This window comes from Cannabis sativa, chromosome 1, assembly GCF_029168945.1.
Source record: "Cannabis sativa cultivar Pink pepper isolate KNU-18-1 chromosome 1, ASM2916894v1, whole genome shotgun sequence".
In the NCBI taxonomy this organism is placed as follows: Eukaryota; Viridiplantae; Streptophyta; class Magnoliopsida; order Rosales; family Cannabaceae; genus Cannabis; species Cannabis sativa.
In genome coordinates, this window is record NC_083601.1 from 9177714 (window position 1) to 9249802 (window position 72089).

A 72089-nucleotide genomic window follows, 5' to 3' on the forward strand; every position below is an offset into this window, starting at 1 on the left:
TGAATTGTTGTACAAAGTTTGCATAGACATGAGATTGATTGAAGTAAGGCTTAAATATTGAGAAAATATAATCATTATTTGATTATAGCCTGGAATATATTTTATGAGGATTTATAAGCGTCACATAAATGTTGCAACAAAAGGTTATTTATTTGGAGCTCCTAATATAGTGAGAATTTGAAATAAGCCTTATCTAAAAATTCTAGAAGAATTTAATACATGTCTTAAGTGATATAAATTCAAAGTCGCGCGCGCGCACTATATGACAAAGATCTTTGTATGAAATAAAGACATGTAAGTAAATTATTATTTGAAAAATACATATGGTTGTCTATGCAATATAAATACGTAAATTATACGTTGTGATAGACTCTTGAAGAGTTTTTGATTAATTGAAGAACAAACTTTTATTTCTTTTGTATTTCGAGAAATATTAATGTATAAAGTTTGTTCATTAGTATTGAAGTCCTGAAGTACTTCATATGTATCAAGAATTATAGATATATGATCATTTGATATGGAAATTAAGATCATAAAACAAGATGGAATAAATATATGGTCTTGGAGTACCATTATTGTCACAAATGAAAATTTGTAGTACCATTAATGTGTTATGTTCATATCTACTTGAAATTTTAAATTTTCGTATGAACAAAGTTGTGTACACACATGAATGATACAATTAGTTGGATAAAGACTAATGTTCCACGAATCCCTCATCTATAATTTAGAAGTCCATACATACTCTGGAAGAGTTATAGAAAATATATGATCAAAGATTATATATGGTGATATTTTAAAAGTTATAACAATAATCTTATGAGATTTATTATCACCAAAAGAATTATGGATCATATGTGCATGAGTGGGAGACATATTCATGTTGCACTCTTTTTCCCTTAGCTCAGGTTTTGTCCCACTGGGTTTTCCTGGCAAGGTTTTTAACGAGGCAACTTGCAAATAGTTATGAATATGAAATATATATTGTACTCTTTTTCCCTTAGCTCAGATTTTGTCCCACTGGGTTTTTCTGGCAAGGTTTTTAACGAGGCAACTATAAATCATGTTAACATACTTGCATTTTATGAAACAAGTAGAGAATGTGTGTGAGTGAGAACATTGACATAGCATATTTGGAAAACATATGGATTGCACTCAATAAAGAAGTATCAACCCAAGCAATTCTCTATGGATAATACTGCTTGCATCGTTCAACTAAAAGGAGGTACATTGAAGGAGATAGAGTTAGAACACATTCCACGAAATTCTTCTTTATACGCTTCAAGAAAATGCATATTGGTGTTCAACATATTCAATCAAGTGTCAATCTTACAAACTTATTCACAAAGTTATTACCAACATCAACATTTGAGAAGACGGCAGACAAGATCGAAATTCGTCGATTAGAAGATCTCCACAAATGCCTAAATGAGGGGGAGTTAGTTTACACTATACTCTTTTTCCTTTGATCAAGTTTTCAGCAAGATTTTTAATAAGGTAGTTATTATGGACATCCAAGGGGGAGTGTTATAAATATTAATAATTATGTGGATGTCCAAATCTTTTATTTATTACCATGAATTGTAATGAACATTCCTCTTTTCCTTAGTTTCCCTTTTTCTTAGTTTCTTAATATCTCACTCTTGTATTTGTATAAATAGGGGTTCACCCCATTGGAATAAATAACTCAGAAATTCTCATTCACTTTCTCTTTCTCTCTTCATCTTCTTCTTCTTTCTTCTCATCTACTTTATATTATTTTATATTATTTTATAACAGAAATAAATTAATTTTATTTTTTAAAATTAATTTTAAATATTAGTGTAATTTGATTTTGAAAATAGGAAAAATCAATTTTTGCTTACCTCTTTTCTTATTTCCTTTAAAATTTGATTATTTTTTTTTAAGGTCAGATATTATTTTTTTTTGGTAACTTGACCTTAATTAGAATAAGATCAAAATAATCATGATATTTTTAAAAGAGGAAATAAGGTATTTTTGTTAACTTTTAAATTTTGTTATTCTTACTTAAATTAAATTGTAAAATAAGAAAAGGGTATGTATTTACCATTTTTTATTTTATTATTTAATTTATTAAATAACATGAAATTTAAAAGGAAAGTTAGCAATTTATTTTGAAATGACATTTAGGTTACCCAAAACCTAATTTTTCAAAATGGTAGGTTTAATTTTTAAATTTTTTTTTTGAAATATATGTTTAAAAATTAAATAAATCCTACATCCAACTATCCAAATCTAACCTTGTTGCAGGAGTATGTGTTTTAGATTGTTTGTAAGTTTTCTAAAACCTATTATTGCTTGATCTAAATTGCCATGGTTAACTTGTTGACAGATCCAATGATCTGATTTTAACCAATGGTTCAATTGATGATAGATCAAGTAAATAATTTGTAACAGGTAATTTTTACAATCTTCTTTCATCTGTGTATGACCTAGTAACATGATAGGATCCATCCAAATGTGTGTGCCTGTGTGAGCCTATATGTTTAATTTCTGTTATAGATACATATAGGTTGTTGTTGCTAAAATAAAATATCATACCTGATAGATTTTATTTAGGCTCATTTAGTAGTGAGTCTATTCAATTAACAACAGTTGTTCATTTTAATGTTAAATTCCTCTCTTTTGGGCCTTGTGTGAGAGTTGGGAGCCTTAGAAGTGGGTACGACATACTGGACCCAGCCCCCCCTCACATGAACAACCCCAATTGTGAAGGCCCATTTGCCTGATTTGGATAACTGTGCTAGGTTAATTATATTAGTTTGACCTAATAAAAATTGATTAGCAACATAATTAATTTCATTCTTCCTTGAAATTAATTTAAGAAAAACATAGTTTGAATAATTATATTCTGGAAAACTATATGTATTTTTCTTGTGTTTAATTAAATATGGAATTATAACCATGTAAATTCTTTCTGAATCTTAATTTTATAATTTCATTAAATATTCCTATTTAAGTTGAGATTTAGTTAAATCTATCAAATCAACTTAGATTTGAATATTTTTGAATTTCCTATTATAAATTAAGTTGAGTAATTTTAGGAATTGGTTATTAAGATTCTTTATATATTTTTTAAGTTGATATTTTATAAATATGGGAACTTAAAATGGAATATCTTCTAAATTAAGTGGTTACTACTTAATTGGTAATATTTAATTAAGTCATTGATTGAAGAATATTTAAGTTGGATATTTAGATTTTTCTAAACAACTTAAATAAGATATTTTTCAAAATTATTCCATTTTTGAAATTTAATTAAAGTTTTTACTTTAATTTGTAATATTTCGTCATTGAGATATGGAATATAAATGATTAAACAAAATACATATTTTTAAATAATGAGCTTTAATCAAGAGAAATTCGATCTCCATTGTTAGTCTTACAATAGTTAAATTGTTTTCAATATAACCTCGAGACGCTAGATCCTCCCTAATGGAGGAACTCTCATTAGCAAGTTAGCGCTGTTTAATCTCGAAAGATAAGTATTCTTATAAGTTTTTTATATGGTTTATGTCCACCCTAATGGTGGCAACTGTATAAGACTTACAAGAGTATGAAACAATTGTAGAAGCTCATAAGATAGAATTGCCTTAACTCTCGCCTAAACGGGACAACGCTGAATTCCAATCTTGATCGAATAAAAGGTTGCTAGAATGTTTGACATTTTAGATGAATTGACAACTCTATTCAATGGATGATGCTTTGACTCTCGCCTAAACGGGACACTGTATCAGTTCGTTGGAAACCTTGGAAAATAAACTATGTTAGATTTAGTATTTTTATAACATATGTGATTATTTGTTTTCTGAACTTGTGTATGAATTTATAGAACCAAAACCTTACTTCTGTTTATTGATATGTTGTAGTGCCAATATGAATAACCCTCATCCTGATCCACTCCTAGTTAGTATCTTTGCAAAAGAACTCAGTAGTGTGAAAATGCATCCTAGTAGTTGCATTAACTCGCACCTATTGTTGATGAATCTGAAATTCCAAAAGACAAATCTACTAGGAATTGATTTATCAAAGGAACAATGGGTACGACTCATACTTAATAGTCTTCCTCAGGAGTATGATAGTTTTGTTCTATATTACTTATTGAACAATCCTCACTCCTCCGACATGGACAAACTCGAGACTGAGTTAAGGGCCCATGAGCGGAATCTGATTGCAATGGGACCTCCTGGTATTGCAAACTTTAATCAGAGGAAGAAGATTAAGCATGAGGGCTCTAACAAAGCTGCTTCTTTAAGTACAATTATCAGACATCATGTTCTATGTGCGAATTGTAATGGAAAGGGACATAAATAAGAACAATGTCCCAGGCTTCTAGACAATTCAAACGAAGGTGATGCTTTTGTCTTTGAATCATGTGTTTTAGAGAACGACAAATCCACCTGGATTGTTGATTCTGGATCTACTAACCATGTATGTTCTTCATTGCAGCTGCTTGAAACTTGGGAGAATCTTCACCCAGATGAGTTAAAGCTTAAAGTTGGAAATGGCGAGTTGGTAATAGTTAAAGCAAGAGGAACAGCCCGAATCAAGTTTAATTCTAAGAAGTTTTTAGAGAATGTTTTATATATTCCTAATTTTAGTAGAAACTTGATTAGCGTTTCATGTTTACAGACACAATTTTATATATTGAATTTTTCGAGTTCAAATTGTTCAATTTCTCGTAATGCATTTCATATATGTGTTGCAAACATGGAACAAGGGCTTTATGTTTTAAGACCTAATACTCAAATCTCACTAAATACTGAACTTTTCAATATAGCTAAACCTAGAAGCCTTAAGAGAAAAGAGATTGATAATGATGATCAAACTTATCTATGGCATTTACGTTTAGGTCATATAGGCTTTGATAGACTCAATAGGCTAACCAAAGACGGTCCATTGAAAAATGTCGTCTTAAGAGAACTGCCAGTTTGCGAGTCTTGCCTAGAAGGAAAAATGACTAAACGTTCTTTCTCTGCGAAGGGAGAGCGTGCCAAACAACCCCTAGGGTTAGTGCATTCAGATGTTTGTGGACCTCTGAATGTAAAAGCCAGAGGAGGTTATGAGTATTTCATCACTTTCATTGACGATTTCTCTAGATACAGTTTTCTTTACCTAATGCAAAAGAAATCTGAAACGTTTGAAAAGTTTCAGGAATTTCATGCTTTGGCTCAAAACCAATTATAGGGGTGGAGAATATATGGATATGCAGTTCAAAGATCATTTAACTGAACTTGGAATTGAATCCTAATATACTGCCCCAAGCACTCCACAACAAAATGGAGTTGCAGAAAGAAGAAATCGCACTCTCTTGGAAATGGTTAGGTCTATGCTGAGTTATTCAACTCTGTCTACGTCCTTCTGGGGATATGTTATTCAAGTGGCAAACGACATTTTAAATGTTGTACCATCTAAAGCAGTCCCTAAGACACTCGTCGAACTATGGAATGGTCGTACACCTAGTTTACGCCATTATAGGATTTGGGGGTGCCCTGCTCACGTCTTGAGAAAGAAAGAAGGCAAACTGGAATCGCGAACTGAAGTTTGCATGTTTGTCGGAAATTCTAAAGAGACTAGGGGTGGACTATTTTATAGTCACAAGGATAACAAAGTGTTTGTTTCTACAAATGCTACTTTCCTTGAAGATAACTATATGAAAGACAACAAACCGAAAAGTAAAATTGTATTAGAGGAAATGCTTACAGATACTGTTCCTTTAAATGTTTCATCCTCTTCTACTCAAGAAGAGGAACATCCCACTCCCTCAGTTGTAGCAACTGAAAAAACTACTACCAAAGCTCCTGTTCAGAAGGACACCGCTCCTCGTCGTAGTGGGAGGGTTTCTACAAAACCATCTCGTTATGGCTTGGATGGTGAAATCAATATGGTCGTTGGTGACGGTATTGATGACGACCCATTAACCTATAAACAGGCAATGGCAAGTCCGCAACGGAAGCGATGGTCAGCCGGCATGGATTCAGAAATGGATTCCATGAAAAAGAACAAAGTCTGGGAATATGTAGAACCACCTGATGATTATCGTCCAATTGGATGTAAATGGGTCTACAAGAAGAAAAGAGGCGCTGGAGGCGAAGTCGAAACTTTCAAAGCTAGACTGGTCGCCAAGGGTTATACCCAAAGAGAAGGTGTGGACTATGAGGAAACTTTTAGTCCGGTTGCCATGCTCAAATCCATCCGAATTCTTCTCTCCATTGCTGCCGCTTTAGATTATGAAATTTGGCAAATGGATGTCAAGACAGCCTTTCTTAATGGGCTTCTTGAAGAAACCATCTATATGGAGCAACCAGAAGGTTATGTTCTTCCTGGGCAGGAGAATAAAGTTTGCAAATTAAATAGGTCCATTTATGGACTTAAGGAAGCTTCTCGCTCGTGGAATAAAAGGTTTGATGAGATCATTAAAACCTACGGCTTTCATCAGAATGAAGATGAACCTTGTGTTTACCAACTCAAGGAAGACCAAGTAGTAGTATTCCTGGTCCTTTATGTTGATGACATTTTGATCATTGGCAACAATGTCAAGAAAATGACTCACATCAAGGAATGGCTTGACACTCAATTCGGTATGAAAGACTTGGGTGAGGCAGCCTATGTTCTCGGTATTCAGATTATCAGAAACCGGAAGAACAGATCCCTTGCTCTCTCTCAAACAACTTACATTGACAAAGTTCTAGAGAGATTCTCCATGACTAATACCAATGGGGCAAATATGCCTTCTAGATATGGTATCCGTCTATCTAAGGAACAGTGTCCTACTGATCCTCAAGAGATAGAAGACATGGCAAAAGTTCCTTATGCTTCTGCAGTTGGAAGTCTAATGTATGCTATGCTATGCACTAGACCTGACATCTGCTATGCAGTTGGAATCGTGAGCAGGTATCAGTCAAATCCAGGACGGGTACATTGGAATGATGTTAAGTATATTTTGAAATACTAAAAGAGTACAAGAGATTATGTATTAGTCTACAAGGGTGGTGCTTTAAATCCCTTAGGCTATACAGACTCAGATTTCCAAGGATGTCTTGAAGACAGGAAATCTACATCTAAGATGGTGTTTACTCATGGGGGTGGAGCAGTGGTTTGGAGAAGTGCTAAACAAACTGTGATTTCGGATTCTACCATGGAGGCAAAATACATAGCTGCGGCTGAAGCAGCTAAAGAGGTTGTCTGGCTTAGGAAGTTCTTCACTAGTCTTGGTGTGGTTCCTGGAATGGAAAAGCCTCTAGTCCTGCTTTGTGATAACAATGGACCTATAGCCAACAGTAAGGAACCTCGGAGCCACAAGAGAAGTAAGCATATAGAAAGAAAGTATCATATTATCAGAGAATATGTGGCAAGAGGGGATGTAGTGGTGGAGAAAGTGGACACGCAGGACAACTTAGCTGATCCATTCACCAAAGTCTTGGCAGTGACTGCATTCGAAAAGCACCGTCAGAATTTTGGATTAATTGAAATGTACTGATTTGTTTTATATTAGTGCAAGTGGGAGTTTGTTGGGTTTTATGCCCTAAATAAAACTCTATTTCAATGTAATCCAGATTATTCAATATCAATAAAGTAACAGAAGTATTTTTCATTCATTTGTGTATGTTTTGGTTCACTTAATCAATTGTTTGTCTATTTGATTTATAAATTCATCCAAACCCCTTTCACATACTTGATCATGTTTATTGTGTTGTCAACACAGTGGAAAGTAAACATGACTATGTGAATAAAGTATTCCTAGATTTATCAGAACACTGGGTTTTAGTGATATGATAATCTACAACAGAGTTTACTTGCATTTGGACAAATGCTATGTTCTTTCCAAAACATTGGTTAAAGTAAAGCTCAGGTTGGATGCATGGAGTATCCATTGGAATGGACCGATATTGAACTTTGAAATAGATTTATGAAACTTACTGTAAATATCTATTCAATTCAATATCACTAAGTTGATCCTAGATCACATGATCGAAATCCTGATATGATTAGGCTCTATTTCAAGAGTGCTATTCGTGTTCTTTGATTTGTTAGTTAAGCCTACTTTTTGGTCAGGGTAATACATACATTTTGGGAACACGGTAGTGCGATTGAGTGGGAGCGCTAACATAAATATGGAATCTATAGCTTCTGTCTGGCAAATAGTAAGCAAAGGGTGATTTCCTTCGAGCTTAACCAAACGAGATAAATGATTGAGTACTCATTTCACTTAGTTGAAATATCATTTATACAGGGTTAAGTGTTTTAAGGATAAAATACATTGTAGGCTGTTACGGTAATTTAGTCCCTTTACAGTGTAAATCATCCATATAGAGGATCATTGATCACATTAGGATTATAACAATGGATAACTAATGATGTGTCTATATGGTAGAACATATAGGGCATTCTATATACTGAGAGTGCAATTATGAGTTCTATGTGTGGATTTAACGAAGAATGAATAAGTCAGTGAATTTAAGTAGTAAATTCTAGATCTGCTTATTGGATGCTCGGATATATAGACCCATGGTCCCCCCACTAGTTGAGATAATATTACTTGTAAGACTCAATTAATTGATTTTAATTAATCAATTATAATTCTCAAGATAGACTGTGTCTATTTGAGAATTTATCACTTATTAAGGGCAAAACAGTAAATAGAGATTTTGAAGGGCATATTTATTAATTAGGAAACTTTAATTTGTTTTATTATTAATAAAATAAATGACAATATATTATTTGATAATTATTTTTAATTATAAAATAATTAGATTTGACATTTATGTGGTTGAACAAAGGAATTGACAGTTTTTGACAAAACAGGAAACTATCAATGTAGGAAAAGGAAAGTTGGAAAAGTGGCAAGCCTTGTTTCCACAATGCCTAGGCCGGCCACTCAAGCTTCCTTTTCTCATTGATTTTTTCAATTTTAAATGTCAATTAATTCAATCATAGCTCTGGGTGGTCTTCTATAAATAGAAGGCAAAGGCTTCAGTTTTCAACAACACATTCACAACATTATTCTGACAGAATTTTCTCTCTCAAAATTCTCTCTGAGCCACCACCCTCTCTCTCTCTATTCCTTCACTGTTTTGAAATCTATAAGTGTTAGAGTAGTGCCCACACACATCAAGTAATACCTCAATCATAGTGAGGAAGGCTGTGTAGAATTCAGAAACAACAAAGAAGGACTATCGGGCTCAGATCTTGATTATACTCTGCTACAGAAAGGAATCAAGGGTTAGAGATCTGAGTGGGAGGAGACATATATTCTGCTGCACCCAATGTAAGATTACTGATACTTTTATGTGTTTAATTTTCCATGGTTTTAGAAGTTCATATCTAGGTTGTTAAATCAACATACTTGTGAGTAGATCTAAGTTCCTGGTAAAATAACTTCCAACAATACGTACATTTTGGGAACACGGTAGTGCAATTGAGTGGGAGCGCTAACATAAACATGGAATCTATAGCTTCTATCTAGCGAATAGTAAGTAAAGGATGATCTCCTTCGAGCTTGACCAAACGAAAATAAATGGTGGAGTACTCATTTCACATAGCTGAAATATCATTTATACGGGGTTAAGTGTTTTAAGGATAAAATACATTGTAGGGTGTAACGGTAATCTAATCCCTTTACAGTGTAGATCATTCATATAGAGGATCATTGATCAAATTAGGATTATAACAATGGATAACTAATGACGTGTCTATTGGAATTTATTTTACCAGGATCTTAGATCTACTCACAAGTATGTTTATTAACACCCTAAATATGAACTTTCTAAAACGATGTAATAAACACATATAAAGTTTAAGAAACCTTACATTGGGTGCAGCGGAATATAATGACTCCTTCCGTTCAGATATCTAGCCCTTGATTCCTTTCTGTAGCAGAGCATTATCAATATCTGAACCTGGATCTCTTTCTCTGAATCTTTGATGCTGAAACTCCTTCTTGCTGAAAGTCTTTCTTCACAATCTTCCTCACTATGATTGGGGTATCACTTGCTGTGTGTGGGCACGACTCATACACTAAGGATTTCGAAATTCAAGAGGAAGAGAGAGAGAGTGGGTTCGGCCAAAGATAGGGAGAGAGAAGGCTCAGGTTTTTCTGATTCAGAAAGTGTCAGAAAAAAGTGTAATTTTCCTAAAGCCTTCACTATCTATTTATAGCATTCCACTAGGGTTAGGTTTGAATTATTTGGCATTAAAATAATGAAAATATCAGAGGGAAAACCCTACAAAAGTGGCCGGCCCTATACATGTGGATTTGGGCCTCACTTTTTGCAATTTTGCAGTTTTATCTTTTCTGCATCTGATTTTCTCAAAAACGCCAATTTTCTAATTCAACCATTTAAATGCCAATTCTAACTATTTAATAACTATAAATAATTATTAAATAATATTGTCATTTATCATATTTATTAATTGAACCATACAAAGTATCATAATTAACAAATATGCCCCTATAAACTCTTTCTTTACAATTTCGCCCTTACTTAGTGAAAAATTCACAAATAGACATAGTCTAATTTGAGAATTATAATTGATTAATCAAAACCAATTATATGAGTGTTACAAGCAATATTATCTCAACTAGTTCGGGGACCATGGGTCTATATAACCGAGCTTCCAATAAGTAGATCAAGAATTTAGCACTAAAATTCACTAACTTATTAATTCTTCGTTGAATCCACGCATAGAACTTAGAATTGCACTCTCAGTTATATAGAATGCTCTATATGTTCCACCATATAGACACATCATTAGTTATCCATTGTTATAATCCTAATGTGATCAATGATCATCTATATGAATGATCTACACTGTAAAGGGATTAGATTACCGTAACACCCTACAATGTATTTTATCCTTAAAACACTTGACCCCGTATAAATGATATTTCAGCTTATGTGAAATGAGTACTCCACCATTTATGTTCGTTTGGTCAAGCTCGAAGGAGATTATCCTTTGCTTACTATTCGCCAGATAGAAGATATAGATTCCATGTTTATGATAGCACTCCCACTCAATTGCATTACCGTGTTCCCAAAATGTACGTATCACCCTGACCTAAAAGTAGGCTTAACTAACAAATCAAAGAACACGAATAGCCTTTCAAGATTGAGCCTAATCATAACAGGATTAAGATCATTTGATCTAGGATCAACTAGGCGATATTGACTTGAATAGATATTACGGTAAGTTTAATAAATCTAAGTCAAAGTTCAATATCGGTCCCTTCCGATGCATACTCCATGCATCCAACCTGAGCTTTACTTTAACCAATGCTCTGGAAAGAACATAGCACTTCTCCAAATGCAAGTAAACTCTGTTGTAGATTATCATATCAGTAAAACCCTATGTCTGATAAATCTAGGAAACTTTATTCACATAGTCATGTTTACTTTCCAATGTGTTGACGGCACAATAAACAGGATCAAGTATGTGAAAAGGGTTTCAGATGAATTTATACATTATATACATATAATCATGAAATAAATCATGTGAACCATGCAACATTAAATGTTATTTCTGATCTATATTAATAAGTAAATCTGATTATATTGAAATGAGTTTTATTTAGGGCATACAACCCAACAGTGTCTATATGGTGGAACATATAGAGCATTCTATATACTGAGAGTGTAATTCTAAGTTCTATGCGTGGATTCAACGAAGAATTAATAAGACAGTGAATTTAGGTTATAAATTCTTGATCTGCTTATTGGAAGCTCGGTTATATAGACCCATGGTCCCCCCACTAGTTGAGACAATATTACTTGTAAGACTCATTTAATTTGTTTTGATTAATCAATTATAATTCTCAAATTAGACTATGTCTATTTGTGAATTTTTCACTAAGTAAGGGCGAAATGTAAAGAAAGAGTTTTTAGGGCATATTTGTTAATTATGATACTTTGTATGGTTCAATTAATAAATATGATAAATGACAATATTATTTAATAATTATTTATAGTTATTAAATAGTTAGAATTGGCATTTAAATGGTTGAATTTGAAAATTGGCGTTTTTGAGAAAATGAGATGCAGAAATGATAAAACTGCAAAATTGCAAAAAGTGAGGCCCAAATCCACATAGCCATGGCCGGCCACTTTTATAGGCTTTATCATCTGATATTTTCATTATTTTAATGCCAAATAATTCAAACCTAACCCTAGGTGGAATGCTATAAATAGATAGTGAAGGCTTCAGGAAATTTACACTTTTTCCTTCAGAGAAAAATCTGAGCCTTCTCTTTCTAAACCCTAGCCGCCACCTTCATACTGTTCTTCTTCCTTCAACAATTTCGAACCTCTTAGTGATAGAGTAGTGCCCACACACAGCAAGTGATACCTCAATTATAGTGAGGAAGATCGTGAAGAAAGATATTCAACAAGAAGGAGTTTCAGCACTAAAGAAAGGAGAGAAAGAGATCCAGGTTCAGATCTTGATAATACTCTGCGACAGAAAGGATACAAGGGTTAGAGATCTGAACAGAATGAGACATAATATTCCGCTGCACCCAATGTAAGGTTTCTCATACTTTATATGTGTTTATTTTATAATCGTTTTAGAAGTTCATATTTAGGATGTTAATCAACATACTTGTGAGTAGATCTAAGATCTTGGTAAAATAATTTCCAACACAGGGATACTCACAAAGAGAAGGAATAGACTACCATGAAATTTTCTCTCTTGTAGTCAAACATACATCTATCAAAATCTTGCTAAGTCTTGTTGCAAGTGAAGACCTTGAACTTGAACAGTTAGATGTTAAGACTGCTTTTCTACATGGAGATCTGGATGAGGAGATCTACATGAAGCAGCTTGAAGGGTATGAAGAAGAAGGAAAGGAAGATCATGTGTTTCTACTGAATAGATCTCTCTATGGTCTCTATCAGTCTCCAAGGCAATGGTATAGAAGATTTGATGAGTTTGTCACCAAGATTAGTTTCAAAAGAAGTTCATATGACAGTTGTGTGTATGTAAAGAACTCAAGAGATTTGGTATACCTACTCCTTTATGTTGATAATATGCTTATTGCAAGCAAACAAATGGGAGAAATTAACAAGGTTAAACAAGCTTTGAGTAAGGAATTTGACATGAAGGACTTGGGGTCAGCTAAGAAGATACTTGGAATAGAGATTTTCAGAGATAGAAATCAAAGGCAACTTAGACTATCTCAGAAAGGATACATCAACAAAATCCTAAATCGATTTGGATTTGCTGATGTGAAATCTGTTTCCACTCCCATAAGCCAACAGTTTCGATTGTCTTGCTCTCAAAATCCTTCCACTGATGAAGACAAAAGCTACATGGAGTCTGTGCCTTACACTAGTCTTGTAGGGAGTCTCATGTATCTTATGGTCTGTAATAGACCTGATTTATGCTATGGGGTTAGCATAGTAAGCAGGTTCATGAAAGAACCAGGGATCGAGCATTGGAAGGCTGTGAAATGGATTGTTAAATACTTAAAAGGAACTACAAATGTTGGCCTGGTTTATGGACAAAACAACAACAACAATAACTCTGATGTAATGGGATTTGTCGACTCAGACTATGCTGGAGACATTGATTCGAGAATATCTCAAACTGGATACACATTTCAAATGAGAGGCTGCACTATAAGTTGGAAGGCAAATCTCCAATCTGTTGTTGCATTGTCAACAACAGAAGCTGAATATATTGCCTGCACTGAAGCAGTGAAGGAAGCTCTTTGGCTTAAGGGCATCACTAAGGAACTTGGCAATGATCAAAGATCAATTCCTATATTCTGTGATAGCCAAAGTGCTCTCCATCTAAGTGGAAATCAAGTCTTCCATGAGAGGACCAAACACATAGATGTGAGACTCCATTTCATCAAAGATACAATCAATGAAGGGAAGGTGAAGCTTCTCAAAGTTTCATCTACTGGCAATCCAGCAGACATGCTTACTAAAGCTCTTCCCTGTGATAAGTTTAAGCATTTCTTGAACATGCTTTCTATCTCATCTTTATGATAATTGTCTGTTACCATCGACATTAGTAGTCAAGGTGTAGAGAATTCTTATTTTCTGGTTTACCTAAACTAATGTCATGACAGTTATTATAGGTAGTTAGTTAGCCTAGGTGTCACATTCTAATAGGTTAGTTACTGTTAGTTTGTTGCTGGCAGTTAATGTTAGTTACTACTCTTATTTTTGTAAACTCTTGTTCTATAAAAGGGTATGTAACTCAATTCTTTAAACTGTTGTAATTGACACCATTACTGAAATAATACAATAACAGAGCATTGCTCTTTTGCTACTGTGTTAAGTGCTCTAGTTTTGATTAAAACACATTTTAGGTTCATTCTTGTGTGGTTGATTGATGTTGAACCGTAGTGGACTTGTGTAACATTTGGCAAAATCAAAAACACTCTCTTTAATTTCATTTTTCAACTAACTTAGAGAAATTGAAATTGATGGAACCTTTTGCATCTAATTAGTTCTTGGTTTTTCAAACATGGCAGACAATCATCGCAAGAACCATAGAAAAGACATGCTTACGAATAAAGGATAGACACGATCTAGAGATCTATCTCAATAATCTATCAATGTTCCTAACCTATAACGAAATCATGATAGACCCAAACACACAACTATATAGTGAGAATCAAATAATAAGTGTTCCACATATTCAACATCTAAACCACAAATAGGGTAGGAGTATCTTGACAGATGTTAAATCCCAGAAGTCTCTCTTTAGTTTGTAATCTATCAAGCATTATTGCTAACCAAAAAGTAACTTTGTGTTTAGAAATATTAAATTAATCCCATACCTGACCATACCATTTCACCTTCTCTCCTTCAGGATGAAAAGTCTTAATTATATCCAAACCCAATGGAATAGCTGCCATTTGCAAATTTGTGCTCGGTTAGAATACATTGAATTTTCTATTTAACTTTGACGATTTGCCGCCAATACCAACTACTTTTCATGGTGGATTTATAACTCCACCCATTTCCATTCCTCAAATAAATATTGTTAATTAACCTTTTTCACCCAAAGAATGTCTTGTTTCATTGCTACAGCCCACACATACACTACTACAAAAGATCCAATTTGCGTCGGACAACACATCTAGCCAAAATGATTGATTGACGCAAAAAATAGGTGGATATTTTGTGCTTCAGTAGATAATCGAAGCTAATGAAACTAATTAGCATCAGCTAATACACCAATACTAAAAGAGAAATCGAGGAAAAAAGTGAAAAATTTACAAATTATCTTTTACATTTTTCTTCAGTAAAAAAAGATATCAATTTCTTTGGCTTCGATTGTAAACAAAGGTTGAAAAATTTGCGACTGATATCCACCGAAGTAAAACAATTTAATTTGTGTAATAACCCCATCATCCACCGCCCAACCCTCCCTCTAAGTGTAAAAATAGGCGGTACTTTTTTCACAAATTCCTGCTCAGTGTAAATACTTTACTCTAACTCTCTATTTCCCCCCCTTCTTTTCTCTAACTCTCCATTTTGTTCAGAAGATTGTACTGAAAATGGAAAAAGTAGAAACCTAAAACCAGTGAGACCAAAAGCCAACAACCATGCATGAATCAACTTCCACCTCGACCTCATCCCCGGTGAGATGATTTTGACTTCCTCTCTCTCTGTGTTATACTTTGATCTTATCCCCGATGAGATTCTAACTTCCTCCCTCTCTCTCAGTTCGACTTCAACCTTGTCATCGTCGGTGCCAACCAATGACCAACCACGGTTTATTTTTCCTCTCTCTCTCTCTCTCTCTCTCTCTCTCTATATATATATATATATATCTATCTCTCTCTTAATTCGTTTCCCCTCTCTTTTCTGTTCTCATTTTGGTTATTCCCTTGCTCATAGACGAGTCAACGACGACAGCTCCTCCCTCAATCACAGGCGGCAAGGCTATAACTCCTCCCTTATGCAGACAATAAAAGCAACGAGTATGGATTTTCATCTATTTGGTGTTTTGTTTCTTTTTATTATTATTTCAATGTTGTGTTTTTGACTATGTTGAGAGTAAGGATGAATTTTTTGAGTGATTTTGGAAAATTTAGCCTGGATTTTTGTTTAGAGATTTTTGTATTGATTCTTAAAGTAGAATTGATAGGTTGAATTGTATCGATTTTGAATATGGGTGTGGTTAGGTCATTGAATGATTTATATGTTTGGGTTATTTTGAGTAGTTGTATTTTTCTTGTCTAAGAGTAAATTGGTAAATTGTATTAGAGGAAATGGTGAAGAACAACAGAGAATAGAGAAAGTTTGTATATTTCTCATACTTCAACTCATACTAGTGTGTTGAATAGGGTGATGAGGGTCGTTGATGTATGAGAAAATACAATCGAAGTACAAGTGCACAGTGCTCTAATGGTTCTTATTTATGGTTAGATTTATGATGACATTCATCATAAAATGTCATAGAGAGGAGACAGTTGTTCATTGGCTTCTCATTTCAATTTTGAGATTGATTATAGACTAACCATTTCAATTTTGTTAGTTTGAGATAGGAGTTGTGTTGTTTGAGCTCCTAGATAATTTTAAAGGTTCTACATTTTGGTTTATGTATATTAGGTTAGCATTTGAGATTTCTAAGCTTGAAATGATTGGATTTTCTTGTTTACTTGTTCTACAAGGGTTTAGATAGGGGGCCATGCGAGATTTTTCGGACAATCCCTGTCCTAATGAACGTGCAGACCGAGAGATCACTCGTGTCCGCGCGCACACGTGGGCATCCCTTTCCTGATTTTTTTCGATTTTCAAAAAATTATAACTAATTCAAATAAAATCGAAATTAAATTCTGTAAAAAAAAAAATAAATTGCTTAATTTTTTCTATACTATCCAAGAAAAATAATTCTAGAACGAAATTGTAATTATTTTACATAAAAATTTCGCAAACATCAATTAATCATCAATAAATACATAGATTAACATTAATCACATCCAAATCACACATACATCGTTTTAAATCCATATTTCTTGAAAGTAAATCAATTTCCATGGCTCTGAGACCAATTATTGGAATATATTTTACCAGGATCTAGATTTACTAACAAGTATGTTTTTAACATCCTAAATATAAACTTCTAAAATGATGAAAATTAAACACATATAAAGTATGAGAAACCTTACATTGGAAGTATAGAAATAAGTAGTTTTGGAATAACAAACCTCCCTCAATCAATGATGTTGTTTTGTCCGCTTCTGTTTCTCTTGATCAATGGAAGAAAGCTCAGTGTAAATTGTCTTAATCATAAACCTTAATAGGATCACATGATGATAGTGCTAAGCTTTGGGCTTCACCTGTTTCAAACACAATCAATGTAAATATTGATGTAAGCTTTGGGCTTCACTTGTTTCAAACACAATCAATGTAAATATTGATGCAACAATATTAAATTCTGAGAGGAAATTTGGCTATGGGATTGCTAAAAAAGATGATATTGGGTCTTTAATTAAGGCTAAAAGTTTTTGCTACAGTGGATAGTATTCTGCCAAAGTGGTAGAAGTTTTGGGCATGAATGAAGCTCTTTCTTGGGTGCTATCTTCTAATTGGCAACATGTGGTCATTAAACGTAATAGTCTTCTCACTGTTTAAGCTATCTGTAGTAATGTTCACATGTCTTCTGTTTTTTAGCTTTTAGTCAAAGACTGTCAAGCATTATTATCTTTTTTTTGTAATGTTCAATTATTGTTTATCAAACAATCTGCAAATCGAGTAGCTTACTACGTTGCTAGAAGCACTCGGTTCTTTTATGATGGTAGCATTCTAGTACAAAAGTCAGAATTCACGACGGTCCTAAAAATGCTTTTTCTGGGGAACTGTCGCTAAAAAAATTAACTATTTAAAATCGTCAGGAAAATTTAGTATTTCCGACGGTTTATAACATTAATTACAGGAATAGGCGACGGTTTTAATTGGACTTCGTAAATTGATTGGGCCTTTATACCCGATGGTTTAAAACCATCGCCTATAGTATAGGCCACAGTTTTAAACTGCCGGGTATAAGGACCCAATAAAAAATCGTTACCTATTTCTCGCCACATTTCTCACATGCCCACCTACTTCTTTTCTATGTCCCACATGCCCACATATTTCTTCTCCATTTCCCACACCCTAAAATAAAAATCTTAACTCTCCAAAACCCACCCACGCCTCCGTACCATCGCCCTCCTCTCTCGCCGTCTTCCTCCCTCTCTCGATCTCTCTTTCTTCTTGTCTCTTTCGTCCATCGATCTCCACCCACCCCTCCTCCCGTTGGTCTCCCTCTCCTCTCCGTCGCATATGTCGGACCACCACCACCTTTCGTCGGTGTCCCTGTCATCTCCGTCTCATACGTCGGACCACCACAACCTCCCGTCCGTCTTCCTCTCTCTCTTTCTCTCTCTCCGAGCTCGCTATAAATACATTTATTTATTTACTTTTTTTATTTATTATATATATTTATTTTGTTATTGTATAAATTTAATTAATTAGTTGTTATTGTAATAAAATTAATTAGTTGTTTTATTTTAATTTAAGTAAAATTATAAAACTAATGCAGGAAAAAAAATAGAGGAAAATTTAATGGCAGAAAAATCTTTTTTTTCTTTTTATTTTTACATTCCCGACGGTTTAAAACTGTCGCCTATAACAGGGTATAGGCGACGGTTTTAAATCGTCGGGAAGTCCATATTAGCGACGAAAAACCGTCGCCTATTTTGCCATTTTACGACAGTCGTATAGGCGACGGTTATAGAAACCGACATGAATACTTTAAACGACTGTTTAAAAAAGTTAAAAAAATTTTGTACTCCAATGGAGCTTCTTACTCTTTTGTACTCTGAATATTCTCATTAATGAAATTTTTTATTAAAATAAAAAAAAAAAAAAAAAAAAAAAGTTAGTGTTATTCTTCTTTTTTAAATAAAACATTCTAATTAATATCCTTTTTTCTATTGAAAGGAATATACTAACTTATTATTATTGATTTTTTTCAAAAAAAAAAAATCACGCTGAAAAGTCAAAAGATGTATAATGTACATGATTTGGGTTAAAAAATAATTGACGCGCCAGATAGGGGTCGAACCTACGACCTTCTGCTTAGGAAACAGACGCTCTATCCACTGAGCTACAGGCGCTTAGTTTGATTCAACAACAATGAAAATTTTATTTAACCTAATAACATTTAATAAAAGCCGTTAATTGGCACCGACAGAATAACCACTTTCTTTTGCTTGTTAACTCAATATCTCTAATCTATTTCGGATTCATGTATCCAAGTCCAACTATTGATACATCTCTTGGGAATCCTTCACATGCCAATGGTGGCCTGCCTCTGGCCTTGACAAACTTTTGTGATGGGCCTCTTTTCGTAGGTTTGGGTTTGGCCTATGGATCTTAATCGGACTATCCTAAGAAAAAAGACAACATATGGCCGAAACGGATCCATCCAAGATTGGTTGGTTTATCCGATTCACAAAACCCAAAAGTTATATTTTTAATTTACGGTATAAATACTTAAATATAATTTTTTGTTGCAAACAAATGCTCGAGTTTAATTTTGGCGGTAATAATACATAAGTTATAATTCTGGAACTTCTATAGGTACTTAACTGTTAAGTGTTAAGTAAATTACCACGTGACAATCCCTCATTGGTCCAGATCATGAAATTTTATTTTTTTTTAATAAAAAATAATTTAAATATACCAATAAGAAAAATAACACGTGAATAATACTTCACAGTCAACTGCAGCTACCTACAAAATCTAGAAATGTAACTTAGTTATTATTATCGTCAAAAATTAAACTTAAGTATTTATTTACAACTAATAATTAAACTTAGGTATTTATACCGCAAATTACTCTTTCTTTTAAGATTATTAGCTTGGAAATTTACTGTATTAGTACTTTGTAAGTAAATGTCATCATTTTAAAATTTGTAGAGAAATGATTTTTTTTACACTATTATTTATTTATATTGTCTTTTGCCGTATAAAAAAAATCAATAATTTTTTTTTCATATTTCTTTAGAATTAGAAGCAAATTACTTAAAAATCATGATATATTTATATTAGTTTTGTTAAAATACTTTTAATTTAAAGTTATGTCGATTTTTTTAATTTTTTATGGGTTGTTGTGGGTTGTTGGTATATAAATTTATTGTACAATATATTTTTATTTTGTTGTATGGTTTATTATTATTCTTAGATGATATTTATTTTTTATTTTGCAACGTATAATAGTGGTATATAACTTTATTAGCTAATAAAAATATTTTAATGTGTATATAATTTTATTGATATGCTACATATATTTAATTATTATTTTTACATATTTTAATTGTATGATATATTATTTATTTTAAATAATATTTAATTAGTTTTTATTTTATTATATAAAATAATGGTATATAATTTTATTGTCATGGTATATATATATATATTTTAATTATAGTATATAATTTGGATAGGTCAACTCCAGCCGTGTATAGGTCAGTTGTGATCCCCACCTGTCATTTAGGTTTCTGACCTTTGCAGCGAATGTGCTAAAGCGACTCAAATAAGCCTTAAGTGACTCGCCTGGTTGCTGCTTTATGTTAGTTAAGGACGATGCTTCATGTCATCTGTCTCTAACAGCTTGAAATTGCTTTTTAAAGTCCTTGGACAACAGTTCCTAGGAGGTTATAGAGTGATGGGTGAATTTATCGAACCAGCTGCTCGCAGCTCTAGTTAAGGAGGTCGGAAATAAAATCCAACACAAATTATTCGTGACATTGTTGGCTCGCATGATAGTATAAAGTTGTTCAAGTGAGCAACTAGGTCCGTAGGCCCATCGTACTGCGAAACATGTGGGTTTTTGAATCCCTATGGAAACTCAGAATTTAAGATGTCAGGATGAAATGGCTCAGGCTCTTCATCTGAGACGTAACCAGGTAATTTTCCATGTTCTCCATCCTGATACTTTCAACTTATCCTCTAGTTCAATCATTCGCAATTGGATGGGGTTTACTTGTTGTTGATTTACATTATGATTGAGTTGATGGCGCAAATAAGGTGCATTTTGGTTTAGCCACTTGCGAAGATCAGGTTGTCTTCGATTCAGATGCTCGCGAAGATCAGGCTGCCTTCGCTCATAATTATTCACAGATCTTGTCTTAGAATAACTCTCAAATTGGTAGCTTCGTGTATTGCTCATGCTTTCTTGGTCAGCATGATAACATCGAGTTCTACTTCCTTCTCGTGTATGTCTGCTTGACCGACTATGCCCTCGAGACCTTGATTGTCCTGAGCTTGAACTTGCTTCATCTTGTAGTGGCCTTCTCCTCTGAAAGAGATCAGATACATGTCCCTGTTCATGTACGTGTATGCATTGTCCCAATCCACTCGTGATGGTCTTTGAGGATACCTTAGAGGAAGCCCACTTGACCTTGGTTGATTTCTAGGGTTTCTCTCATTATTGTGAGGGATTCCCTAGTTCCCTAGATGAGGCTGTCTCACTCCCTCATTCCTACGAGATGCTTCTGGCACGTCGTTTTGTTCATTCCCCTAGTTATTAACTCCGTGGGAAGTTTGTGGAACATCTCGTCGATGTTCCTGATTTCTTGTGTTATTTGGATGTTTGATTATCCATGGGGACATCCCTTGTATTCCTAGGTTATTCTTCTTGAGGATTAGATGGATTCTCTTGATTCGCTTCTTGCGTTCTGGTTCTGGAGCCTCGAGGTCTTCCTTGTTGTCTCCTCACTGTAGGCTCTGGTTGATTCTGTGGAACTGTTCCCTGCGCCGTCTTGGCTGCTACAGTCTCTCTTTCCAATTTAGCATTTCGTCGGTTAGATTCGGCTAAATGTTGTCGAAGTTTCCTGTTTTCTAATTCCACTAATGGTATATATCTAGTTGGGTTAGGGGTGTTCATAAAATAGCTGATCCAATCCAATCTGCACGATCCAATCCAATCCGCAAAGTGCGAATATCCGCACTTGTGCGGATTGGATGTTGATTGGCATGTAAAAATAACCAATCTAATCCAATCCACACATATTTATAAAAAATTTTAAAAAAAAATAATATATACAATTAAAATTTAAATGTAAGAAAATAGTAATTTAAAAATCACATTTATATTTTAAAATTTATTAAATTAAATGTATATTCCATTTTTATATATAATTTTTTTTACGTACAATTTAAATAAAATTAAATATTTCTTTATACATACAATTTTTTTTTTCTTACTTTGAATTTGTTATTTTATTTATTTTAATTTTTTGTAGGAGACATAAAATAACAATAATTTATTTTATTTTGTTGCTAGTTATGTGAAGAAGAAAAAATATATTTTTCATAAATATTAAATAGTTTAATATTAAAAAGTAACCAATCTAAAATAATCGATCCAATCTGCACTTTGGCGAATTGGATTGGATTGGATTTGAGCTATTGTGTGGATTGGATTGGATCCAAAATATGAAATCCGCACTTAATGCGAATCGGATGTACTATGCGAAAAATAGTACGGATTGGATTGGTTGAACACCCCTAAGTTGGGTCATAAGCATCCTTACTTCTAGGCACGTATCTGGCAGAATTATTGACATCTTCATTCCTTCTTTCTGAATTTTGATCACCATCACCATTCTTTCAAAAGTATTGGGCCTTTGAGATCCCATGGGCTCTTTTCCAGGGCGATGAGTTGTTTCTTCAGGGTGATTTCTATCGTTTTGATCATCATTTGCCATTGAATGTGATTAAATCAAGTTTATAAGGAGGAATTTTTTCTGAGTTTTATCACCAATGCTCTCAATGAAAGCGCGAAACTGTTAATGCAAATTTTTGCTAACCAAAACTAAATAGCTTTTCAGCAATAAATTCTCTACAGAAATTAATAAGTAATAAAAGATATATTGACACCATGTATTTTTATGTGATTTTGTAGTTAAAATCTACATACTCCACGAGTCATTATTAGAGATATTTATTGAATATAGAGTACAATTACACAATTTGAATAATAATAATTCACTCTCAAATTTTTCGTCCCCCTTTCCTTTAAAATCTGCCCCTATTTATAAGAATATAGGTTGGTAGTTACTTTTTTGGGATTGATTCAAATATAATGGTTAATGAAACGTCGACATTCCTCACGTTTCATTTTAGTCACAGGTGGAATAATATCTAATAACTATCCAACCGCTCTTTGTTTTTATTCTTTAGACAGATATTACTGACTTAGAAGGTTGTATCTCGCTTGATACGAGTTATCCTCCTTGTCCATCTTAATAAGAAAAAATACTAAGTGTTGGGAAGTAGTTCATCTCGTCATATGCTTTTGTTGGTATCAACAATGCGAGGTGGCATGCTTGCTATGTGTGATGCGAGGCAGTTATGTTACTACATTTATTCGGTTCAAGTAGATGAATATTTCTTTCTTGTCTATATATTTTGAGGCATACATATGTCTCGTTTAAACTCGGCTTAATAGTTATTATCCTTGTCTCGCTTTTGACTATAAAGTCAACAAGTTTGAATATTATCTATCAAACTTTTATTTAATATTAACGAGTTATTTAATATGCATTTATTGATATAATATTATTATATCATTCAGAATTGATTCATATTCCTTCTGTTGTACACGTGTCAACTTTTGGAGTGAAGCCGAATTTTGGATATAACATATATAATTTGATTTTTTGGTAACTTTATGTATATGTATATGTATGTATATATTAGTGTAAATATATATATATATATATATATATTTGTGCATGTGTACATATATATCTACGTATATATACATATATATATTTTTTATAATAGTATGTATATAGACACATATATTTGTGTGTATGTATATATGCATACACATATTAGTGTATAGAATTATTGTTATTATTTTTGTATTCTAATAATTTATTTTAGTAAATAAGTTTGCAATGTCGCTTTACCTGTTGTGCCAGTTGATCATCAGTTCTTGTTGTATTTAGAGGTTAGTATGATTTTATAATATGTTACTTTAGTTTTGAAAATGAAAATATATATTAGTAGAGTTTGAATATTTTATATATTCATACATAGTGAAGTAGGATCTGTGAAAAAATATACTACGGCCGGATAGGTGACGAATATTAATACTTAGATTGTTCTGGTATTGTGTTTGTTTGTGGTTTTGTTTATAAAATATTAAAAATTTGAAAATGATCAATTCTAAGGTGTTATGCTGCCGAATTTTTGGGAGATAACATCTTGAATTTGATTATTATTTATTTTAAATATATATATAATTAAATTTTTTATAAAAAGTAGTTAGAATATCTCTAATATTATATATATAAATAAGTCAAATTAAAATATTTAAAATAATTTAAATAATTTATTTTAGTATTAATTAGTTTAAAAAATTATTTACAAGAGTAATAAATTTAAAAAAAAAAAATCATTAAGTTAAATGTAGATAACTAACTTAGGCCTTAATTTAGAAGAAAAAAATTGAATTAAAAATAATAGTCAAATTTTAATAAATTAGTAACTTTATAATGAAAATTAAGTGTTAATTTTAATAAATTAGAAACTTTAAAAGCATAAAAAAATATTAATTTTAACAAGTTGGTAACTTTAAAATAATAAAAAAAATGTTAATTTGAACAAGCTGGCAACTTTAACATGATAATTTTTTTAATTTTAACAAGTTGGTAAATTAAAAATTAAAATAGTTGATGAATAAGTAAATAATATTTTATTTAGTAATAATTAATTTTTAAATTTTAATTATTCTAGTAATAAGGCATAAAATAAAATAGCATAAGACATTGTAAATAGTATAAAATAAATTGAGAATAAAAATTTGTAGGTGGTAACATAAAATAGCATAAGACATTGTAAGATAGCATAAAATAAAATTATTATCTTGATTTGATCTTTTAGTTATAAACCAAAGATAGGATAGAATAATTGCTTGAAGATTTGGGATGCAAGCCTGTTAACTCACCTATGGAGGAAAATTTGAAACTGTGTCAAGATGAGAAAGACACTTATGCAGACCCAACCTTATATAAAAAAAAAAAAAGTGATTGGTAAGTTGCAATACTTAACCATCACCTGGCATATCTTAATCGGTAAATAAGTTGAGCTCCTCAAAAAAGAAAAAAAATACTCGCAAGCAGTATACCAAATCCTATAATACATAAAGTCCTATTATTGGCAAAGTATTTTTATATTTGCTGCATCAGATCTAAAGTTGAAAGCCTACACAGACTCTGACTGGGCAGCTTGCAATAAAATAAGGAGATCCATAATAGGGTTCTACATATTTCTTGATAGTTCTCTGATTTCGTAGAAGAGCAAAAAGAAACACACCGTGTCAAGGTAATTTGAAGAAGCCGAGTATAGGGAAATGGCAACTACTGTCTGAGTTAGTGTGGCTCAAATCATTGCTTAAAGAATTGAAGATAGAGCACAAAGGCCTTGCAATGATGTACTATGACAACAAAGCTGCAGAACACATAGTAGCTAATCCAATGTTCCACGAGAGAACAAAACACATCGAGATTGACTGCCATTTGATCCGAGAGAAGGTGCAGAAGGGAGTGATTAAGACAACTCATGTTTCAACTAAAGATCAGCTAGTTGACATACTGACAAAAGCTTTGTTTCCAACACAACTCAAAATGCTTAAAGACAAGATTGGATTGGTAGATATATGTCGTCCTTCTTGAGGGGGAGCGTTAGGATTCTGTTAGTTAGTTGATTGGTTTTGGTGAGGTGTAAAGAGTTAGTTATAAATTTTTGAGTGAGTTGTTATAATATAATTAATATTAGACTCATCTTAGCTGGTAACTAAACTAATTCAATTCAATCTATAAAGGGTCAAGATGTAAAATGGTCCTAAATTTAACAATTAAGTTAATAAATGTCCCTTTTTTAAAAAAAATTAACAAAATGTCCTTTTAGTTAAAAATTTGATGATAAAATTACAATTGTAACCTTGAATAATTAAGTGTTTGGTATAATTATTTTGCACAATAGTATATCGTTTTTATGTGCAATAATATATTAAAAAAAACTGAAAGGTAGTATATATATATATATATATATATATTGAAATAACTGAAAGGTAGTATATTAGTTTAAGATTATAGTATATTATTTTAATGTGCTATGGTATATAATGAATGAAAGACGGAAATTAAAAAATGTGGAATATTAGTTTAAGTTTGAGGTATAGTTATATTTCACTAGGAAATATTGTCTTTATGTTCATTAGTATATCATGATGGAAGAAAAAAAAAACATGGGGAATATTAAATTAAGTTTTTAGTATATATATATTTTCCACTATATTGGCGGTATATTAATTTTTCACTATAGTATTTATGCTTATGATTGCAGAATATAGTTTTTATATGCTATTATATATCGTGGAAAAAAATCATTTAATAGTATATTAGAATAAGTTTATGGTATATTTATATTGGTCTAAGGCATATCGTTTGTATGTGATATGTATATCGTGAAGGATATAAAGAAAAAAAAAACTATTAAATATTAATTTAAGTATGAGGTATATTTATATTTGACTGAGGTATATTGATTTTATGTTCATTGGTATTTCATGATGGAAAGAACAAGAAGAAAAAAACTTTTTGAATATTAAATTAAGTTTTTTGTATAATTTTTTTTTCACTATGCTGGTGATATATTAATTTTTTACTATGGTATATCTGCTTATGATTGTGGTGTATAGTTTTTATATGATAATGTATATTGTGGAAAACAATTCATTTAATAGTATATTAGTTTAAGTTTGTGATATATGTATATTGGTTTAAGGTATATTGTTTGTATATCATACGATATATTAATAAAAAATTAATTATATTGTTAAATAACATATTGGACGACAACAACAGCAGCAAAATCTAAAAGAATAAAATATATAATACCTTTTATATAATGAAAAAATAGTTGACAAAAATTCAGTTGAGAGATTTTGATGTATTGTTTTTCATAATTTTTATTAAATGAATAAAACATATAATACCTTTTATATAATAAAGGGTATTTTAGGTATTAAAAAGTAAAAAAAGTCATTTGCTTTATTATTTAAAAAAAAAATGACATTATAGATAGTTAGAAATAGGTTCATTTACTTACATTTTTCTAAAATTCATTTTCCTATTTTCACTTCTTTTACTGAAACTTATAGATTTCTATCATATTATCAGAGACGGACTCACTTGCAAGCTTATGGGGCTGTAGCCCCTGCTGAAAAAAAAAAAAATTGAAAAAATAAATAAAAAATCTTTTGATTGATAATTATACATCACAATAATAAGAAATGCCCCCACAAATATTTTGTTATAACAGTTAAATTCTTACAAAATTAAATAAATTTATTAAAATTGATTATAATTTTTTGTTTTAATCAATATAACTTTTTTATAACAATTAAACCTCACTGAGTAAAGTTTCTGGGTATTGTTCATTATCCAGTTCTTCATGTCATTTTTTTGGTCTTTCTTATTCATGCATATATATATGTGCGAAAATCGAAAAGAAAAAATATGTATAGTCATGTCAAATTTGGATATTGATACATAAAATAAAATGGTTTTCAAGTTTTAAAAACAAAAAACATTTGAATAAATGGAAACATTAAAGAACTGAAAATGGAACGATATCAAAACTAAGACTTTCTTTGCCCCACAACAAAGGATGCCACTAATTGACACCTGAGGGCTGAGAAAGTAAGTCAATTCCAATTAGTTGTTGAAATAAGAACTTTTCAAATGATCAACATCAGTTGGTAAATAATATATATAAATGTGTGTGTACAAATAGTAAACTCCTTAACGTGGTTTCATAATTTTCTTGGGTCCAATAATAGGATAGGAGACCATAGCCATTCTGCTGCATAGTTTCTTCTTCATCACAATCATCATAATAATGAGTAATTAATATACAATTTCACTTCAGCTGGGATGGGACCCTTTTAATTTATCATTAAGACCAACCACAACTTTCCCCCAATGTCAAAATACAGTATGATGCACTCAGCAATCAAAACCCGATTCTCAGAATATGTTTAAAATATTTTACTGATTTTGACTTTAGCAACTTAATTAATTAATGGCAGCACAGTACAGTTTAATACATTCACAACAAGAGAATAGACTAGTAATAATGTATGCAAGTATGATTTCTTTTCCTTTTTCAATAAATAACTTAATTCAAAATAATTATATTAATGTCATATATTCTTATTTAAGGAATATTTAGTATTATTTTGTATTTTTTGTTTTTAAAATGATAAATAGCGTCATAAGTACCTAAAGTTTTATGTTTGTAAGCGGCATAAACTTAATGTTTATTTTTAGCGGCATAAGTACCCAATATTTGTAAAACTGTAATTTTTTTTTCCAATTTTGTCAGTACAGACTCTGTTTTGAATTTATTAAAAGAACATTTAGAAGTAACTGATACTATATATTTCTATCTAGACCCGATGATGAAAAATTTAGGCCTTATATGTGCCCTGTTTAAGACAATATCAGAGTCTATACTGACAAAATTAGAGAAAAATTATTGTTTTACAAACATTGGGTACTTATGCCTCTAAAAATAAACATTGGGCTTATGCCGCCTACAAACATAAAACTTTGGGTACTTATGCCACTATTTACCCTTTTTAAAATTATGTATTTAGAAATGAGAATAAAAAAAAAATAAGTTTTGAAATTTTTAAACAGACGAAACGTGTTTGGTTATTGTTTTCTAAAATAATTTTTTTAAAAAAAAAATATTTCAATGCTTTGAGACCTTCATATGAACTTGAATTCGACTTGGCCAAGACTAGTGACTTTGACCCGGACCCACCCCACCCCAGACCTGGACCTAGCCCCAAACCCCACCTTGGCCCTGACTTGAAACCTAGACTCGACCCCGGCCCCAACCCCGACACGAATCCCAAACCCAATACTTTGAGACCTCAATATGAACTTGAATTCGATTCAACCCCAACTAGTGACTTTGAAACGAACCCAACCCAGACTGCAGCACCAGACCTAAACCAAGCCCCGGCCGGACCCCGGACCCCGACTTCAGACCTGAACCCAGCCCCAACCAGGATCCCTCCCCTAGCCTCAACCCCAATTCCAATAACTCCTTTAAAATAGAGATTTAAAAAAAATAAATTAAGGAACCATGGAAAAATTATCTTCCTACCAATACTAAAAAAACTCAAAATTTCCGAGGATTTTACATTGTCGGATAAAGAATTCCCGACAGTCTATAAAATCGTTGTCTATACGAGTGTCGCGAATACTGGATAGAATAGCAACGGTTAAAAATTATCGTGGAAAAGAATTCTCGACAGTTTAAAACCATCAGCTATAGTCGATACTGTTGCCCCTGTTTTTGCCCAATATACGTGGACCAACCAGACAAGGACACGTGGATCAAGCAACTTATAATCCAAACTATTTGCTAAGTCCTTATGTAATGAAGCAGCATCCGGGACATGTCTCTCGGAGAAGGCATATGGAACCCCATATGCTCCCGGAAGCCCAAGTAACGCTAAGGCATCTCCGCGAGGTGTCAGGTTTCCCCTGAGCAATCAAGTCGCATTTAATGCCGCATGGGAGGAAGCGTGTTGGGACTGCTACACGCAATAAAGTCTGACGACACAACCTCCAACCAGCAGCTACAAAGTAATGATCATTTAAGTCTATCAACGGCTACACTGTGAAGAGTCACATCAGTCAAAAGACAATAAGAACATTCCACATAAAAGCCCTACAACACCTAGGGATTTGACCATGCATTACTCATGGTATATTCATTGGCAATGCCCAACTTTATGGACACTTACAGATACACTTGTACAATAGTTCTGGGGATCACCCCACCAAAAACACTATAAATACCCCCTCAAAGCTCATTAAATGGGATCGAAAATCTTGGGTTGCATAAGAGCAAGAAGAGTAAATACTCACCAAGAACATTCTCTGTATCTTATAAGGGTGAAACACTCACCAAATACATTCTCTGTATTAAATACATCCATAAATAAGATAGACTCGTGGACTAAGGCTCATTAACGCCCCAACCACGTAAAAATCCTTCTCTAATTTTCTTACAGCTCTATAAACTTATAATATTTATTGGTTGCCGAAAACTTCGGTCAACAGATACTATAGGCTACAGTAGTTTTAAATCGTGGCTTATATATAGTATAGCTGACGATTTCAAACCGTCGCTATAGTGGATTGCCCCAAAAAATCATCATCTTCATCCTCCTCGAAACGACTTCTCGCATATGTTGCAGCCGCTCCAAAACCTTTACAAGCTTCATCATCATCTACTGTTGTTGCACTCGCTTTCATCCTCCTCAAAATTTTCTTTTACAAGCTTCAAATTATTTTTCACTTGACGATCCTCAAAATTTTTTCGAATTGCAAGCTTCAACTTTCTTTTGCACGCATACAGATTAAGATCAACAAATCAAATCATGGTTAATAGAAATTTAAACAACAAATAAGAGAATGTTGTGCTTACCTTTGTGCTACCACAAGAGAGTGAAAGAAAGGGACACAGCGAAAGAGAGTGGAGGAGAGGGATGGCACGACTCGTGGTCGCGGAGGATAAAGAGCCAGGAAAATGAAACAAAATTTACAAATAACTTTGAAAAAATGAGATTTAATTTTTTTTAGGGGGGTTATATCTTAAAAGGCAGGAAATAAAATTTAAAGTTAAAGATGCGGAGTTATGAAATTTTAAATCTGAAATGCGTTAAATTTAAGCATGGGAATTGCCGACGGTTTTAAACCGTTAACAATTCTCATTTAAAAATACACGGGATTTTTTAGGCAAATTTAAAAACCGTCGCCTATACCTCTTGACAATTTAAAATCGTCTAGAATATCTTATTTTTCCTGATAGTTTTAAACACTAGCTTAATTTTTTTAAACGGTTCTCTAAAAAAAATGTATTTTTAGGACCGTCGCGAATATCCTTTTTTTATAGTAGTGTACAAATAATGTAAATGAGTTTTCTATTTTATCCAAACTCTTTTTCACATGTAGAGAAACATTATTCCTATTAAAATATTTGAATAGTATTTAAATTATATTTTATTGTAAATTATATGTATTATGTGCCTATTAAAAAATATATATTATTTAATTAATAAAATAGAGAAATTGATGTTTGATATATAGGGATAGAAATTGGATGATTAATGTAGAGAATGCATTCCAACTAGGGGTGTTCACAAAGTATTCGATCCAATCCAATCTGCACGATCCAATTCAATCCAATCCGCAAAATGCGGATATCCGCACTTGTGCAGATTGGATTGGATTGAAAAATCTAAAATCTGCACTTGTGTGGATTGGATGTTGTTTGACCTCAAAAAGTAACCGATCCAATCCAATCCGCACTTAATTATATATATTTTTAAAAAATTATAATTTGGAATATATATTAATTAAAAAAAGACACGAATTTCTAATTTTTAAATCTTTTTTAGTAATATATTGAGTTGGTGCATTTTATTTATTTTGTAATAAAAAACACAAGAAAAATAATTCTTATTCACATAGACAGGTACACATAAAAGTTTAAATATATATACTAGCTTATTTATTTTAATAATTATATACATATATATTTTAGTGTAAATGTAAAGATAAGTATATATATATTGATATATACATATGTATATTGGTTTAATTTGTATATATAGAGATGGAAATAGATTATTATTGGAGATTAAGAAAAAATAGTCTTTATTTAATTTTTTTTTTATGAAATATTAATTAATTTATTATTAAAAAAATAACCGATCTAAAATAACCAATCCAATCCGCACTATTGCGGATTGGATTGGATTGGATTTAAACTCTTATGCGGATCGGATTGGATCCAAAATATGAAATCCGCACTTAGTGCGGATTGGATGTTTTTTGACTAAAAAAATACGGATTGGATCGGATGAACACCCCTAATTCTAATCCCGTCGCCTTTCTCTATCTCCATTTATGCATGCCCCAGCCCCGCCCAGCTTAATTCTTGACGGGTTTGGGGTAGAAAAATTCCTATATTATCTATGGATACACATGAAGATAATAATAATAATAATCCAAAATGAAAATAAAGAAGAGTTGTTAAATTTGAAATAAATATTTTATCTAATCGATATTATTTATATTTTATATTCTACTATAAATTGTAAAATACAAATAAGCTAGAAATATAACTAATCGTATATATTGATATTAAGTTCGTACGTAAGTAATAACAAATTAAATAAAATGCTAAAAATCAAAATAAATAAGTAGAATACTATAAGAAAAAGTATTTATTATGACAATAATAAAAAAAAGCTAATTAGTAATTTTTTTTTCCGAACTTTGACATATACCAAATCATGCCCCCTGAACTTTTATGGCCGTTAAAAATTCCCCCTCGTTAAATTTAAGGATTTTTGTCTAATTTCATACAATTTTACTGTTTCAGGTACTAAATCATGTTCCCCAGACTTTGATATCTACCAAATCATGCCTCTCAAACTTTTATATGTATTAAATTATGCCCCTGAACTTTCATCTATGTTAGAATTTTTTTACTAAAATTAGATAAGTTTTTAAATTTAACAATCTTAACAGTTCAGGGGGAATTTTTAACGGCCAAAAAAATTCAAGGGGCATGATTTAGTACATGTCAAAGTTCGGGGGAAAAATTGCTAATTAGCCTAAAAAAAAATTAATCAATAATTAATTTTGTAACCACTAGCGAATAACTTTAATATAATTACATTAATAATATTTAGAAAATTATATATCCATGTCAATATGGGGTAAATATAGTATCACCTCTTATCCCTTCCAAAACCTACTTCAGGTATCCCCTCCCCATTAGGGGTGGTATTTGTCCCTGGAGGCCAAATTTCTATCTTTAATGTTGTAATGTAAAATTAAAAAAAAAAAAAAAGAGTTTTAATAATGTATTTAAAAGATAGAGTAGGGAAGGTGATGAGAGTGCACTTAGTCATCATGTTTTTGTTTTTTTTTTTTTTTTTTTGCAAAATATCAAAAGAATAATTAATAAAAAAAATGCTGATATCTTAAGAAGTTAAACATCATGTGTTAAATCGATATTAGTGCAATTTAATATCGAGTTTCACACTTTTTGATTAAATCAATAATATAGGAAAACGCAAACTACTCACAATGTGATACATTAGTATAATATTAGGCAACTTAGAGTGCCTAATAGCAATTCTCAATTAATAATAGTTTAATTTTAAGTCTATCCAATTATTTGAGACATAATATGGCCCTAGTTAAGAACGATGTTATGTTATTATGTTGAGAAGTTTTATTTATTTTTAGATGAAAGAATTGTGTAATTAATTATGTGGCAGCCAATAATTTCAACTAAAATTAGATCAAACGATTACAATTTAAATTACACATTTTTTTAATCAAATACATATAATTGTGTCTGTAACTATATCTTTTAGTAAACTACACAATAGTTTTGACCTATATATTTATGTATGTAATTTTAGTGAATGCTTTCCTCTTTGGTTGATGTGATTAAAGAAAGGAGGACATTAATCCAAGCTTCTTAAAAAGTTTGATCAAATATAGAATAAAGCTATTAGAGTGCTTTCTTTGCAACTTGCATAAAAGAAAACTCATAATGAAAGGCCAAGAAGAAAAAATTAAAAAATCTAAATATAAAGTTGAGAATTATGTCATATACCAATTAAAAAAAGTTAAAAAGGATAATGATATTGCTCCTGTATGAAACTTTTAATGCCCAAATGCGTGGTATAGAAAATGATATGTGCAAAGTGACATGAGTGCACTAAACTTTACATAGTAATTGCAGCAGCAACATTTGTGGTCGTAAAACCCACAAAGCCAACCTAAAAGAGATCAACAAACACAGTAGTAGACACATGAAGAAACATGAATTGTATTTGTTTATTTATATTAACTTGTTCTTTTGTCATTTATATATACCTGCCTACCTTTGAGATAGTGATCTTCATAAACCCCATTCTTTATATACATGAGGCCCCATGTGGTCATTTAACTATATATCCTTTTCATTTTCTTTTCTGTAATTGATATTTATCAAATAAATTATACACCTTATATGGAGATGAACTTTTCCATTACAGTCTGAATTTCAAACATCAGATCATATCAACTTTTACCCTCATTAATCATTTCAGTGATTTTGTATATTTTTACTACACAACAGACCACTTGGGACAATTATTTCTTTTGCATTAAAGTGGAACTTTAAGGCCATTACTTCTAATCTTTGGCACTAAGTGAGTCAAAATCATTATGAAAAAAAAACCCATTGCAACCTTCAAAGGTCGAGTGTAATCAATATATACTGGTTACATAAGCTATAAAAGCTTGAATCTTAAGTTCAAAGAAAATATATTCACAATAAAGCATGATGCTCTACCCCAATGAGAGGCAATAGTATATGCCACCATGAAGCAGAAAACAGCAGTGAGAAAAGCTAGACTTGGACTTGGATTTGGTAAAGAGTGTCAAAGAAGTAAACAAATGATTACTAAAAATGTATTTTATTTTATTTTTTCTTTTTCAAAATAAATAAAAGACCCCACATTTTACAAGGGTAATGTTATGTGGATCATTCTATATTCGAGAGAGGAGATAATAGATAGAAGCAAAGGGATGCTTATATTAAGTGGAATGCAAACTCAGCATCAAATATAAGTAGATTAGTGTAGTGATTGTGAGGAAGCACGGTCAACTTGGCCATATTGGGTGCGCAAAGCAAACAAGGGTGGAAAGTTTTTTTAATAGAAAAGTAAGGCAATCAGATACAGTGGACATTTCATAATGAGTGCTTAGTGACTCACATTTCTTTTCTTATTTTGTCCACATAGCCTAATGACATGTCTCATTTTGTGCAGTTATTTCTTTTATTATTATACAACAACTATCCTTTGCGTAGATTGAGATTATTCTGGTTTTAAATCATTCCTTTGAAAAAGAAAAAAAAAATACTAGTTCTTGTAATATGGTCAGAAAGATATTGGTTTAGTCAAACTGTTGTTTATAGAGGACTAATTGGATAATGTCATGTCTAGTCGTCTTGATTTTCTAAATTGAATGAAAAATCACTACAAACATGTCTGGCTTTATCATTGAAACTTCAAAACTGCAAATTGTAATTGTAATTAAGGCTTCTTTCGTGGCTAAATTTCAAGAGCAGTAGAGACTTTTGAATTCAATTTCATGGTTTTTCTTCAGAGACAATTACATTAGAACATTATCAAATTTCATCAACTTTTGATTGTTCAACAACTTTCTACTTCATACAGAATCATATGACAAGAGTTACTGACAACCGAAATTACAATATAACACTTTTTTTTCAGATGACAAATTCTATTTTCATAAATACAAAACAGAGAGGGGTGACTGGCTACTAAAGTGCTTTCTTTCGTTTGATCCACGTGATTTAATATCTGGAGGTTTGCACTTCAAAAATCGAAGCTTGTGGCTTTGAATGAGCTGCATAACAAGCGCCACCACCAAATAGATTTTGGCCTAAAGGCAATTTAAGTCCATTGGGGGCAATATCATATGGTGAAGAAGAAGACATGAATAGATTGCCACAAGCAGAGCCCAAAGCCATGAGTGCTTCTTCATCACTAGGAATATTCCAGTCACGTAATACCTTTTGTGCTTCTTCAGCAGAAATCTGTAGTGATGGGATCACAGAGGAGTGGTCCAAGAAAGATGCAGTGTTGTTTTCTGAAGTAGTAGTGGTTTCAGTGAGATTATAAGTAGTGAAATCATGTATACTTGGTCTCCTTTTATCTTTCCCTCCTGAATGCTGCCTTAAATAATACTTTTGTGCATGACTAGCCACTTGTGTTGGGGTCTTAGTGATAACGAAATTCCTTGAGATATTTCTCCAATCCCCTTTACCATATTTCATCAGCCCCAGCAAAAATCTCCTGTAACACAACATCTCAGATCAATTAGCTTTAAGCAACAACAGAACAAAGAAAACCCAATTACAAAAAATGATTTCTTAACTCAATACTAAGCTTTTTTGATAGATAATTACTCACGTGTGCTCATCTTTGGTCCAAGGAACACCCTTTTTTCTTTCGTGGTCAGAACCTCGAGCTGATGAGGGAGGCCTCTTTCTAAAACAATCACGATCATCAACCAACTCAAATGGAAAAGGAGAAGCAAGGTACCCAGGAATTGGGACCCTCCCAGCTTCTATATCACTAACATCATCTTCTAGATCCTTGTACTGCTTAATCACATCATACACTGACTTTCCTGGGATCATTGCAGCCACCTTTGCCCATCGATTCGGTGTCGTTTCATCATATATAGCTAGAGCCCTCTCAAACTCCTTGTTCTCTTCTTTAGTCCATTCCGAACTTTGGCTTCCTTGGAAAAGCCAACTCGAAGTCGATATAAACGAAGTTGGGTGTAGAGTTTCCATGCTAAATGAGTAAATTATAATCTCAGAAAGTCATTTCAGAATTGGTTAAAGTTTGGCCAGAGAGAAAAGGAGAGGTGAGAGTAAAGGCAGAAAAAAGTTGAAGCTTGAACAATTGTTTTTAAAAGCATTGAATTCAGAATATTTTAATGGGAATCAGGAATCTCCTTTGCCTAATAGCATAAACTAAAGAATCTAAAGAAAAAACAGACCCACTTTCAGAATCGGAGAGAATCTTGGAAAAAGAATGAGAAATCTGATACCAAACAGGTATAAACTATAGACTCAGAGAAGAAAAAGCAAACCCCATATGAAAATTCCCAACTTTGAGCTGAATGGAAGTTAATAAGCTCAAGAAAGTTTAAGACTTTATACCACTCTGGCAAATCTAAGCTCCCCACCACTCCAAAAAAACAAAAAAAATTATTAAAATAAGATGATCGAATCAAAGGGTGGCTCCAAAAGGGTGGAGAAAGAAAGCTAAGATGACCCCGTTGAGTGGATTAAAGGAGAGAGAGATACTAATCTGGGGCATCCGAGTAGAGAAGCGGGAAAAACAATTACTTTCTATGTTTCTTTATGGAGAGGAAAGAGAGAAGGTAAATATACATGTATATATAGAGATAGATATAACCAGCAATGAAGGCCAGTAAGAATCGAAAGATGTGAATCTAAACTTTATTTATTTTATCTTTTTACATATTTTTCTGTGGTGACTGCAAATGAGTGTTGAAAAAGAAAGCAAACGAGTACAATAATTTAGAGAAGCAAATGTGAAGTTGGCCACTTGTTCTTTTGGAGTGTCACAAACCAATTACAAGCTTCCTTTTTTTTTTTTTCCTTCTGTCTTTTTCTCACTGTTGCAATTAGCAACTTTTATTAGTAAAGGAATTTCAGATTTGTGTACCAAAAAGAAAAAGAAGAAGAAAAGGAGAAAAATGAAAAAAAGATATCGAACCTTTAATATTTTGTTTTGTGGTAAAACATTGCTTGCTTGATTATTTTATAATCTTGTATTTTTTCTTTCTAGAGGAAAAATGGATTGTGAGGGCAATAGTACTGTGCTTCATCAATATGTATTACGTTCACGTGTGTTTCTTCTACAAAATTTTAAGGATAACAACACACAGGCAATCATTTTGTTGAACATGTAAAACCTTAATCCAACTAAGAGCTTCCATAATTCTGATAGCTTCGGCCAGGACGGGTTACACTTGCCCATGGGAGAAGATGGTACGACCTTCAATCAAAATACCATTGGCATCTCTTTTAACCAGGCCTAAACCGTAACTATGACCACTCTCGAACAAAACCCCATCCACACTGATTTTGATATTGTCTACTTTTGGTAAAGTTCAATGCTCTTTCCCATCACCCAACTGAAATTCAGCTTGTGATGCTATTAGAAATATAAAAAATGGTTAATTAGTTAAAATTTGTTACTATGTATTTACTTTTGTCCAGCTAACTTTTTCTAGTTGTTTTCTATTATTTCTACTGGTGTATTCATGGTTTTGTACTTATATATAATCAATGCAATCGAAGGCTGTGGATTTGATCAAGCTATTTTCATCTTTTTTGTTCCATTTTCTCTCATTCTATTTTTCTCTCTCTTTTTTCTTGTCTGCAAATATTCAAGTTGTGCTTGAATTCTTTCATGGTATCAGAGCTATATAGAATCAATACCAACCAATCGTCCTATTCCACAAATGGTCGAACAACATGCTCCTGCTCAAGATGCAACTCAACACCCAGTAGCTAAGCAACAAGTCCCTGCACTGAATCCAGCACCGACCAATCTTCCATATAACAATCTCTTGCCTTTAAACCTTTGTCTTGATCGAACAAATTTCCCTTTCTAGCGATCTTTAGTACTGGCTATTGTTCGTGCTTATGAATTGGGTGGATACATCCTTGGTACAATTCAAGCTCCCGATCATTTTCCTTCAAGTAATGTTCCTAATCCTGCTTATCAAAATTGGATTAGATTTGATCAATTCATCATGCATTGGCTAATGAATTCTATATCTAAACCAATGATGGCCTACATCATCAATTGGCAAACTTCTGCTAATATTTGGAATGTCTTCAATCAACTGTTTGCCACTCAATCTAGAGCCAGTCTTCTTCAAGTTTGTGGCCTCTACAATCCACCAAGAAAGGCTCTCTGAGCATTGATGAATACTTCCTCAAGATGAAGAAGTACGGTGACTCTCTTGCTGCTGCAGATCATCCCATATCTGATGAGGATCTAATTCTTTACTTCTTGGGAGATCTTGGATCCGAGTATGAATCTGTGGTGGTCAATCTCACCTCAAGAACTGACCAATTAACTCTTCAAGAAGTTTAATTCATGTTGTATAGCCAAGAAATGCAAATTAGTCAGCAAACAAGTGCTACTTTAGACAATATTCAAGCAAATTTTGATGGTACGTTAGTTCAAGGAGGTTCTAGTCGTGGAGGTCAATGCTATGGTTGAGAAAATTATGGATCTCACAGAGGAGGAAGTCGAACCATTTACACTAATAGAGGAGGCAGAGGAAACAGACCAAGCTGTCAACTGTGAGGATGTGTTGGCCACACTGCTCAAAAATGTTACCATCGTTTTGACATAACATTTACTGGTCCTCAATCCTCTGGAACATCTACTTCAAACACCACTAATAATCCTTAAGCTCTCATATCCACAACAAGCCAAAATGATGATTCTCATATTGCTTAGTACTTGGATACAGGAGCCACCCATCATATGACCCTTAATGCTCAGCAACTGGAAAACAAAGAAGACTAAAAGGAAAAGTCAAAGTGATAGTGGGTAATGGTTACTCTATCCTTATTCTCCATATTGGTTCTAACTCTTTTGACACAAAATTTTTAAATCGTTCATTGTTTCTAAAAGATATCCTACATGTCCCTAGTATCTTTAAAAATATATTGAGCATTTCTCAATTCACCAAAGATAACAATGTTGTTCTTGTGTTTGATTCCTCTTCTTGGTTTATCAAGGACAAGAGGACCAGCCAAGTACTTCTGCAGGGTACCCTCAGTGAGGACTTGTACAAGTTTCAGCTTCCTTGTTCAAGAACAGTCACTTCATTCCCACCTCAATCTACCCCTCCCAATAAAAGTGGTACTCCTACTCTTTTCAATTGCACTACTACAAGCAACCCGGTGTTTGACAACGCCAAAACTTTCACAACTTGGCACTATCATCTTGGTCACCCCTCCAAAAAAGTTTTAAAGAAAGTCTTTTCCATAGTTTCTCCTAATTTTAAGTGTAATAATGTTGATTTTTGTGATTCTTGTCAATATGAAAAATTACATCAGTTTGCCTTTAAAACTGTTAGTAATAAGACTACTGCAGCTTTTCAGTTAGTGCATTCTGATGTATGGGATCCCTCCTTTCATGTTTCTCTTGATGGATACTAATATTATATTAGTTTTCTTGATGATTTTACAAGATATGTATGGATTTTTCCTATGCAAACCAAATCTAAGGCAACCACTATCTTTGAACAATTCAATGGTTATGTTGAACGTATGTTTAAAACTAAAATCAAAAGTATACAACTCGACTTAGGCAAAGAATTTCAACATTTGTACAAGTTATTTCAAGATCTAGGCATCACCAAAAGAAATTGATGCCCTCACACACATCCACAACAAGGTTATGTCGAAAGAAAACACATGCATGTTGTGGATATTGGCCTCATACTTTTGGCTTAGGCCAATATGCCATTAAAGTTCTAGCGAGAAGCTTTCACATCAGATGCATACCTCATAAAAAGGCTCCTGACTTCTATCTTAAACTTTGTGTCTACATATGAGAAACTGTTTCATCAAAAACCAGACTACAATCTCTTTAAAATCTTTGGTTGTTCCTATTTTTCGCTTCTCAGACCATACAATTATCACAAAGTTTCCTCTAGGTCAGCCAAATGTGTTTTCGTAGGCTACAACATATCCCAAAAAGGGTACAGATGCCTTCATCCAACTGGCAGAATCTATGTTGCAAGAAGTCTCACTTTTAATGAAAGTGAATTCCCTTTTTCTCAATTATTTTCAAACTCATCCTCCAAAGCTTAAAACTGCCCTTCCATGCCTATAGACTCTGCTGCATATTGTGTGCCTAGATCATCTGTCATTTCTTGTTGGGTTGTCTGCCCTAAATAAAACTCATTTCAATATAATCAAGTTTACTAATTAATAAAAGATCAAAAATTATTTTATGTTGCATGGTTCACATGATTTACTTCATGATTATGTTTAAATGTATAAATTCTATTAAGTCCAAAACATATATAAATATATATTTATTCATGATTATAGTTTCGTCACCACAGTAGAATATAATCATGATTATATGTTCAAAAGTTTAATTCTCATGATTTGTCAATTCACTGAATTTAGACTGACATGATAATCGTCGATAAGGTATACTTACACCTTGGATAAATGTTATGTCATTTCCAGAGCATTGGCAAAGTATACCAGTATCAGATGTATGGAGTATACATTGGATTGGACCGATATTGATCTTGGATAAGATATTTTAAACTTACCATCATATCTTTCTAAGTCAATATCACTGGTTGATCTTAGGTCTATGGATCTTAATCCTGATATGGTTAGGTTCAGCTTAGTTGTATTATTTATGTTCTTCAAGTTTTTCGTGGAAGCTAACTAATAGTTTTGACAGATATTTATATCTTGGGAACATGGTAGTTCAATTGAGTGGGAGCGTAAATCATAGATATGGAATCTATAGCTTCTATAAGTATTTAGAAGTGAAACGATAATTTTCTTCGAGCTTTGCTGAATAGAGATAATGATTGAGGCCTCATTTCAGTGATTATATTTGTAACGCCCTAAATAATTAGGCACGTTACCCAAGATACTTATGAAACTCTAATCCCCTAAACGGGATTACTAATAAAAAAAATTAGCGCAGAATTTAAACTTTAATAACAATAGGAATGAAAATAAACTTGTAATATTTTAAACTTTATAAACTAAAAATTACACACGTTGGGATCCCAAAAAAACATTTACAAAATATTATTACAAGTCATTTTCTTTCAGCCAGCCTAAGCGGAAAAACAGAGTCTCAAAAACACAACATTGGTAGACCCCAACCCACTTGGCCTGATATGGCCCGGACATGTACATTCTTCATCCAGCTCCTGCACTCATGGTTGATCAACAATAGTCTTACCCTTTCCTACACAGTAGAGCACCCGTGAGCCAAGCCCAGCAAGACAGTATAAAATATATCAATAATATGCTCATCATATAATATAAATAATAATGCCATTCAAATTTGTCTGTGTGACACAGACCTGTATGTCGGGCTCACATGCCTGTTTATGTTTACGTAACGTAAATTCACTACAAGAAAAGGGCTTTTTGCCGGCACATTTCGTGACATGCGCCGGCAAAAGTTGTCGACACAAACAAATGTATGGAATCCCAATTTTTTTTTGGGTTTACTTTTTCCGGCGCATATTTGCGCCGGCAAAACATATCTATACCGGCGATGTCAAGTTAAATGCGCCGGTAAAACGTGAAAACATTAGGCGCGAGAATTCGCCGCCTTCGATTTCATTTTTGGGGCGCATTTATACTTTTACCGGCGCATATGTGCGCCGGTAAAAGTCACCAAAAATATTAGAGGGAAAATTCCCGCGTGGATTTTATGTGGTAGGTGGGGCCACTTTTGTCGGCGCAATTATGCGCCGGCAAAAGTGTTAAGTGAAACGCACGTTTTGGGTTTAGGTTTACAAATATTTTTTTAATACTTTTACTGGGGCAATTGGATGCGTCGGTAAAAGTATTAATATGTATCAGGGGCTACGAAGCCCCCCTTTCTTCCCCCCACTTCATTTTCTGGAAAACAGCCGCCCCCTCTCTTCTCTCTGGTTTTCTCTCAGCCGCCCCCTCTCTTCTCTCTTGTTTTCTCTCAGCCGCCCCCTCTATCTCTCTCAATCTCTCTAAATTTCTCTGAAAATCTATCTCCCACACTCAATCCCTCTTTGTTTATGTATTTTTCCCCAAATAAAAAATCCGACCACCACTCCGACCTCACCACCGCTGGCTGCACCACCGCACCACCACTGCCGTCCGCATCACCGCACCGCCCAACGCACCATCTCAAGGTATTTTTAATTTTTTGTGTATTGATTAAATATTTAGATTTGTATATATGTGTATGTGTATGGTAGATATGTATGTATATGTGTATGTGTATGTGTATGTATGTATGTATGTATGTATGTATATATATGTATGTGAGTGTATATATGCATATGTGTGTATGTGTATGTATGTATATTTGTGTATGTGTATGTATGTATGTAGGTATATATGTGTGTATGTGTATGTATTTATATATGTATGTATGTATGTATGTATGTATGTATGCATGAATATATGTATGTAAATATGTATGTGTATGTATGTATATATGAATGTATGTATGTATGTAAATATGTATGTATATATGTGTGTATGTATGTATATATGTATGTAAACATATATATGTATATATGTATGTATGGGTGTGTATAAGTGTATGTGAGTTTATGTGTATGTGTATGTGTGTGTATGTGTATAAGTGGGTGTAGGTGAATAGCTATGTGTATGTGAGTGTATATACTAATATATGTGTGTATGTGTTGACATGTATTTAGGTATTAAATTTTAAATTTGATTTTACTTTTTTATGTAATTAGGTCCGTGTTCAACCGCTCGGGATTACCGCAAGCTGCCACAAGTTGTTATTTTTGCACTCGATTCAGGTATATTTTTTTGCTTTCGCTTAGTACGTAGTAGTTTTTGATATTAGTTTATATGTATATGCATGTTAGTGAAGTAGGTTCTGTGATAAAATTGACTACTGTTGAATGGGTGGATTATTTTCTTGTTTATATACTGTCTTGAAATATTTGTTTGTGTTGTTTATAGGTTTTGAAAATTTTGGGTTTACAATTTTTAAGTCGTTATGCTGCCAAAATTTTAGTAGGTAAAATGTGAAATTAATTAATTGTTTAAAAAAATTAAGAATAACTTAATAAATTAATTGTTGATAAAATAAAATAAATAAAGTAAAACATAAAATTGATATTGGAACATGTAATTTAAAAATTTAGTGAAGTAATTTTATTTTTTTTAAAAAAATATTTTCAATTTAAATAATAAATAATTAGAAAAATATTTAATTAAAAAAAATATTAAAAAATGTAATATATAAGTTAAAATGTAATAAAGTGGTATTAAATGTTTTTAAAAAGTTAGTAATTTTAATTTAAATAATAAATGATTAAAAAATAATAAAAGTGAAAAGTAATGTAATATATAATTTACTATTTATTAAATTTTTTAAAAAGTTAGTAATTTTAATTTAAATAATAAATGATAAAAAAATAATAAAAATAAAAAAATATAATATATAAATTAGTATATATTATAATCTATAATAGGTAATCAATTTATTTTTTATTTTAAAAAATTTATAATTTTTAATTTAAATGAATAAATGTGAAAATTATAAATTACTACTTATTGTTTAATTTTAAAAAGTAAGTAAGTGATATTATTAACTTTAAAAAGGTTGTAATTTTTAAGTTAAATAAATAAAATAGAAAATTATAAATGAATATTTATTGTTAAATTGAAAATGTAAGCAAATGATATTTTGAAGATTAAAAAGTTTGTAATTTGTAATTTGAATAAATAAAATTACTTCACTAAATTTTATATTTAACTACGGTTGAGCAACCAGGGTGCAGTGTCAGATGAGTTGTATGCTATCGCTAACCCAGCGAATACAGCAATTTATTTTTATCCAGGGTGCATAGTGAACGGTATTAAATTTTTGGTCAAGGAAAGGGATGATAACCGCAAAACACAAAATAGCGGTGTCATGGTCCCCGGTGAAGATGGACAAAAATTTTACGGCACACTTGAAAAGATTATGGAGTTCACTTATTTGAAAGATTGCAGTGTTCTCTTATTTTTTTGTAAGTGGTTTGACACTAACGGGAGTAGAATGGATAGTGACGGTGTTATTACTAGCATCTCAAGTCAGACAGTGGTACCAAAATGAACCGTTCATACTTGCATCTCAAGCAAAATTGATCTACTACATTCCTGATTTAAAGAACGGTAAAGACTGGCTGATTGTAAATGAGTACATACCGTGCAATGTTTGGGACTTCTCGGACACGGATGGGGAGACACCCTTTGTACAGGAAAACAATTCAGCTGAAACCGAGTTCGTTGTTCAACTTCCACAGTTGGATGATGTTGACTATGTTCGCCATGATGTCGACCCAACTGAAGTTGCAAACATCCATCGTGTGAATTCACAGCCTCAACAATTAGATGATTTCATTGTCGATGATGGCAACGAGGGTCTAAATACTGAAGAAGACAACTCCTTAGAATTAGAGAGTGACAGTGATGATAATGCTGTATATGTAACTGATGATGAGGATGATGAATTGTAATTGAAATAGTGTTTTAAATAAAATAAAAATTACAACCCTTTTTCTTTAATATGTTTGCAATATGTTAGTTTATTTTAAATAAACAATATGTGTTGTATATGTAGTATGTCTACACCAGGTGGCAGCATTTCAAAAAAGAAAGGGGTCAGAGGTAAATACAAGGGCAAGAATGTTGAGGAGGAGCTCTCCAAAACACAATCTGCCAAGTTACCGATTGAGGTGCACGTAGAGACTGGCACCCCCGTAGGCAAAAACGGAAAAAAATTCAACAATATGGCCAAATGGATGACTCGGATGTCTATCCCCATTAATAAATTCAAATGGGAAGATGTCAGTAGAGCTGACATCAACGCACTCTGGGATAGACTTGAGGTATGCCTTAATAATTTTTTTAATTTCTAAATTACTATACTCTTATTAAATTGTAATTAATGTATTAATGTGTAACTTTTTTGCGTACCAAGTTTGTCCTCCCACGAGATAACCCTACATTCGTAGACTACCGTGAGTACGAGATGTCAAAGGGTTTACGTGACCAGGCGACGCAAGAAGAAGTGGATACAAAACATTGAGGAGCTTGGACAGGAGAGGGCCGACATGTCACCTCCTGAGGGAGTAACTCAAGAGGTGTGGAGCGACTGCATCGCTTATTGGAGCACAGACAAACAAAAGGTACGTTTTTAAAAATTTCTAATTTTGGTAATGTTTAATTTATATAGTTAATAATAAATAATTAATTGTTAGAAAAATTATTAATTTCGGGCAAAGAGAGCGACGAAAAAATAAAGAAAGTCGGGGTAAGATGAAATTTCTAGAGGTCGGGCTCCAAGCCTATTGTTTCACATGTTGTCGAGGGGGTAAGTTTATATTTAACTATCATTCATTTAAATTTTTCTAGTAAAATAACAATACTAATATATCTTCTCTTGAAAATAGGCTAACCCCGACACGAGAATCGCAATCAATTTGCGGTGGAAACTTTTCAAAAGTTTCACCATAAAGGCAACGATTGGCGCAACGAGTTCGCGCAACAAGCTTACGTAAGTTTACGTTTTAATTCAATTTTTATTTATTTTTTTCAATTTATTTTGTGTTAAAATTAACCATTTAACTTATTTGTTTAATTGTTTTAGGAGCAAATGGTTGAAATAGCGGCAACTCAACAAGCGCCCACTGAAGATGAGCCCGAAGAGCCTGCTGTCGATCCTACACGCACCCCGAGACTTACCCGTTATGACGCAAGTACTCGGGAACGATCTCGGCATCTTAGAGGCTTTGGCCATCTCCCCCAGATCGAAGGGAGTTGGGCCAAAAGAGCACACGCCACGCATCCTTCAGCCCAACCGACCAACAACGGAACGAGACGAGGCTTTACGAGAAAAAGTGGAGGAAGCAGAGCAGACAACTCAACATACGAGGCAGCAGTATGAGACACAACAACTCTACCTCAGACGATTCCAAGATCAGTTTGAGTATCTTTCTCGAGCTATGCCGGGTTTCAACTTGCCTCCCATGGATCTTCCACCATTGCCCACTTGGTCGGATCATCGAGTCGGCTGTGCTTTGGATCGTCATCGCAGCCTCCCGAGACTCAGAGAAACAACGATGACGACATTACCCGCCTATAGAACTTTACTTTTTTTATTATCCGGTTCGAACATTTAACATTTTGTTTATATACTGATTTTAGTAGTAATTAATGTTGGTTTATCTTTTAATGTAAATTATGTTGGTTAATTTTTTTAATATAATATTATAATTATTTAAAAAAATTTAATTAATTATATTTAATTAATTAATATTATAATTAATTAATTTTTTTTAAAAATAAAATTTAATACTTTTACCGGCGCAATAGTGCGCCGGTAAAAAGTGGCAAAAACTATTAGCGCCAACAGTCAGATTGGCGCCAATAGTTTTGCCGGCGCACTATTGCCCCGGCAAAAGCTTATCATAGCAGGTTCATGGCGGATAAGGCCATTTTTTAACACCGACGCTTATTTTTCACCGGCGTTATTTCTCGCCGGTAAAAGGAAGTTTTACCGGGGCAGTTACTATACGCGCCGGTAAAAAGTCCTTTACCGACCAAGCTTCCCAGATAATCTTTGCCGGCGCACAACTGCGCCGGCAAAGCTTTGCCGGCGTAGTTAGAGTACTTTTGCCGGCGCAACAATGCGCCGGCAAAAGCTTGTTTTCTTGTAGTTACGTGTTACTCTCACACATCTATTTATGTCTACGTGGCGTAGACCTACGTGTTGCTCTCACACGTATAAATACAATAAAGCCTTAGAATGGTTCATCTCGGTTATGGTTACTGAGTCCAACCCGATTATACCTTGAACGCATAACCCTTAAATCTCAATATAATCATATACTTAGCATGGCATAGCATTTACTTAACTTATATCACTAGGGTAATAACCCTAGGCTATTAACCGTTCATATTAGGATAATAACCCTAATGTCAGTTACAATTACTCACATATATCATATTCAACATAAGCGCCACCGTGCATACTCTACGTGCAAACTACTATCTTACATGTTGTCTCGCAATAACAGAGATTCCAAACCCCTGGGTGCTCCTGATCAGGTGTCGGTAATCCTAGTCACACAATTCGAGATTTCACACATAGGGTTAATCCCTAATTCCACTTTCACATAATATAAAGTTGGCATTCAAAATATAGATAATCATATAGAGCTCGGAACGAGCTTTCCAACGATATAAAGAACGTCCGAAACAGAATCCCGGCTCAAAAGTTATGGCCAAAACAAAATTGAGAAAAGGGATGGCTCTCTGCTGGGTGTTTGGCCGCGGCGACCATAAATCTGGCCGCAGCCATTGGGTTCGAGAAACCCAGAAAACCAGATTTTAAGGTCTAAAAATGCTCACTTTTCCATATATTCGAACCTTAATCATACCATACCCAAAATTAACTCCTTACAGATAAAAATCATCACAACAGAGAGTTAACAACATCAATTCCAACATTAATCAACAACATTTAACCAAAGCTCCAAAGCTTGAGCAAAACCAACAAAATTCAAACTCACACCTTGAATCATCAAATTCAAAAACACAAACTCAAGAACAACACTAAAATCAGAGCTGCAAACTCAATCAATAACTCATAAATTCTGACCTAAACTCACATTCCATGCTCAATAAACATATATCACAACTAAATTATGCTTTACACACTCTATTTACCAAGATTAAACATCAAAACTATCAACATGCATAAACAAGAACACCACACCCTTTTCATGCCCATCTTACAATTAAATTCAGTAATAATTAAAGATTAAACCAAAGAAAGTTACCTCAAATCTCAATTCAAGAGCAAGCTCAAGATTCTACAACAACAAAGCTTCAAAGCAAACCAAGATTCAAGCTTTTCTTCTCAAAATCAAGATTTCTAAAAGAAAGGGTTTGAGAGAGAGAGAGGGGTCGGGTGTGAGGGATACAAAAGCCAGAAATTCTAATTTCATTTTCCTTAAAATTCCATTTTTATCAAAGTATATCAAATAAGGTCAAAAGACCAAAATGTCCCTAAGCCAATTCTCACATATTCATACATACAAGGGCATAACTGTCATTTCCACACTCATTAATTTCCAAATAAAATTCAGATTTCTCATTATCAAATAAAAATGTCAATTAATTCAATTCAAATTACATTTCGGGTTTCGGGCCCGAACCCGGTTCGGCCCAAAATACTCGGTTGTGACTATACCGCGCTAACCTGTCAGAACACACCTAAAAAGACAACACAGGCATACTATATAATAATATAGTTCTATTAATCACATAATTAAATTAATTTCATCATTTTACCCTTCTCATATCATAATTACTAAAATGCCCCTGGCTCACCAACGAGGTCTTAACATTTAATTAATCAAATAAATTCTCATATATTGAACTATATAATAATATAATTTCTCAATTATTCATAATTATATAATTATGGTTTTTCTAATCCATTTCTTACTTCTAGGGTATTACAATATTAGTATACTGAAATATCATTTATAGGTAGCTAAGTGTTTTAAGGATAAAACACATTGAAGACTAGAACGGTAAATTTGTTTCTATTCAGTGTGGATCATCTATAGAGGATCTTTGACTATTAGGATTGGAATAATGGATAATCATAATGTATCTATATCTTGGTACATATAGAGCATTCTATATAATTGGCAACCTACGACCAAAAAGCTTTAAATTAAGCACAGTAGTTGATAGAGTAGAAGGCAAGTTTATATATTCTATAGTATATGCGCCCAATTCTGATGAGATTATATATTCTATATTCTCTGTATTTTTTTTTTTTCTGAATTCCTTTCTTCTTACATTCCCTTTGTATTTATAGGTTGATAAATGAGATATTTTTTGAATGATGAGTACATCTTCCCTTTACCTTTAGGCTTTACACGACCTTTGAAATAGGTGTAGGAAATGATGTTGATGCATGTGCATAGGCTAAGCTCTGAAGTAGGAGTTTGGTGAGACACGACTTGTCTTTTATGTGGCTGATGGGACAACACAAGGATTAGCTGTCAATTAGCATTTATAGGGAAAAGGTAATGTCAGAACAGTATGGATTAAATCTGAATGATATCTTCATTTTGAGGGCAGGTTTACCTTACTACCTACGCTGAAGTGGTCATCTACAATGTTTTGCCTTAGGAATCGTGTTAAACACTTAAGCAGTTCTCAGACGCTGTTTGATTTGGGATGTCTTCCTAGAGGATAGAGTTTGACTTTGACTTCAATGTTCTTTTAGGAACTAGTCGTACACTCTCAGATGTCCCTCATGCCTTGAGGAAAATACTAAACACTTATTATGTTAATATTGAACATCCATGTGCTTATGTTAATCCCGTGGACAAATGAGCTATTCTTCACTTGCTACATATTTTGGTAAAAATATATATATATAGCCTTTACCCCCCAAGTCTCAACTCACAATTTTGTGATTTAGGACTTGCAATTATTCCAACTCTTTAGTTTCCTCCCGAAGGATTTGTAATGTGATGGCATGCCTATGCAGAGCACACATATTTGTATGGACAACTACAAATTACCAAAGGGTTGGTCTCTTAAAAGATTCTTATAGTGTTAAGGACTCGAACCTCTTGAAGGTTGTTTGTCCCGATGTCTAAGATAAAGGTGTTGTACCTTTCGTAGAATGAAGGATGCGAAGGGCCTGATAGCCTAGGCTTAAAGTGCTACCAAACGGAAGGCAAATGAGGGAGCAGATAAGGGTCTTGAAGCCCCTCGACCTCGCCTCCCATTTCCTATGCTGAATGCAGGAAATCCTAGTGCCAGTTCATCTTGTGTTCATAAGTCTCCTTTATCCCTAACTTATGTACCTTTTGTCTGGGAATATTCTCGTATTTTTTGTATATTAGGGATTTTCTAGGTAGGTCTCGGATGGGATCAGGCCTTCCAGTTCCTATCCTCTAGGACCACTCTTCCTACATCATCTCCAGTTTGTTCCTCTCGTCAGATAGCTACTTAGGCAATGATGACTCCAGTAATTTTATATATCAATTTGTCAAAGAGGAATCAGAACGCCATGGTAGAATTGGTTCCTTCTAATAACATCTATTTAACTTGACTAACTTGTTGTTGGTGTTGTGTTGCTTTTTCATTTGATACTTATGGGGTTTATTTTTCTTTTGCTTTGTAGGTCCTCAAATGGATGATACTTTTGCATTGTTAGACATGGTTGATGTTGATCCTAAAAGGGGCGAAGCTGTCTTGGCTGCTGAAGTCCCGGGGGTACTTGTGACTCCAAGAGGTCCAGCAGGAATAGGTCAAAATGACCCAAAGATAATCATGCTTAAGGAGAGTGAAATAGTCCCATCCAGAGGTCAGAAGGGTAAGCAAAAGGAGCACTCTTCGAATAATTTGGATTCGTCCCAGAGGTCCTGGTCTTCTAGGACGCCATCCCAAGATACATCCAGCTCTAGGATCCCTTCAGAGGCGACTTATTTCTCAGGGGAGCATTCCATCCCCTTATCTCCAGTCCACCCAGACAAGGCTCACACGCAACTCTGACTCACCAGGCATAATTTTCCTATAGGGGAGCAAACCAAATGGAGTGCGAAGGCTAAAATCTTGAAAAGGCGGTTGGATGAGAACCAAGATGGAGCCCTCCAGGGAGAGTACTCTACACAGGTGCATAACTTGAACTTGGACCCTATGATGGTATGGTTCTCCAATTTCCTTGGCTCTTCCCTCGCTCCATTTGCCTTTGATATTGTCAACAATTTAGTATCTGATCTATTCCAACTTCCTGCTAAGAGATGTGTGGCTTGCGCATCCTCCAATAAAATCTATCAGGCCCAAAATTTAAGCTTGGTGTTGGCTTCAGTGAGTTGAATTGTCTTCACTATCATATGCTTCTTTATTTCTCAATCACTCAAGCTTACTATCATATTGTGTGTATTCTGATTAGGTTGGTCGACTGTCCAAGAACCTAATTGACCAAGGTCATGCAGCTGCTACCTTAGATGGGCTTTTGGAGATACAAGCCAAATTGAAGTGGGCAAAGGAGGAGGTGGAGACCCTGAAGGACGATGTCCTGACCCAGAAGACATTGAGGGAGGAAGACCAGAAGTTGACAACTGATACGGAGAAGTTCATGAAGGAGAGTCAAGACTTAATTAATCAAGCTTAGACCCAACTGTTGGCGGCTAAACAAGCTTTCCTTCTAAAAGAGGCAGACTTATGCAAAGTCCAACTGGAGAATGAGAGCCTTAAGTCATGATTGTCTAAGCTTAAAAAGAGCTTTATCAGGTTGATTTGTATTTTTTCCCAATATGTCGATGGAGCTGAAGGAGTTTTGTTTACGTGAAGCGACTCCATCCTCGGCTAAGAAGACCATCCAACTTCCTTCTCCGGTTACCTCTCAACACTGCGCGAAGCGTTATGAGGACGGGGTTTTTGTGTGCTAGAAAATAAATAACTTTGAACCCTGTTATAACTTCTTACCTGATCTTGAAGCCACTATAAAGTGCTTTTTGGAGAAGAACAAGAAGTTGGATGCAGCCTTAGCAGCGAAGATAGGCGTGTTAGTTTTATGGTACTAAATCAGGTACACAGCGAAAGAGTTGTTTCTTATTATCATTGTACCATATGCCCAAGGTCACCATATGTATATATATATATTTAACTAAAAGTAAATATATGAAAAGAATATGTACCTCTCGAAGTCTATCAGGGCATCCTCAAGTCTTTTCATATATTGTATTCTCGGAACGATAATGACAAAAACTCACACTTTGATCTTCTAGACATTTCACCACACACAAAGAATAGTGTGGGCTAGTAGGATAATAGTGTATACGAAGTTCTTGATTATATCTCAACCAATGAGCAAGAAGTATCTTTTAGTGATAAAGAGAAAAAGATTTACTAATAAAACTTTTTTAGGCTTTCAAAAAAATTACGTACAAATTCTATTGTTTCAAAAACAAAATAGAACTTTTTATACATTATATAAAATAAATCCAATAAAGGTTTGTTTAATGAATTATTTAAATTCAAATTTTTATATTAAATCATAATTAATTATTTGAATAAGTAATATAACTAAATTATGTTATAGATATTTATATTCGATAATGATTTAGGGAATCTCTTAACCACTTAAGAGAATATCTCAACTACTTTTCAAATTTAAATATTTATTTTTAAATTAATTAATTAATCTAAAAATATAAAACCAATAGGGACACCTTACAATACTGGGGCGTAGACACAGTGCATATGTCTAAATTAAGACAAGAGACGTGTCTTTTGTCTTAACAACTTTTATCTTTTTCCTATTTAATTAATTTGAAAAATAAATTATTTATTACAAAATAAATAATTAATATTTTGACAATTCAAAATAAATTTTTTGAGCTTATACAACTTTTATCCCACTCCTTGACAGTGTTTCAAGGTGGCGATCTAAAGACCATGGGCCTATAATTCTAAGTTTCAATAAACTATATTATTTATTGAATCTAATCAACCAAATATTCTTGTTTATTAATTCTATGATTGCTCCATTATAAATATAGAATTGAATTCTTAACAATTATATAATTATATCTACTGAGTTTTACTGTAGTGTCCATTAATATAATCAATTTCAGCAATTAGCTCTCTTAGTGTCGGTTTGTTATTATTTTTGGTCAAATTAATATTTTACCCTTCTAATTAATTTTTTATCCTTTATAGTTTCGTTAATTTACTAGTGAAATTATAATTTAGACCCAATCTAAATTTACGCGCAACTTTTCATTTTCAGAATTAACACACTACAACATATTAGCTCATTACCGGCGGAGAGGTCCGCTGGTAATAACTGTGTTTTCCGCCCCTAAAAGTTATTACCGGCGGGATCCGCTGGTACTATAGGGTCGCTATTTACTATTTTTAGTGGCGGACTGACATCCCGCCGCTATTAAATATTATTACCAGCGAATTATTAGGGGCGGACCCCGCCGGTACTAAACTCGTCAGACTGTCTATCTGACACATTAATACCAGCGGATCCCGCTGCTATTTATCCCTTAGTATTAGTTTTTTAATATAAAAATATTTAATAATATTAATTGGGAAGAAAATAAAAATAATATATTATATTATATTTTATATAAAAAATAACAGAATTTCTAAAAATAATTCATATTTATTCAACACATTATGCATCAATTAATAGAACAATACACCTTAAAAAATTGTCTTAGTTAAAATACAATACATTGTCATTGTTGCTGAAAAGAAAAATATATTATCATTGTTTAAATGAGAATATTCATTTAAAAAATCTATAATTTTGAAGTCAATAGTCTTGAATCTTCACTATAGTGGTGTCGACCGTGAAATGTAGCAAGATAGTAGAGACTGCTACGAAGACTGCTACGAAGATAATAACTTGCTTTAAAATTGTTGTCTCCTCATTGTGTCATTTGGACCTGAAAATAAAAAAAATTAAACTAAAAATTAATAGTATATAACAACAATATTTTAAACTATAACAAAAATTATGAAAAAAAATTTAAAATTGGCAGAATAGATTAAAATTATTTCTAAGTTTATATATGTAGACACATATTTTTTTTTTAAAAAAATAACAATATATATAAAAAAAAATATTTTTAGTTATATATATAAATACTATAAAATCCTATGAGATATTATAGGTTAACTTTTAAAAATACTAAAAAAATTAATTAATTATAAGTATATATTTATATATATATATATATTTATAGAACATAAAAGAAATCTAACCTCAACAGAGATCTTAATAGTGAAGTGTCTCAGCTAACAAAAAAAAATATTATTACAATACATAAAACTTAATTATTATATATATATATATATGAATATATATATAGTAAATAAGCATGTGAAAACTCACATGGATAGAGACAAACTCATCTTGCACTAGCTGAAAAAACGACCATCTGCTATAAAAAAATATCACAGTGTGCCACTTGTTGGGTTTTATGCCCTAAATAAAACTCATTTCAATATAATCAGATTTACTTATTAATATAGATCAGAAATAACATTTAATGTTGCATGGTTCACATGATTTATTTCATGATTATATGTACATAATGTATAAATTCATCTGAAATCCTTTTCACATACTTGATCCTGTTTATTGTGTCGTCAACACATTGGAAAGTAAACATGACTATGTGAATAAAGTTTCCTAGATTTATCAGACATAGGGTTTTACTGATATGATAATCTACAACAAGAGTTTACTTGTATTTGGAGAAATACTATGTTCTTTCCAGAGCATTGGTTAAAGTAAAGCTCAGGTTGGATGCATGGAGTATGCATCGGAAGGGACCGATATTGAACTTTGACTTAGATTTATTAAACTTACCGTAATATCTATTCAAGTCAATATCGCCTAGTTGATCCTAGATCAAATGATCTTAATCCTGATATGATTAGGCTCAATCTTGAAAGGCTATTCGTGTTCTTTGATTTGTTAGTTAAGCCTACTTTTAGGTCAGGGTGATACGTACATTTTGGGAACACGGTAGTGCAATTGAGTGGGAGCGCTATCATAAACATGGAATCTATAGCTTCTATCTGGCGAATAGTAAGCAAAGGATGATCTCCTTCGAGCTTGACCAAACGAACATAAATGGTGGAGTACTCATTTCACATTAGCTGAAATATCATTTATACGGGGTCAAGTGTTTTAAGGAATAAATACATTGTAGGGTGTAACGGTAATTTAATCCCTTTACAGTGTAGATCATTCATATAGAGGATCATTGATCACATTAGGATTATAACAATGGATAACTAATGATGTGTCTATATGGTGGAACATATAGAGCATTCTATATACTGAGAGTGCAATTCTAAGTTCTATGCGTGGATTCAACGAAGAATTAATAAGTTAGTGAATTTTAGTGCTAAATTCTTGATCTACTTATTGGAAGCTCGGTTATATAGACCCATGGTCCCCCCACTAGTTGAGATAATATTGCTTGTAAGACTCATGTAATTGGTTTTGATTAATCAATTATAATTCTCAAATTAGACTATGTCTATTTGTGAATTTTTCACTGAGTAAGGGCGAAATTGTAAAGAAAGAGTTTATAGGGGCATATTTGTTAATTATGATACTTTGTATGGTTCAATTAATAAATATGATAAATGACAATATTATTTAATAATTATTTATAGTTATTAAATAGTTAGAATTGGCATTTAAATGGTTGAATTAGGAAATTGGTATTTTTGAGAAAATCAGATACAAAAGGTGTTAAAATTGCAAAATTGCAAAAAGCAAGGCCCAATCCACTAAGTGTAGGGCCAGCCACTTTTGTAGGAAATTTAAACTGATTTTTTCATTATTTTAATGCCAAATAATTCAAACCTAACCCTAGTGGAATGCTATAAATAGATAGTGAAGGCTTCAGGAAATTTACACTTAAATTTTCTATTTTTCCTTCAGAGAAAAACCTGAGCCTTCTCTCTCCCTATCTTTAGCTGTCACTTCTTCTCTTCCCTCTTGAGAATTTCGAAATCCTTAGTGATTACAGTAGTGCCCACACACATCAAGTGATACCTCAATCATAGTGAGGAAGATCGTGAAGAAAGATCATCAGCAAAGGAGTTTCAGCATCAAAGATTCATAGAAAGAGATCCAGGTTCAGATATTGATAATGCTCTGCTACAGAAAGGAATCAAGGGCTAGATATCTGAACGGAAGGAGTCATTATATTCCGCTGCACCCAATGTAAGGTTTCCTAAACTTTATATGTGTTTAATTTATCGTTTTAGAAAGTTCTTATTTAGGATGTTAATAAACATACTTGTGAGTAGATCTAAGATCCTGGTAAAATAATTTCCAACAACTGGTATCAGAGCCATGGTAATTGATTTACTTACATGTAATTTGGACTTTAAAACGATTGTTTGTATGTTCTTTGGATGGTATCATGTTGTATTGAGTGTTATTTGATGATTGATTGATGATTGTGAAATTTTCGTGAAAAATAATTGTTATTTCGGTTCTGGCATTATTTTTATTGGATAGTATGGAAAAAATTAAGCAAGTTAGCCTTTTACAGAACTCAATTTGGATTTTATTTGAATTAGTTATGATTTTTTGAAGATTTGACAAAAATCGGGGGGAAATTTGTCTTGATAGTTTCACACGATCATGAGAACTGTCCGTACAGTTTCGAATTTTTTCAATTTTCTTCAATTTTTCATACTTTTTCATGGAATTAACTTCCAATTTTTTGTATGGTTTTGTATATATACTATTACTATTCCTAATTCAATTCTAATTATCATTTTGAATTAATTTAAATTTTTTTTAATTTAATTCAAGATATTAGTGTAATTTGAATTTGAATAGAATTAGTATTTATCTTTTTGCTTAAAAATCTATCTTATTTTTAAATTTGATTATATTTTTTTTAAATTTAAGGTCAGATATTTTAAGATATTTATAATATCTTTTAAGATATTTATAATATCTTTTAAGATATTTTAAAAATATCTTATCTTTTAAGATTTTTTAATTAAATCTTTTTAGATATTTTGACCATATTTAAATTTAAAATAAGATATTTATAATCATGTAATTTTTAAATGATATAAGATATTTTGCTAATTTTTTTTAAATTTTGTTATTTTATTTATTTAAATTACATTTAAAATTTGAAAAAGATATTTATTTATCTTTTCTAATTTTTTATTTAATTTTTATTTATAAAATAACATTTAAAATTTAAAAGTAGTTAGCAAATTTTTTTTTGAAATGATATTTAGGTTGGTTGAAACCTAATTTTTCAAAAATTGTAGGTTTAATTTTAAATTTAAATTTTTTAAAAAAAATTTCGAATTTTTCAAATTTTTTTAAATTTTTCGAAAAATTATTTTTTTTTATTTAATTAATTATTTTCGAAATTAAATATTTAATTTAAAATTAAATAAATCCTACATCCAACTATCCAACTAACCTTGTTGCAGGAGTATGTGTTTTAGCTTATGTGTAAGTTTTTAAAACCTATTATTACTTGATTGCAAATAGCCATGGTTACTTTTTGCCAGATCTAATGATCTGATGGCTCCCTTGGTCAAGATAATAATTTGTAACAGGTATATTTACAATCTTCTTTCATCTGTTTATAACCTAGCAACATGATAGGACCCATCCAAAGTGTGCCTGTGTGAGCCTATGTGTTTAATTTCATTATAGATGCATATAGGTTGTTGTTGCTAAAATAAATTATCATAGTTCTTGATAGAATTTATTTAGGCCCATTTAGTTATTGGGCTTATTCAATTAATAACAGTTGTTCTTATTAAGGTTAAATTCCTCTCTTTTGGGCCTTGTGTGAGAGTTGGGAGCCATAGAAGTGGGTACGACATACTGAACCCAGCACCCCCTCACACAAACCACCCCAATTGTGAAGGCCCATTTGCCTGATTTGAATGACTGTACTAGGTTAATTACACTAGTTTAACCTAATTAAAATTGATTAGCAACATAATTAATTTCATTTATTTTGAAATTAATTTAAGAAAAATATAGTTTAAAGAATTATTTTTTATTCTAAGCTAAACTATATGTATTTTCTTGTATTTAATTAAATATAGAATTATAACCATCTAGATTCTTTCTCGAACTTAATTTAAATTTTTCATTAAATATTCCTATTTAAGTTGATATTTAGTTATCTTCAACTAACCAACTTAAATCTGAATATCTTTTGAATTCAAAATTTCAAAATTAAGTTGAGGAATTTTAGGCATTGGTTATTAAGATTCTTTAGATATTTTTTAAGTTAATATCTTTTCGAATATTAACTTAAAATGGAATATTTTCAAATTAAGTGGTTACAACTTAATTTTTGATATTTAATTAAATTTAAATTTGAAAAATATTTAAGTTCTAGATTTTTTCTAGTCAACTTAAATTAGATATTTTTTCAAATTTTGTGGAAAAGATACTTAGTCAAATAAGATATTTTCTAGATAGTTATTTCTAGACTACTTATTATTTCTAATATTAAATAGGAAATATTATACATTGTGAAATTAATTATTTATTAATTAATTTTGGTACAATTTACTTTAAGTATATTTTTCCTAGTATTAAACTAGAGATTAATAATTAAGTCTTCTCTACACTTAATTATTTATTTCTTGAATTTAATACATTTAATTAATTTGAAAATTAAATATCTAAGTTGATTTTTATCATCATACTTAAATATTTCTTTTTCATGACATTTAATTAAATAGAAAATTATTTTTAGTTGAAATTTAATTTTTCAACTAAATTTAAATAATTTTCAAAATATATTTTCTTTATTTTATTAATCAATTTTTTTCGAAATTGCATTTCTTAAATGCTAGAATTTCGAATTTTATCTTGAAAAATAGATTAAGTTGTAAATTAATTATTTATTTTAATTAATTTTGGACCAACTTAAATCAATGATTTTTTTCATTTATTGATTAATTTAAAATAAATTGAATTAAAGTATATTATTAGAAATTGAATTAATTAGTCAAAGGAAAATCTAGATAGATGATATTTTTGCTTGAAGTATTTTTCTAGTGTATTTAATTAAATAGAAAATTAATATTTAAGTTGATTTTCATCATCATACTTAAATATTTAAATTTTTCTTATATATTTAATTAAATAGGAAAATTATATTTTTTGTTGTAAATTAATTTTATTAATTAATTTTGGGCCAACATTAAATTAGAATAATTTTTCCAGGATTTATTTTTTATTTTAATATGCATTTTTCGAAAATTGTATTCTTATATACTTTAATTTTTCGAAATGCAATATATATTTATAGAAAATTAAATTTGAGTTGTAAATTAATTTAAATTAATTTTGTAACAACTTAAATTGAATTTTTTTCTAAATATTTATTGGAAATTATTACTAAGATGGAAATAATTCATGTTATTTTCATATCCATCTAAGTAAAATTTATAAATATTAAATTAAAATTTATATTTAGAATTTTTCATTCTAAATTGGAAATTTTAATTAAATAAATATATATTTAAAATAAATAGAATAAATAAGGAGAATCAATAAAAAATACAACTCTTTTCAAATAATGAGCTTTATTATAGAGACATTCGATCTCCATTGTGGGTTTTACACCGCGTTTGTTTTAGTGAGTAATCCTCCCTAATGGAGGAACGTTCATTAGCAATTTCGCACCGTTTAACCTCGCATGATAAGTAGTTTGTAAGTGTTTTGTATGGTATGGATCACCCTAATGGTGGCGACCATACTTGACTTGCAAATTATGAAACGATGGTGGAAGCTCATAAGATAGAATTGCCTTGACTCTCGCCTAAACGGGACAACGCTGAATTCCAATCTTGATCGAATAAAAGGTTGCTAGAATGTTTAACATTTTAGACGAGCTGACAACTCTATTCAATGGATGATGCTTTGACTCTCGCCTAAACGGGACACTGTATCAGTTTGTTGAAAAACCTTGGAAATTATTTAGGATTGTAAGTTTTAGTATTTTCACTTGTCATTCCTACTTGCTATATGCTTATAATTTCTGAATTGTGTATGAATTTATATTGAACCATGTTATTTTACATTTATTAAGTTGTAGTTTAATTTCGAATCTTCATTGTTGGTCTAACTTGGCTTGTTTATCTAATGAGATAAATCCCTAGTGGATTTTCACCATTAGACATACATAATAGTGTTAGATCTCGAAAGATAAATATTGTATATGCGACATCTACCGTTCATCAATTGATGACACCTTAGACTAGTATTTTTACGATATGAAACAAGAAGATTGTATAAATAAGATTACTTTGACTTTCGCTAATCGAAGCATCGTTGGATTCTTATTTTAAACGAAATTATCCTAATTCCTCTTAGCTTATTCATTTCGAATTAGCTTTAAAAACATATCATTGGACGAATGGTCTATAAATCATTTCATGTCATTTTATATGACGCATATGATTATAATCCCGAAATTCTATTCCCAATTGATATAAATCCTCAATCTTAGAAATTTCCTACTTGTAATGGGCAAATCTACTTAGAGTTTGTATTAGTAGTCTTTGGTCCGAGATAGAATTACTCATAATATTTGGTATAAATTTAAGTCTTTGACTTTAATTTTAGATTCCAAATAGAAATTTTCTTAAATTTCTAATTCCGAATACAATACAGATTACACTTTCTCAAGTGTTTAATATCCATCTTTTATTAATGGATTAAAACTGTATGGAATGTGAGTTAGGTATTCTGTGACCAGGATCCACTTGAAGTATTCTAAGAACTCTTTGATGTAACTAAACCTATGTCATCATAGACACTACCACATTTTCTTAATCTATGGCATTTGTATCTTGTTCATAGTGGTTTTGACAAGATCAATCTCTGCAAAGAGTTAATATGCCTATATCCACTGAAAGTAGTTCATCTCATTCGCAGATGGATGTACATTCAGGGGTGGATATGAGTTTTTCGTTGTATTCTTAAAACGATAACTCTAGATTATACCTTATGCAAAGAAATTTGAAATGTTTGAAAAATTTCATCAATTTCTAGCAATGGTTAAACACCATTAAGGTATGTGGTTAAAGATCTTGCGAACTGATAGGGGTGGAGAAATAGTTAGTAGATATGCAGTTCAAAGATCATTACATTGATTTTTGAATTATATCCAAACTTACCTCCCCAGAAATTTCGATTTGCATATTGATGATTAGTTACTAGTCGTTGCCTAAGTCCTTCTATGGTAATACAATTTCAGAATGATGTAATGGTTGTATACTTAATGTAAATCATTACTAGATTCATGGATGACCTAATCAAAATCTTAAGAAAAGCTAGAACTGTTAACCATGGTTTCTTAGCTATTCTAAGTGATTAGGGGTGGACCATCCCATTGTCAATAGATAAGAAAGTGTTTGTTCAAACAAATACTACTTTTCTAAGAAAATGACTAAGTCTGAAAAACAAGTAGCAAATAAAGGAGATATTTAATTCTTGATTCCAAAAGTGTTCTATCATCTTATATGACATATGATGATCCCACTGCCTCTGTTGTCTTGTCACAACCAAAGAGGTTAATACCATTTAGTTTTCTTCGACATAATTCGCGGTACCTTGTCGTAGTGGGAGAGTTTCTAGGAACTCACCTTCTTATGAACTCGGGAGACACTAGTGATTAAAATCCATTGTGAGTTTAAACAAGTAATGGATTGTCAAGATAAGAAACTAAGAAGAAAGCCAATAGAACTGTGGTTTAATCCATTCACATGGAGTAACCTAAAGTTTTCTATTACAAGGACATAAAAGGAAATTTTCGTTTATAAGCCTATTCAATGGACTTAACAAAACTTCCTGTTCCTAGTATTATAGGTTTGAGTTTATCTAAACCTATGGCTTGTGGTATACCTGGTAATTACTTACTCTAATGCAAGCAACTTACTTTAGTAAGATGCTGAAGCATTTTCTTTCTAATGGCAATCTATAGAAGCTTCACAACTTCTTAGGCATAGATTTTATTTATCTAAGGAAAAGTCTCAACTATTCCAGAAAAGATAAAGCCATGAAAGAATTTCTTATATCAACAGTTAGAGGTCTTAGATATGCTTTTGTATGCCTTAGACCAGACACCTGCTGTTGAGTGGGAGTAATGAGTAGGTATCAGATTAATCCAGGAGAAGAACATTGGAAGACAATCAAGTAAATTTTAAGATTAAGAAGAGGAACTATATGTTAGTCTATAAGGGTGTGTTTAAAACTCTTAGACTACACCATATCAGATTTCGAAATTTGCCTTTGTGCTAGTAAATCTTTCTGATAAGATGGTGGTTACTCTGGGGGTGGAATAGTGATTTTGGAGAAGTGTAAAAACCTATCTGAAGTCTCTAGGTCTACCAGAGAGAGACTGAATGTTAAAGGTACTTATTCAGTCTAAGGAAAGTTCTATACATCTTTGGCACCATTCCAAATTGCCTTAAACTACTAGTGTTAATTTCCTGATTAACCAAAAGTAGTTGCCAAAGATATAGAATCCAGTATCCCAAGAGAGTAGACATATAGAGAGGAATTTCACATTATCAATGATTTTGTGATTAAAGGAAGAGTAATAGTGGAGAAAAGGTTGTGGTTAATTCAACTTTTCAGATCCTATTACGAGGAGTTTACTACTACTACACTTGATTTGTATATCAAGGTGTTGAGATTATTTGAAACGCACTTTTTGTTTTATATTAGTGCAAGTGGGAGTTTGTTGGGTTTTATGCCCTAAATAAAACTCATTTCAATATAATCAGATTTACTTATTAATATAGATCAGAAATAACATTTAATGTTGCATGGTTCACATGATTTATTTCATGATTATATGTACATAATGTATAAATTCATCTGAAATCCTTTTCACATACTTGATCCTGTTTATTGTGTCGTCAACACATTGGAAAGTAAACATGACTATGTGAATAAAGTTTCCTAGATTTATCAGACATAGGGTTTTACTGATATGATAATCTACAACAAGAGTTTATTTGTATTTGAAGAAATACTATGTTCTTTCCGCAGCATTGGTTAAAGTAAAGCTCGGGTTGGATGCATGGAGTATGCATCGGAAGGGACCGATATTGAACTTTGACTTAGATTTATTAAACTTACCGTAATATCTATTCAAGTCAATATCGCCTAGTTGATCCTAGATCAAATGATCTTAATCCTGATATGATTAGGCTCAATCTTGAAAGGCTATTCGTGTTCTTTGATTTGTTAGTTAAGCCTACTTTTAGGTCAGGGTGATACGTACATTTTGGGAACACGGTAGTGCAATTGAGTGGGAGCGCTATCATAAACATGGAATCTATAGCTTCTATCCTGGCGAATAGTAAGCAAAGGATGATCTCCTTCGAGCTTGACCAAACGAACATAAATGGTGGAGTACTCATTTCACATTAGTGAAATATCATTTATACGGGGTCAAGTGTTTTAAGGAATAAATACATTGTAGGGTGTAACGGTAATTTAATCCTTTTACAGTGTAGATCATTCATATAGAGGATCATTGATCACATTAGGATTATAACAATGGATAACTAATGATGTGTCTATATGGTGGAACATATAGAGCATTCTATATACTGAGAGTGCAATTCTAAGTTCTATGCGTGGATTCAACGAAGAATTAATAAGTTAGTGAATTTTAGTGCTAAATTCTTGATCTACTTATTGGAAGCTCGGTTATATAGACCCATGGTCCCCCCACTAGTTGAGATAATATTGCTTGTAAGACTCATGTAATTGGTTTTGATTAATCAATTATAATTCTCAAATTAGACTATGTCTATTTGTGAATTTTTCACTGAGTAAGGGCGAAATTGTAAAGAAAGAGTTTATAGGGGCATATTTGTTAATTATGATACTTTGTATGGTTCAATTAATAAATATGATAAATGACAATATTATTTAATAATTATTTATAGTTATTAAATAGTTAGAATTGGCATTTAAATGGTTGAATTAGGAAATTGGTATTTTTGAGAAAATCAGATACAAAAGGTGTTAAAATTGCAAAATTGCAAAAAGCAAGGCCCAATCCACTAAGTGTAGGGCCAGCCACTTTTGTAGGAAATTTAAACTGATTTTTTCATTATTTTAATGCCAAATAATTCAAACCTAACCCTAGTGGAATGCTATAAATAGATAGTGAAGGCTTCAGGAAATTTACACTTAAATTTTCTATTTTTCCTTCAGAGAAAAACCTGAGCCTTCTCTCTCCCTATCTTTAGCTGTCACTTCTTCTCTTCCCTCTTGAGAATTTCGAAATCCTTAGTGATTACAGTAGTGCCCACACACATCAAGTGATACCTCAATCATAGTGAGGAAGATCGTGAAGAAAGATCATCAGCAAAGGAGTTTCAGCATCAAAGATTCAGAGAAAGAGATCCAGGTTCAGATATTGATAATGCTCTGCTACAGAAAGGAATCAAGGGCTAGATATCTGAACGGAAGGAGTCATTATATTCCGCTGCACCCAATGTAAGGTTTCCTAAACTTTATATGTGTTTAATTTATCGTTTTAGAAAGTTCTTATTTAGGATGTTAATAAACATACTTGTGAGTAGATCTAAGATCCTGGTAAAATAATTTCCAACACCACTGCCATCAAAGACGAAGAGATTGAGAGAGATAAGAAGAGAAGGGGCGAGAGAGTTCTAGAAGAAGAGAAGAGACGAGAGTGAAAATGAGAAGAAATGAAGTCTGAAGGAAAAGATGGGATTTTTGTTTATTATATATACCAACTTATTACCGGCGGGACTCCGCTGGTATAAGTGTCTCTGCCGGTAATAAGTATAAAAATAATAAATTAATATTTATTACCAGCGGAGTCCGCCGGTATAAGTCCGCTGCTAATGATAAATTAAAAATAAAAGCGGGATTTTTCCCGCACATTTTACATTTTGAATAATCAACGAAAAGTTCCGCCGCTAATACTTTGTTTCCTGCTGCTATTACTAAAGAAAAAAGATTTTAAATAAAAAAATTATTATTTTTTACTATTAGCGGCAGAAAGTGTACTCCGCTGGTAATAACCCTTATTATTAGGGGCGGATCTATTCCGCCGGTAATAAGTCTGCCCCTAATAATAATTTTTGTTGTAGTGACATAAAGGGAATCAACATTCGATCCGTCAAGAAAGTTAGGATTCGATAATTGTAGATCATGTTCTCAGTCATCCATATTATTAGATTCCTAAAATAGAATTTATAAGAATCATCTTCTCTGAGAAACTTTAACGAGTGAATCAAAGAAACTAATAACATGAACAAGAGTTCATGATTACTCAGGATTCAGGCCGATCTACTATTGATCATCATTATGATATGAATTAGGTCTTTATGGTAATGGTAAGTTTGATAAAGATAACTTTATTCATATTGGTCATTGCGATATATAATCTCTAACATATACTACACCTTCACTTAGATGTCATGCTACATTAGTAATTCGAATCAAGATTACTTGCATTGAACAATGGGCATCAGTGAACTGTACTAGCAACCGTTGATTAAAGACTCCTAAATTTTAATATATTGCTGACTATTTTATTCATGGCTAAGTGATCTCAATTCTTCATACAACTATAAGTCACAACCTCTTATTTGAATAATGAATTTTTTTATATTTATGTATAAATTATTTAATATTAAATATTAATAATTTAACAAATAAGTATATATGAAATATTCAACTCTTATTTATAATCTAAAAAATTATCTTTATACGCTTTTCAGGCTTAATAGAGCAGGCCTCGGCTACCCCTTTTAACTTCTCGAAGGCAATAGATGATCCGGAGTTCCCATCTAATACTCTTATATACATATGATATATTTTTTGTGTGGCTGTATATAGTAACTTTTTAATTATGGGGAGACATTTATTAATAGCCTTTTTTCATGGCTTATATTTTTTAGACAATCTGGTAAGGTAGCCTTTATATATTTAAGATAATATTTATATACTATTTTTTAATTTTTTTTGTTCAAATTTATGGTTTGGATTTCTAAAATGGTTGCAGCGCTAGTTGTAATAGGGGTTTCTGTACGATTTTCTGTTGCAATTTAGGTTGCAGCGCTAGTTGTAATAGGGGTTTCTATGTAGAATTCCGTAAAAATGCAAAAAAAAAAAAAAAAAAAAAAAAAAACTATTTAAAGTGTAAAAATGAAAAAGTCTCTTAATTTTATTATTAGGGCATTTTACAATTTTGTATACATTATTTTAATTAATTACAAAATATGTGCAAAAAAACTTATTATCATTTTCTCATACATTTTTATATATAATTAAAAACTTTTTTTCAATTTCTTTTATAATATATATGGTAATAATTATTGATTATTATATATATGGTAATATTGGCTATGTTTATTTTTATGTTTACAATTATAATAAAAAACATACCAATAATATAAAATATTTTATATATGTGTTTATTTTATTTTCTATTAATTAAACATACTAATTTAATAAACAAAATAATAATATTCATATAAGTTTATTATATCACTCTATGTGTGTTATGTTCATTTTTTAGTAATTTTTAGAAAATAAATAATATATATAAAAAACTTGTTTATCTTTATCTTTTTCTTTGTTTATTGTGTCATGTTTATTTTTTCTAATTAAATAATTTTTGGAGTTTATAAAGTTATGTTTGTTTATTTATTTTTTTTTATGTAAGAATTATACTTCAATAGAAAATTTGTTCACTAATTCATTAGAAAATAATGAATATATAGAAACAATTTTAGTATAGTATAAATTGTTTATGTCTGTTTTTATGTTTACAATTATAATAAACATACTAATAATATAAAATACTTTGTATATATATGTTTATTTTGTTTTCTATTTATTAAACATACTAATTTAATAAACAAAATAATAATATTCAGATATGTTTATTATATCACTCTATGTGTCATGTTTATTTTTAGTAATTTTAAGTATTGATTTATATTTATATACATTAATGTTTGTAATTTTGATATTGTATTTTATTAAAAAAAAACTTATTAAATTATAGTAATTCATACTAAAATAGATAATAAACATTTATTTTTTAATGAAAAAAATTAACTTGTTTATTTTTATAAAATTGTTTAATTAATTTTACGAAATTGTTTATTTTGAGTTTTAATAAACATTGTTTATTATTTAATGATTAATATGTATGGTTTGATGTAATAATTTTTCAAAATATATAAGTTTTTAAAATAATTTTTTTTTTGCACATTTTTTGTAATTATATTGTTTTTGCTGTACATTTATGATAAAAGCCCTTATTATTATTATTATTTAAATTAATAATTAAATAACAACAACTCTAATACAATTATAAGTTAAAATATTAATACAATTATAAGTGCGGATATTCGCACGATGCAATCCAATCCAATCGGCAAAGTGCGAATATCCGCAGTTGTGCGAATTAGATTGGATTAAAAAATTCAAAATTCGCACTTGTGCAGATTGGATGTTGACTGACAAGTAAAAATAATCGATCAAATCCAATCCACACATATTTATAAAAAAAAAAAATTAAAAAATCATATATACAATTAAAATGTAAAGAAAATAATAATTTAAAAGTCTAATATATATATATAATATCAAAACTTAAAAGATTAAATGTATATTCTATTGTTATATATAATTTTTTTTTTCAACATATAATTTAAAACAAAATTAAATATTTTTTTATACATACAATTTTTTTTTCATCATTTGAATTTGTTATTTGTTATTTTATTTATTTTAATTTGTTGTTGGAGACATAAAATAACAATAATTTATTGTATTTTATTGTTAGTTATGTGAAAAAAAAAAAAAATTCTTCATAAATATTAAATAATTTAATATCAAAAAATAACAAAATCTAATCCGCAATTTTGCATATTAGATTAGATTTGAGTTAGTGCACGGATTGGATTGAATCCAATTTAAAATCCGCACTTAATGCAGATCGGATATAGTATCACTATGAGCAAAATAATATGGATTGAATTGTATAAACACTCCTAACATATATAAAACAACTAGATTTAACTTATAATAAAAATTGTCCCTTTCGAAAGTAAAAAAAAAAGGTACATTGAGAGAAATCACTTTAGCGAGAAATAAAAAAGTGTAAATTTGTAATTCATTATGCAAAGATGAGATGCTCAATCACAACAACAATTTCTTCAGGCAAAAGAAAAGCCCTTCAAGCTAACTGCTCCCTGCAGGGAACTGATACTGTATTTTCATCAAGAACTGCATATGTTTTCAGATTACACAAGAAACCCAAACTTTATTACAGGACTACGGTCTAGAATTAAATAAATAAAAAAAAAAGTAAAAACCTGAAATTACCACCATCTTAGCAAAAAAGAAAAGAAGCACGTTAACATTAATTTATAAACATTGCGAGGCAAGAGACTTCATTGAGGAAGGTGGAGGAAAAAGTAGTATGTACAACTCTACTCGGGAATCACAGCTGCTGGTTCTAACGGAATAACAGAATTCGGAAAATCTGTTCTTTGTCCAGCAAGGGAGTAATACGCAAGTATGTGAGCTGGATGTTCTACCATCATAGGCTCCCCGACATTATCAGGAAGTACGACTCGTCTAGAAGGAATTAGCTCGATATTCCAAAACGGGCGAGCCATTGCCAAAAGATCACGACCAGGCACAACTGAGGATGCTCTATATCCTTGCACCCACAAGTACCTCAGCGAAGTGAGCTGCATCACCGCACTAGCTAGAGCGTGCTCGCTGAAGGAACATCCTCTCATCTCTAGTTTTTGCAGGCTAGGACATCCCTTAGAGAACTCCAAAAGACCTGCATCAGACTCGCCAACATAGCCCAAAAGCATCCACCTTATATTTTGACTATACTGGCCAATATAGCCTAGACCAGCATCAGTCAAACCCCCATGCCTGAGATACAGGGCAAACCTTTTAAGCTTTCCACAGCCTCTCAAAAGAGCTCGAACTCCATTATCAAGAGGCAAATCTGTTACCGTCTCTTCTCTATCAAGCAAAACTAGACGAAAATCACAAAGGTTCTTAGAGTAGGTGCCAATGCATTCCAATGATGAATTTGTAATATCGGAAACATAGACAGCCAAGTATTCTAGTTCAAGACAGCCTTGGGCCAAAGCTATCAACCCCCTTTGTGAGACAACACCTTCTTCATCCTCCATCCCTTGCTCATCATCATCACCTCGCTCAATTCTGAGCCTCTTTAGCTTCTTGCAACTCTGGGCAAGAACTTCCAATCCTCTATCTCCAATGACATTCCTTGTCTGTTCAATATCAATAAAAGATTATTAGAATATATTTCCTAAACAGCTATGACTACCAAACAGAAGCCCTGAAAATAAAATCCTTAGGGTTCACCATATACACTGGTTGTATAGAAGATATTAAGGCTATGTATGCAATATAAATTTGAAGATACTTCTACGGTGCACCCCTTTGCAACGATGCACTATTTTTTTATATGGTGGTGTATAATGTAATTATTAAAGACATTCTGCAAATTTTTAAAAAATTTAGAATAATTTATAATATAAAAAGCAAGGTTCAAACAATCACATGCGTATAAAATTAAAGAAACAAGTGTGCAAGAGACTGTTTGAACTATGTTATATACTATCATGTTGAGAATCATAGAATTCCATCTTAAAACCAATTGATGATAAGTAGAATGGCACGTGTTCTTATATATGGCTCAATACTTTACCATATATTTCATGTGAGACAATGACCACAATATATCATACAAAAAAATTTAAGATTAAAACTATCTAAATGTCAAAAACATGAAAGGGTGTACTATAAAATTTCTCTAAATTTTATTATTAGATTTTGGTAAGGAATACTATAAGAAAGTTAACAATTTTTTCAATCTTATCCCATTTCTAATATATTTATAAAATTCTAAATTCTATTAGATTAAATTAAAATGAACACTCTTTTCCCGTAAAAGGTCCCTTCATTTACAGTTTGAATCTAGAGAAAATAATAAATCACTATCTTTCTAAATCCAAGTTTAAGAAGAGGGTAAAAGTACCTAAGTTACTTATAGGAAAATTACCAAAATGGAAGAAATAGCAACAAAATAGCTGCACTTATATGCCCATAAAAATCTACGTACAAAAATGAGTGACGTGTTCCTTAAAGGAAATTATACAAGTACAGCAATGATACCATAGAATTTTACTTTTCATCAATATGCTAAATCATGACTAACCGAGACTCACATGGGAACATGACAAGCGCACAAGGGAACAAGTAATGAAAAACACGAGAACAGGGATAGTGATATTACCTCAAGCACTTCCAAATTAGGACACCTTTGAATTAATGTACAATGATCCTCTGTATTAAGTAACGCATAGAGAAGATCCAGCTTTTTCAGTAGGTTTGTCAAAGGGAATACTATTGGGAGTTCATTATTGCCCATGTATGTTAGACCCAGACGGCATAATTTTTGTGGTAATGATATGGCCGTGTACTTTTCTGGATGCTCATTGAAAGAACCCCCACAAAATTCTTCTAATGCAACTGCAGCACGGAAGAACTTCACAAGATCCAAAATTTCACAATCACTAATTTTGACAGAAATTAATGAGCGACAATTCTTGGCTATCAGTGCAAGGTCCTCAAACTTGACTTTGGCAAGATCTGTCATGTAAAAATTTAAGGTCTCAAGAACTGAGTTGTTCACTGCAAGTTCATGCAGCCACTCACCGTCTTTGTCATTTATTGAGCTCTCCTCCAAAAACAAGGTTCTTAAACTCCTGATAAAAAAAAAGTAACAATTCACACATTTCCTATGGTATATGTTAACATTAAGATTCTAGAACCAACCGCTTGGATTCGGTTGATTGGAAAAGGCAATGTCACATCTAGAAAATTCACTAAGAAAGCGCAATGAAATTTAGACCAAAAAAAGAACTTTCACAATAAGCCAGAGTAGTAACATAGCAGGCAAGTTGATGGGTTTATCAAGCACAAACAAAAGTAAACTCTACAACCACTTTGACCAGGTGAGATACATTAGATGCGTAAATGGAATAAAGGCGTAGGATGTTAGAAACTGATCTAAATGGAAACAATAGAAGTCACATCATGGAAAAAGAAAAAAGAAAAAGAAAAAAGAAAAACATCAAGATCAAAATCAATCAAACTTCAGATAAATTAGCTATTGTCTATTGTTTGTATGACAAAACATTATCTAACCTTCCACTGTGTTACTTGCTCTTATTAACACCCCGATGCAAAATTAAATTTAAATAAACCTTCCATTTCACTTCACTATATTGAAGAAATTTGGTTGAATGACTCAAAAGGAGAGGAAGACAGAAAGACAATCATATGTGAACAGGAAAGTTCAAATAATTAATTGGCGATTCTTAGAAGAAGAAGGGAGTGAAAAAATGTAACTTTATTTAGCCAGAGAACTTGGGTAGGGGGTAGAAACTTTCCAACAGAAATTGACAACTGATTCACTTATGCTAATAACATGGTTCTTACACTTAATTGATGCAGATGCATCAATATTCCCTTTTCAGTAACATCCAAATTATTGCGAGACTTAAGAATTAAAATCAAGCCTTCAAGTCATCAGACCATAACTCAACACACATCACGAAAGCACAAACTTCCATTTTTTTTATTATTATTATTTCAACAAGAAAGATAGCACAACATTGCACTTAGATGATAAAAAAAAAAGTTTCTGGATGAGTATCAAAGCAAAAGTATTAAAAAATCATCTTTTCATTTGGCATCAGATACTAAACCATCTAGATAAAATGTATTTTGACGCTTTTTATAGGGTCAAAGGTGAAAGTAATTCTTAACCTTGAAAACTTTGTTGACAATTTAATCTGTAACAACTTTCCATAGTAAATTAATAAACAATGGATAATACTCTAATTCTCCCACAC

The 72089-nt window shown here is 32.0% G+C and overlaps 2 protein-coding genes and 1 non-coding gene across 3 annotated transcripts in view; all 3 read right to left on the reverse strand.

Annotated features, from left to right (window-relative positions):
• Positions 1-19065: 19065 nt before the first annotated feature.
• On the reverse strand, positions 19066-19138 carry TRNAR-CCU (transfer RNA arginine (anticodon CCU)). The gene has a single exon. It is a non-coding gene; the product is annotated as a tRNA-Arg (tRNA).
• Positions 19139-35274: 16136 nt separating this feature from the next.
• On the reverse strand, positions 35275-37291 carry LOC115705530 (transcription factor DIVARICATA). Its single transcript, XM_030632884.2, has 2 exons — positions 36136-37291; positions 35275-36018 (listed from the first exon to the last, which is right to left on the reverse strand). Exons 1-2 carry the CDS (start codon positions 36522-36524, stop codon positions 35517-35519), a joined length of 891 nt encoding a protein of 296 aa, XP_030488744.2. The 5' UTR covers positions 36525-37291; the 3' UTR covers positions 35275-35516.
• A 31061-nt stretch (positions 37292-68352) lies between these two features.
• The window catches only part of LOC115704948 (coronatine-insensitive protein 1), a 6519-nt gene continuing 2782 nt past the window's right edge, over positions 68353-72089 (reverse strand). Inside the window, exons 2-3 of the mRNA XM_030632164.2 lie at positions 70466-70937; positions 68353-69437 (exon numbers count right to left, since the gene is read on the reverse strand). Coding sequence (XP_030488024.2) covers positions 68610-69437; positions 70466-70937 — 1300 coding nt within the window. The 3' untranslated portion in view covers positions 68353-68609. The remainder of the gene's footprint in view (positions 69438-70465; positions 70938-72089) is intronic.

Excerpts from the sequence above, each read along its gene's own strand:
- LOC115705530 (XM_030632884.2), bottom strand. The coding sequence starts at position 36,524 with ATGGAAACTCTACACCCAACTTCGTTTATATCGACTTCGAGTTGGCTT. Across the intron at positions 36,019-36,135 it reads TGGACCAAAGATGAGCACAC|GAGATTTTTGCTGGGGCTGA; the intron begins GTGAGTAATTAT and ends GTTGTGTTACAG.